The following is a 58,138-nucleotide window of genomic DNA, read 5'->3' as shown; positions in this document are numbered from 1 at the left end:
GCCCCCTCCCTCTCCCTCCGGTTTTGGCCGTTCGGGGAATCTCTTCCTCAGAGCTGCTCCCACCACCTTCCTTTTCCTCACGCCATGATGGGTCAAGGACCTCATCGTCTACACTCCCCTCTTCAAACACCTGCTTCTCCTGGGTTGTCTCGCCAGCACCGTACGCAACAGAAAGTGGTAACTGAGTCTCGTCATCATCTGATGCGTACTGAGGTGTGCTGACCATAGGCACTGGCCCACCCGCTTCTTCAGATTCAGAGGGACAAAGAAGTTGCGCATGACTGCATACTCCCTCTTCACATTCTGGATTGCTGCTTGGCTGGCCCCCTCTTTCCAAACCAACAGATTCCGAGAACAGAAGTAGAGACTGTGATGGCTCCTGTCCAGGGCTCTCTGACTGCCTGGGCACTTTGGCAGGTGGTGTAGAGACAGATGGTTGCTCTTCGGTGCTCAGGCCCTGAGAGGATGTGGAAGTAATTGAAGTCGATGCGCTAGCTGCCATCCATCCGACAACGGCTTCAATTTGTTCCTCCCGCAGCAGTGGGGTACGGTGAGGTCCTACAAAGCTGCGCATAAAGGACTGTTGCCTGCTAAAACTGGGGGATGCTGACTCACTGGTGCCAACAGCAGGCACAGAATCCCCATGTCCTCTCCCTGCAGAATCCCCACATCCTCTCCCTGCAGAATCCCCACGTGCTCTCCCTGCTGAAACTCCACGCCCACGGCCACGTGCCTTACTCCCTGCCTTCTTCATCTTGCTAGACTGAGAAAGATAGGCAGAAAAGTACAAAGGGGGGCCTTAGTGCGCTTATTCCTGAACAGCTGGTTACAGGTATAAGAAACACTAATTTTATGAAGTGTGTGTGTCAACTACACTTTAATGGGAGCTAATGTGGCCTACACAACTTTCAAATGTAGTGTTTGGTGAACTTTGTTGTTTGCTTTTTTTTGGGGAAAAAAAACTAAAAGGATGTGACCAAAGATTTGAAAGTCAGAGTGTCACCAACTTTCTTGAGCTATTACAATGCAGGCAGGTAACCTACAATGCAAAAGATGAGGCTCCAAAAAAATTGGGTTATACTAATCTGGCTGCAGCTGAAGGGCACAAGCCAGAAAAAAGGCTCCTCTATCTACTCCTATATAGTGTTTGCAACCAACCAATGTAGATGGATATGGATGGATGCACACTAATAGGAGAAGAAAAAATGAGCTGCAATTAAAGAAAAATATGTGTGAGGCAGTGACGCACGCTGAGCGGCCTACAACCAGACGTAGCTGCAGGACACACTACTCAGCATGAGCTGCACTCACACACAGTCAGAGACCTCTCAGACAGCCGTGAACAGTGCAGCTAAGTGGGCACTAGCACTGGCAGACTGCAGAAAGGCTCCGCTGTGTACTCCTAGAGTGTTTGCAACCACCGTATATGGATACGGATGGATGCACACTAATAGGAGAAAAAATGAGCTGCAATAAAAGAAAAATGTGTGAGGCAGTGACACGTTGAGCTGCCTACAACCAGACGTAGCTGCAGGACACACTACTCAGCGTGAGCTGCACTCACACACAGTCAGAGACCTCTCAGACAGCCGTGAACAGTGCAGCTAAGTGGGCACTAGCACTGAAAGGCTGCAGAAAGGCTCCGCTGTCTACTACTAGTGTTTGCAACCAACGTATATGGATACGGATGGAAGAACACTAGATAGAATTTTTTAAAAATAAGCAGCTCAAAAAGAAAAATATGTATGAGGCAGCAGTGAGGCACACTGGGCGGCCTACAACCAGACGTGGCTGCAGGACCCACTCCACAGCGTGAGCTGCACTCACACAGCCCTTGCAGACAGCTGTGAACACTGCTGCTAGGGAAAAGCAAGCTACAGTGGTGGTTTATGTAGCCTGGGTAAAGCACAATATTGTTTTGAGAATTGCTATTTCTAACTGTCCCTCACAGTCTTCAACAGCAGCCTGTCCCTAACTGAATTCACAGCAGAGTGACCAGAAATGGCGGCTGCAGTGGCTTTTATAGTGCGTCATGACATCATTTCAGTAGCCGATCACAGCCATGCCAATAGTTAACATGCCTACATGCCTCACAGGATGTGCCCACACTTCTGAGGATTCCCATTGGCTGAATCAAAGTGAGCGGGCTGATAGCATTATAGGAACTTCCGATTTCAGTATTCGATATGAAAAAAGTATCGGAAGTCAGTATCGGAATTCCGATACAGCTAATATCGGCTGATACCCGATACTTGCGGTATCGGGAAGCTCAACAATAACTATTGGTTAATTAATGGCAAATGCCCCCAAGAGACACATGACACATTTTTGCAGTGCTCTGAACATGAGCTGCACGAAAAATATAGTGTGCTGGAAATGTTTTTTTTAGAGCTAAACCACACCAAAAACATGTCCTTCCTTGTAAGGCTGCAGAGTTGTTACACCATCTAACATTTTAAGTTACTTGGTCATACCCAGCTGTTAGGGACAGCGGAACGCACCAAATATAAATAATAGGAGGTACGTTCGCCGCCCGGGGTCCACCGTGCGGTAGGTGTAAAGACCGCTGCTGGATAATGGCAAACTCGCTAGATGGCAAAGTAGAGCAATCGGGTTAACGTCACCCGAGGTAGTTAAGGCAGACTCTGTTTAGGACACAGAGACGCCCTAAAATAAAAGAGAAAGGAACGCTGAACCTGTTAACTCCACAGGCCAGCCGGCGTGTGGCGTCACAGCCGCGAACACCAATAGATGCTGCTACTGCAGCGCGGCGGTAACATCATCCTGGATGAGAATCGGAGCAATTTTGCATACGCTCGCGTGACACCAGCCTAAAGGCGATCCTTCTAAAAAATTAGTCCTTTGTCTAGAAATTTGTTACATTCATGTTTTTGTCTTTTTTAGTTTTAATTTCAGAACATTCAACCTACGGTTTTCAGTGCCAGTGAGGAGACACCTCTTCTAATGTGTCAATCTTACGGTTTATGAGTACACGGATTGTGCTTGGATTTTACATGAAGAAGTGCAAAAAAAAACAAAATTGCCAAAAGGAATGAATATATCTACAACAGTGTAAAAACTACTTGCTGTGCGTATGTTCCGTCTTTTTACACTTTTTCCTACTGTTGAGGCTTCAAAATCCAAGAAACGGCTAAAAGAAGTGGTACGACCATTTTTCTAAGGATGCTGTGTGCTTTAGTGGCTGTTCTAGCAGAAATCACTCTGTTGCCATAGTGCAAGAGGATCCGAGATGGGACTGAACTACTGAGCATGTGTAACCTACAGTGGTATATCCAGTATAAGCAGATATTCTGAAAGGAATTTCTGTAAACGCCTAGTGCTCCAAAGCAAATATGTAAGAGTAATATTTAGGCATAGGAGCATTTTTTAATTATTCCAATTGATCATATGATCTTGTTGTGATCTAACAAAGTAATGTAATATTGAGAGCCTGAATTCTTGCTGGTTGGTAGGTGATCAAATACTTATTTCATGCAATAAAATGCAATTTAATTACTTAAAAAATCATGCAATGTGATTTTACTGGTTTTTCTTTTTAGATTCTGTCTCTCAAAGTTGAAGTGTACCTATGATAAAAATTACAGACCTCTCCATTCTCTGTAGGTGGGAAAACTTGCAAAATTGGCAGTGTTTCAAATACTTATCTTCTCACTGTAAAAACATTTAAATTTTAGCATTTTATGGACACTTAAGGTCCAAAAAATACTAATAGTAATGTCTATAATTGAATCCATTTGGTTGCTTAGTATTTAAGAAAAGAATCCCATACACCTCCTTTTGTTACCATTCTCTAACCCTGATCTAATGATTTTTTGATGTGTGTCAAATAGGTAATTGTTTTTTATGATGTTTTTATTTGATTAAATTAGAGGCTATACAGTGTATTAAACATTAATATCACTGTGTTACCAAGGTTTTGTCCCTTGGACAATTTTGCGTGTTTCCTTCAGAAATGACATCAGATTTTTCCTATCACGTAAGTTTTTGAGAAATGATCTGAAATAATATATTCTGTTAAAATTCTAAAAACTCATATGAACTTTTTCTGAAACAGTATATTCTGAATTTTCCACTGAAATAACATAAATCGCTGATCCACACATATGCAAGCACTTATTATGTGAATTCCGTGCAGACACAGTGAATCATTCGGCTGACCATGTACGGAGCATACCACATCTCCTGGGCAAGGGTGGAATCAAAAGAAAATCCATATGTAGAAAAAGGCCGCGCTCAACAGGATAAAATGAGGCTCCTATATTGACACATAATTACATGTCAGGTCAGAGTAGAGTGGCAAGAGTGTTCACAAACTGACAATGGCCGTTTCGCGCTGCTCTAGCGCTTCCACGGGTCCAGAGGACGCTTCCAGAGGACCCGTGGAAGCGCTAGGGCAGCGCGAAACGGCCGTTGTCAGCTTGTGAACACTCTTGCCACTCTACTCTGACCTGACATGTAATTATGTGTCAATAAAGGAGCTACATTTTATCCTGTCGAGTGCGACCTTTTTCTACATATGGATTCAATTATTTGATCACTGTGAGAAACACTTCCCTTGAGAAAGCGTGCTTTGTGACACGCGAAATGCGCGTCGGGCAGGGTTCACAGCGCCATTGCCTCTGGTAAGCGTTTTACCCCTACATGTCTTGAATGTATATTGGCATATTTAAATCTTGCTTCACACACTAGCGTCTGGGGTATCCTTCCTATGGTGCATGTTCTACTTACATGCACTGGCGATTGATCTGTGCACATCTATTGATTTACATTGAATGCACCTACGAGCAGTTTTTGCGCCGTGAGTACCCTGTGGTTTGTCTGCTTTCACCCTGTGGTGATGTCCTATTTATTATCTTATGTGTTACCTTGATCATGTATTTTTACTGTATTGAATAAAGATGAATTTGACATATTATTCACCTGTATACTCCTGTTTCTTCTGGGGCTCATATTCATTGGAGTGGGTGTTTTTTCTCTTGTTTTAGGGGGGCTGTCTTTCAGCCATACCCCTTGTGTGGACATTTGAGACGTCACTGAGGTTTTTGCATATACTGTATTGTTCATGAAGGTTTAATAAAGGAGGAGGTGACACGATATCCCAACCCTGACGCTAGTGCAGTATTGATCCGCTGTGAAGTATTGCTATGGCACAGAGCTCAAAATGCCTTTAACCTTTGATGATGGTGCAAGTAACAGAGTTTTAGCTAAAGAAAATGATGGGCCCCTGATCGATTCTGGTCTGTTGAGCTTCAACTTAGTCAACCTTCTGAGTAATTCAGACATGGATGTAGGACACCTTTGATCAACTTTTGCTAAATGAAATATGAGAAGGTTGTAAGAATGTGACCAAAGGTTTCTACTTCTATAAAAATATAGATATATATGTAGGGAATTATTAACTTATTGAGCATATATACAACCTCATGAAAGCCAGAATAGTTTGGCACAAAGTTTCTTACTGAGAGGTCAGACTCAAACTTCTTTTTTTCTTTGCCTCATTGACAGCCCAGAAAAGAGATGGAGACTGCAGGCAAGGTATGCTTTTTCTTCATTATACATAACTGGATTTTTCAGAAATACAAAGGTCTGCTAAAGTAATTTGCATTTATCAGCTAGACCCCATGCTCTTCCAATTAAAAGTCCCCAAAAGATTCACACACTACCACCCCAAAGGTCAGAGAATGCACAGGGTGGCCAATGTATGGACAATAGCCTAGCCACAAAATGAAATGAGGTTTATTTTTATCTGGCCTTTAATACCTTAGTGATATGGTCTGTACTAAGCAATAATTTACAATGCAAATAAAAATTAATGTATAAAAGTGTTTAGGTGAATTAGGTAGAGCGACCGTCAGAATAATTTCCCCTGGTGGAATCAACATTCAGTACACTGGCAATTCATTTTTTTTTTATAATAACAGTAATTTAGATTGATTTTTATATATTTTAAACAAAATAAACACAAATATTCACATTTTGATAATCATGATAGAAAGTCAATTATGATGGAGTACATTACGGAGTAAGAAATAACTTGGGAAACATTTCCCTCTAGTGATATCAAAACATATTGCATGTGGAAACAATGAAAGACAAATTCCAATAAACCTTTATAAATTATTAATTCTTGATGCCATATTAAACAAACCCCATCCACAAATTAACTTCAGAACACCTAAGTAATCGTTAACAAACACTAGAGAGGCACACATATAAAAGGCTGGGAAAAGGGTACAGCAGTCCAAATAAAAAAATGGATTCCTAAGTATTATTTTGAACCCAGAAATGGGGGGTCCACACAACTTCAAATTTGCCCACCTTGCATTTACTAAAGCTATCATGCATTCCTTTCTTTGAATATCAACTAATCTATTGACTAGCTTTTGGTTAGATGGAGGAGTAGTCTGTTTCCATTGGAGAACAATCAAACCCCGGGCTGCAGTTAACAAATGCAATAATAATTTGGATGAGTTGTTCCCATCCCCTCTAGGAGAAACATTTAGTACATAGAGAGCAGGATCCATCCCTACTTCCAAAAAAGAACCTTTTGTATTAAGGTTTTCACCAATTCCCAGAATCCCGCCACCCCAGGGCACGACCAAAGGATGTGATATTAAGAGCCGGACGCAGAACCATGGTGCCAGCATATATTCGGAAACTGAGGGTTCAGTTTATGAAGGAGTTCTGGATTGTGATACCAAAACATCAAAAGCTCATACTGGTTCTCTTTGTATAACGTGCAAATAGAGGATTTGGCCACTAGCTACGCCGGTTTCCAAGGTAAATAGCGGGTATCCAAGAGCCGCAGCTCCTGGATACCCAGTGTTTACATTAGAAACCAGCTTGCTCGCTGGTCCTGATCGCTGGAGGGGCTGTCTATGTGACAGCTCACGAGCGATCAGCCTAACGATGTCCCAGCGATCCCATCCATGTCGCTGGGACATTGTTATGTGTAACGGGGCCTTTAGGACAGATGCCCATTTAGTCATATATGTGTTGGAATATGCTCAGTTTGTGACTATCCGCCATTTTCTTGTAGTGTTCTGGCTGCTGGTCTTTTTCCCCTGGTGCTGGGATTGCCTTTGGTCAGGTGATTTTATCACCCTTTATTAGCATGCACCTGTCTCCCATTCCTTGCTGGACAACAGTGTTAATCCGCATGAAGCCTGGCTTGGAGCCTTGCTTTGCCTTCTGTGTGTTTAATTAGTGCAGCTCTGGGACCTCTGGTTCTGCTAGTCTTAGTTTCTGTTTTCAGTTTGTTTCTGCAGCCTTCTTTGTGTTTTCTGTTAGGAGGTGACCCATTTTTGTACCTAGTCCTTATATCTTTCAGGGACCCCCCCTCCCCCTATCTATAGGTCTTCGCTTAAGATTAACCTAGGATCGTCGGTGGGTCTATTCACAAGGAATTGGTCACCCACTCCATCATAGGGTACCAGCCTAGTCGCAGTGCAGGGTCAGTTTTCCCCCTCCTACCCTAGTCCTGTGCTGCAGAACCATAACAATAGGAAGTGTTTCAACGGGGAATCCACCTGAGGAGAATTTACGATCCTGTAAATATCTGATATGAACCTTTTAGTTGATGGGCCTCTTCTGCATATCTTCTCAAACTCGATTGGTTGTGAAACACTCATTGAGCCGTATAGTGAACATGCTAGATGTTTGATCTGCATATATTGGAAAAATTCTATATTAGTTATAGAAAAATTAGATTTTATAGAATCGAACGTATTTCCAATGTGTCCTTATCAACCAAATCTGCGTATCTGAATAGACCCGCTGAAATCCACTGATGAAACTTTGTTAAATCTAAGCTATATAAATAAAGGATATCATTGGGGAACTAAAAGAGGCCAGTCCAAAACACTTTAAACATGAGAGCCAAACCTCTCTTGTAAACTTCATGGGGCCCAATAGAGTAAATGATATCTTAATAGGTTTAGCTGTCCAGAGCAGGGAGTTTGGGTGAATAGGAGCCAACCACAATTTTTTTTTTACTTCAGTCCATTTATTGTAAGCCCAAGATGGGATCCTTCTTAAGTGAGCAGCCCAATAACATTTTATAATATCTGGAACTGATCAACCTTCTTCTGATCTATGGGAAGTGAGAACTTGTTTGGAACTTCTATGTCGCCTGTCATTCCAAATAAATCTCATAATGGCGGTTTGAAGGGACCCAAGTTGCTCCAGATGGACTTTGAAATGGAGAGTCTCAAAATAGTAAATTAATTTGGGAAGAACAGACATTTTAACCGAGGCCATATGGCCCATCAGTGAAAGCAGCATCCATTTATTCAGTAATCACTTCAATTCTCCAAAAAGGCTGGAAGTTCATTTTCACAGATTAGTTAGGGTATGTGCACTTGACTTCTTTCACATGGGAAAACACCCAGAAGACTCATCAGGACACTTCAGCCTTTTTTTGGCTTTTTTGGTCATTTCCTGAGCCGTCACGTTGTTGTTTTTGGCAGCTGGTATTTTGTAAGTGTTTTTCCACCCTTAGATTTTTTTATCCACCAATAAAATTAGAAACACTGAGAAAATGATCAAAAAGATGCTTAGGTGTCTTTTGAACCTTCTCATTGACTTGTTTGTAAGCATTCAGCGTCTTCAGAATAGCAGCCTTATGATGAATAATCTGGTCACTTATTTTAGCTACTTGGTGCCTTTTGAAACCTGAAGTAGTCACAGGGAGTTTGTCACCAGGATTTTGCCACTTTTTCTGAGAGCACAATAATGTAGAGACAGAGACGTTTATTCCAGTGATGTATCACTTATTGGGCTTCTTACTGTGGTTTTGATAAAATCAGCATGAAATTATCACCAGAGGACTAAAACCTGCTGCCATGTAATCCTCCATATTCATGAGCTTTGTATAACCCCGCCTCCACCACTGATTGGCAGCTTTCTGCATATGCGCAGTGTACACAGAAAGCTGCCAATAAGTGATGTGGGTGGGGTTATACACAGCTCAGCATTCTAGAGAACTGCTAGATCTGCAGCAAATGAAACTGATTTTATCAAAACTGCAGCAAGCAGCCAAGTAAGAGATATATCCCTGGAATGCCCCTACATGCTTCTACTCCCAGATGAGGTAAGAAAAACTTGGTTACAGATGCCCTTTAAATTACGCTCAAAAGCCTGAACATAAGCACAGCAAAAATGCATATATTCATTCTTTTGAGTGCTTTTCCGGGTAGGTATCAGTCGATCTATCCAGAAAACACATACCCCTAAAAAGTTTACTATTTCCACCATTTATATACCTGGCTGTTTCTAACAGAGAAAAGCCAAACAAGCGCTCTAGACGATTGTAGCCCAAATTCCTTTCCGACATTTTTTCTATTCACACGGGAAAGTAATGTTAAATGTAGATAATTTCCACTATCATATTAGCTGCCGAGCTGTCCATATGAGGTCCTTCTCGACTGCATTTGGATAGAAATTAAGTTCATGCAATCATATCCAAAATGTGTGTTTTACTCCATTTCACATATAATACCACTGTGGTACGTCACTTGTGGCATAAGTAGTAGTAGCAACACTCCTAGCTTGGGCAGTGTAGAGAACCAGCTGGCAATGGGTCCTGTCCTAAAGACTGGCAAATTCACCACCTTGAGGGACACACCGCTGCTAAGTGTGTTACAAGTTACAGTATGTATACAAACATTCCCACTTGTGAAAATTTTTGGCGTGGATTAGATGCACGTTACTTATTTGAGTGCAGAATTGCTGGGATTCGGCATCTAAATATGCATTTTTTTATATGCATTGATTCAGGCTTCTTGTGGTAGGCTATAGGGAAAGAAAGACACCAAAGAGCACTCTGTTCAACAGCGTCTTTAGAAGGAACCTCTCACTTGGTTCATGCAATACAAACCAAGGGCAGAAAGAATCAGGGCCCGGTTGCACGATTGCAGCCATGCAGGAACCATAGGCAGAGGAGAATGTAGCCTGCTGTCGCCCCTGTACTGCAATACTGGACAGAGATTTGTAGCAATACTAGAACATACTTAACAGATATTTCATTATGAGATTGATCATTAAATGCATATACTTTAATCAGATGGGGCAGGATTAGAAGAAAACTGCAATATGTTGTAAAAAAAATACTTAGGGACCGGTTCATTAATTCTGGCATCATGCAGTCCAATCTTAGAGTAGGGCTCGCTGGAGTACAATGTGCCTAATTCATTAAGAACCACTTAATGAATTTGGCGCATCTTCTCGGTGGTGTACACCTATTTTCCCGAAAGTTTACTCCAATCTATGACTTAAGTAACGTTTCTGGTGTACAAAACGCCAGCAAATTTGATGAATTTGACAGGTTACGCCCCGACCCATCCCGGCTCCTCCCCAGCTCTGCCCATTTTGGCGGAGCTGCTTCCAACTTCAACATTCACAAAATTTGTGCTCAATTCCAAATTGCACCAAAATGTTCCACTTTATGTTATTTTCTGTACAAAGAGTTGCCACCGAAGCTGACATTTCTAAGTATAGTCTCATATTATCAATTATTATAGGTGATTAAGTGCAAGGCAGCTGTGAGCTGGGAAGCAAATCAACCATTTTCTTTGGAAGAAATCGAAGTTGCTCCACCGATAAAGCAAGAAATAAGAATCAAAGTAAGTACTGTATTTCTTTCTATTCATAGTCCTAATAACTTAATAAGGAACCTTTATTATGGATCTGTATTAGCCATGTAAATAATACCTCCATCATATATATAACATATCAGCCCATAATGTACAGTCATACTGTAGGCTTCCAATGCAAAGGTGTTTTCCCTCATAAAGAATATGTTTATAGGATTGTGACCATTTCTGCAGGCATTTTTCTAGTTATATTGGAAACGCTTTGGAGAAATATTTTTAATTACCGCAATATTTTTAAATACTAAAGCCTCATTTGTACCCATGGACAATGATTGCTCTCTGTGATATTGTGAGATCTGTTCTGTATAGATGAGACTGCGGCCCATGAGCCACACCCGGCCCTGACATTTCCTGTCCGGCCTGCAGCCTGGGATAGCCAAATGGCTAGAAACAGTGCACCCCAGCATCTCAATTCAATGGTCTCGGAATCCTCAGGTTGAAAATACCACTGAATACAATGGTGGATTAGAGGGCTGTCGGCTCCCTGTTGCACCCTTCAGCCTGTGCGCGAGTCTAAGCGCAGCAGCCACCGTGACATTACTAGGTTGTGCCTGCTGTATGACGCCTCAGTCCACACTTTGCACAGAACACAGCAGCTCATCATGGAAATAAGGCATAGTTTTTAATTTATTGTCCGTCAGTAATTGTGAGGGGCATCTGTAGGAGCTATAATAATGTGTGGAGGACTATGGACCTAACACATTGTGTGTGGAGCTGTGGAGAAATCATAGTTGTGGAATATCATAGTGTATGTGGGTGCATCATACTGTGTGATGATTAGGGACATCATATTGTGTAAATGTGACTGGGTGCTTCAACCCTATCCCACCATAAATTAACCCTTAATGGAAGCTATACCTGCGGCCTGGTAATGCTATGCTATGCATTACCCTTCTAAGGGTCCGGGTCCTGCCATACTGTGTGGGGCATTATACTGTCTGGTGATTAGGAACATAATATTGTGAGAATTGAATTGTGGGGCATCTTTCTGTGTAAATGTGACTGGGGGGCATTATACTGTGTGGTGACTAGGGACATCAAATTGTCAAAAGATGACTGGGGGCTTTATATTGTGTAGGAGCATCATAATGTGTGCAGTTTCTCAAGGCATATCTATATTTATTATACATACTTAAGGCTGAATAACAGGAGCAATATGACTTACAAACTATTAAAACAGTAAATTATATGATTTTGAATAGTTGCTACTGGTAAGAATACATGTTACAATAAACCCTACTGTAACATGTATTAACAATAGCAGCTAGTCAACAGACTTCATTCTGTTCAATATTAAGTGATAACAAAACAATAATAATATTAATAATACTGAACAAAATTAAGCTTAGCATGTAGGTTTGGGTGTGTCATGTGGCCCCTTGGGATAATTAATTGTCCACCCCTAATTGTCACCCCTAATACTCGGTGATCCAATCTGTTTCCTATGAAATGAAAAGAGTAATTTAAAAGTTTGACTTTTTTGTACTTAATCGGAACATTTTTGTCAGATGATAAAAGCAGGAATCTGCGGCTCAGACGGACATGCAGTCACTGGCAATCTCAAAGATATGAAGTTTCCTGTCATTCTTGGTCATGAAGGTGTTGGCATTGTGGAAAGTGTAGGTGAAGATGTCAAAGAATTTAAACCAGGTACGATATGATTTTCGTCCTCTTTGTCATCTGTTTCCCTGATTTATTTTTTGTCTAGTGTTGGTGTGTGAGATTTTGGTACAGTTCTGGTTTGGACTGAATATTAAAGGCGTTTAGTTGGGACTATAATATTATTGGCAAATATTAATGAGGTTACAGTTCTGGAACCCCTGCTGGCCAGCTGCATAAAGGGGAAGCTTACACTACTAGATAGTAGGTACACTTTGGCAGATAGAAGACATAGAAACTGTGACATCTTCAGTCCAGGATTCAGGACTGGCTACCAGGCATGTACAGTTGTGGCCAAAAGTATTGACACCCCTGCAATTCTGTCAGATAATACTAATTTTCTTCCTGAAAATGATTGCAAACACAAATTCTTTGGTATTATCTTCATTTAATTTGTCTTAAATGAAAAAACACAAAAGAGAATGAAGCAAAAAGCAAAACATTGATCATTTCACACAAAACTCCAAAAATGGGCCAGACAAAAGTAATAATATAATAATAAAAATTTTTATTTCTATAGCGCCGACATATTCCGCAGCACTTTACATTTCGGAGGGGATTTGTACAGACAATAGACATTACAGCATAACAATAATCACATAGATTATAACAAATACCAAGAGGAATGAGGGCCCTGCTCGCAAGCTTACAATCTATGAGGAAAAAAGGGAGACACGAAAGGTGGGTGGTAACAGTTGCCCTGATTGTATGGACCAGCTATAATGTTAAGTGTGTATCAGTACAGACACAGAGGGCTAATGGATGCATAAAGCTTGTGGGAACATGATGCAGGGAAAGTATTGGCACCCTCAGTCTAATACTTGGTTGCACAACCTTTAGCCAAAATAACTGCGACCAACCACTTCCGGTAACCATCAAAGAGTTTCTTACAATGCTCTGCTGGAATTTTAGACCATTCTTCTTTGGCAAACTGCTCCAGGTCCCTGATATTTGAAGGGTGCCTTCTCCAAACTGCCATTCTTAGATCTCTCCACAGGTGTTCTACGGGATTCTGGTCTGGACTCATTGCTGGCCACCTTAGAAGTCTCCAGTGCTTTCTTTCAAACCAGTTTCTAGTGCTTTTTGAAGTGTGTTTTGGGTCATTGTCCTGCTGGAAGACCCATGACCTCTGAGGGAGACCCAGCTTTCCCACACTGGGCCCTACATTATGCTGCACAATTTGTTGGTAGTCTTCTGACTTCATAATGCCATGCACATGGTCAAGCAGTCCAGTGCCAGAGGCAGCAAAGCAACCCCAAAACATCAGGGAACCTTTGCCATGTTTGACTGTAGGGACCGTGTTCTTTTCTTTGAATGCCTCTTTTTTTCTACTGTAAACTCTATGTTGATGCCTTTGCCCAAAAAGCTCTACTTTTGTCTCATCTGACCAGAGAATATTCTTCCAAAACGTTTTAGGCTTTTTCAGGTAAGTTTTGGCAAACTCCAGCCTGGCTTTTTTATGTCTCGGGGTAAGTAGTGGGGTCTTCCTGGGTCTCCTACCATGCAGTCCCTTTTCATTCAGATGCCGACGGATAGTACGGGTTGACACTGTTGTACCCTCGGACTGCAGGGCAGCTTGAACTTGTTTGGATGTTAGTCGAGGTTCTTTATCCAACATCTGCACAATCTTGCGTTGAAATCTCTTGTCAATTTTTCTTTTCCGTCCAAATCTAGGGAGGTTTGCCACAGTGCCATGGGCTTTAAACTTCTTGATGACACTGCGCACGGTAGACACAGGAACATTCAGGTCTTTGGAGATGGACTTGTAGCCTTGAGATTGCTCATGCTTCCTCACAATTTGGTTTCTCAAGTCCTCAGACAGTTCTTTGGTCTTCTTTCTTTTCTCCATGCTCAATGTGGGAACATGATGCAGGGAAAGTATTGGCACCCTCAGTCTAATACTTGGTTGCACAACCTTTAGCCAAAATAACTGCGACCAACCACTTCCGGTAACCATCAAAGAGTTTCTTACAATGCTCTGCTGGAATTTTAGACCATTCTTCTTTGGCAAACTGCTCCAGGTCCCTGATATTTGAAGGGTGCCTTCTCCAAACTGCCATTCTTAGATCTCTCCACAGGTGTTCTATGGGATTCTGGTCTGGACTCATTGCTGGCCACCTTAGAAGTCTCCAGTGCTTTCTTTCAAACCAGTTTCTAGTGCTTTTTGAAGTGTGTTTTGGGTCATTGTCCTGCTGGAAGACCCATGACCTCTGAGGGAGACCCAGCTTTCCCACACTGGGCCCTACATTATGCTGCACAATTTGTTGGTAGTCTTCTGACTTCATAATGCCATGCACATGGTCAAGCAGTCCAGTGCCAGAGGCAGCAAAGCAACCCCAAAACATCAGGGAACCTTTGCCATGTTTGACTGTAGGGACCGTGTTCTTTTCTTTGAATGCCTCTTTTTTTCTACTGTAAACTCTATGTTGATGCCTTTGCCCAAAAAGCTCTACTTTTGTCTCATCTGACCAGAGAATATTCTTCCAAAACGTTTTAGGCTTTTTCAGGTAAGTTTTGGCAAACTCCAGCCTGGCTTTTTTATGTCTCGGGGTAAGTAGTGGGGTCTTCCTGGGTCTCCTACCATGCAGTCCCTTTTCATTCAGATGCCGACGGATAGTACGGGTTGACACTGTTGTACCCTCGGACTGCAGGGCAGCTTGAACTTGTTTGGATGTTAGTCGAGGTTCTTTATCCAACATCTGCACAATCTTGCGTTGAAATCTCTTGTCAATTTTTCTTTTCCGTCCAAATCTAGGGAGGTTTGCCACAGTGCCATGGGCTTTAAACTTCTTGATGACACTGCGCACGGTAGACACAGGAACATTCAGGTCTTTGGAGATGGACTTGTAGCCTTGAGATTACTCATGCTTCCTCACAATTTGGTTTCTCAAGTCCTCAGACAGTTCTTTGGTCTTCTTTCTTTTCTCCATGCTCAATGTGGTACACACAAGGACACAGGACAGAGGTTGAGTCAACTTTAATCCATGTCAACTGGCTGCAAGTCTGATTTAGTTATTGCCAACACCTGTTAGGTGCCACAGGTAAGTTACAGGTGCTGTTAATTACACAAATTAGAGAGGCATCACATGATTTTTCGAACAGTGCCAATACTTTTGTCCACCCCCTCTTTTATGTTTGGTGTGGAATTATATCCAATTTGGCTTTAGGACAATGCTTTTTGTGTTTTTTCATTTAAGACAAATTAAATAAAGATAATAATAACAAAGAATTTGTGTTTGCAATAATTTTCAGGAAGAAACTGAGTATTATCTGACAAAATTGCAGGGGTGTCAATACTTTTGGCCACAACTCTAGGTAACATTCAATTAACAGAGAATAACTTCGCCATGAAATGTATTTCCTGGTAAAATTCGATTTTTCCAGATCCACTCATATTTTCACCTTTATTGTATTGCCCATCCATGTAAACTAATATGTATATCATTTTAAACTTGCCTTCAAAATTTGCTTCTATGTTGTCATGAGAGCCCATTGGTTGGTTGTAAATGGGAGCAGTTAACGCATAAGATCCATTTCTGTCTACCGCAACTGTTTGTATGATGGACTTATTGAAGGACTTTACCTGCTATTTTGGCACCATCAACATCATGTTTCATTCTGCAGGTGATAAGGTTATTCCAGTTTTTGCCGGTCAATGTGACCAATGTCCCTCTTGCAAGGACCCAAGAAGCAACTTCTGCTTTTTAAAGTAAGTTAATGTAGGACCTAATTAACTAGATATATACATTGCTATAATTGTTATTTCTTAATGGATTTAATTCATGTAAAGGGGTTGCATTAAGTTTGGAATTTATAATGGATAACTTCCCATTCATTAGTGGTCCGGTTATTGGGCAGAAGAGCCCATCTGAATTGTGTGTAGGTCTATGCGTACCAATGTTTCATTCATCCTTAAAGGGAATCTGTCACCCCATTTTTGGCCTATAAGCTGCGACCACTGCCATCAGGGGCTTATCTACAGCATTCTGTAACGCTGTAGATAAGCCCCCCGATGTTTTCTCTAATGTTTGTCCATTGAAGATGAAATGACTGTCGGATCATGAAGGCACATAGATCTGCATAGGAGCTGTGGACACAATACCCTAGGTCTGATTCACCATTTCTTTTACACCAGTTTTTACTTACATTGTTAGATTGAACTACTCCTGAGAACTGCAATAAAAGTGAATGGGGCATTACCTTCTCAGAAATGTATGGCATATGGAAAGAATATGGCATAAATGTCTGATACATGCAGGTCCTACTGCCAGAACCCCTACCTTCACCAATCAGCACTCTAATGGTGTATTCACACAGAATCCCTTACAAGGATGTAGAAGCAGATTATTACAAAACAGCTTCAAATACTCTTTGAATAGATTTCCTAATGATATTAATGGGAATACACTTCTATGGTGTACTTGGTGCTGTGTTATTTTGAGCATTTACCATTAACCCCTTAACATATTATGGATAAGTCATATGCCATCTCCCTGACTTTGATACAGACTTGCAAGACAAGCCTGCATCTTTGACGGCAGAAGATGACTGTGATAATCAACCATCATCTGCCCGTAGCAGTCGCTGGTGAAGCAAAGCTCTGCCCACGGCTGTGAAGCTGTCCAATGCATTGACATCACATTGGCAGTGCTGGGGGACACTGTTCTATGCACCCATTGGCGCATCTGTGATGTGATCACCAGGTGTTGATGGGTTGCCATGGCGGCCAATGGTCTGCTAAAGACCCCTGTGCCTGTCAAAGTGCTACGCCTGTGAAAGTCAGCCCCTTGCTTGCGTCCACAGGAGACCGTGAATTTTGCTATATATATTATACCTATGACTATTCATTCTCTTTTGGGCTGCTTGTGTTGATATTTTTTTTTTAAATTGTAATGCCAACTATGTCATTTATACGTTGCAATGTGACTAAAATTTACAATACCTTGGCCGCACGACACAAGCAGGTCGCAACATAATGAATAGTCATAGGTATAGCATTCGGAATGGCATCATTACACATAGTTTATCTAAACATTTCCTTGCTGATCACAACAAGTTATCCCAATTTTCTGTAACTTATCCTTTTATACAGATTACTCAAAATACCCCTAACATATTCCAGAAACTTGTAAACAGGGAGTCCTATTGGATTTTTTACTTATCTACTTTTACACCCGAAGGTCTTTATGAATGTGGAATATTGCAATGTCTGTAACCATATACACAATGCATCAATGCAATCAATGACCTACTGTTGTTTTATTTTTTATAATTTTTTTTGTATATTGACTCATTTATAGGGAATATTTTGTTGTATGTAACCATGCTATTGTAATTTCTGTAGGGATATACAATTGCTATTGGCAGGTATTGAATTTATATGTGTCTGCAGGGCTACACAAATGGTATGGGATATCATCATTTGATGTAAATGTGCAACACAGGTGACTGAATCTATCAAAATTGTGAGGCCAACCAATCAATAAGATTGTGAGGTCAATAGGGATGGTATAAGTGATGGCATGTATTATGCAGTCTGTAAGAGCCTGATGAAGGAGCTGGACTGGCTCCGTAACGCGGAGCTCACTAAAGTTGAAAGTTTCAAACAATAGAACAGTTTCCTTGGATCCTCGGCAGAGCTCCTGGAAGCCCAATTTTTGTTTCCCTTATGTGAATACGTTCATGTGAGTGAGCCAGGGAGGGTAAATAAAGCTCAATATGTTTTTTTTGCAAGAGGCTAAGCGTATGGCCAATAATTTCTTGAAAAGGGACAATCCCTTTAATTAACTGCTCGGTCTACATCAAGGAGGAATAAATGTTTCATCATTGGTGAACAGCTAATCTATTCACTTTGTTGTCTAATTTTTTTTATATACTTTACACCCACCCTTACAATTCTATCTCTTACCAGCATGACCAAAGGTGTAGGGTTGATGTCTGATGGAACAACAAGATTTACTTGCAAAGGAAAGCAAATTCACCATTTCATGAACACCAGCACATTTACTGAATATACAGTTGTAAATGAAATCAATTGTGTAAAAATTGACGATGAGACCCCGCTTGATAGTGTCTGCCTTATAGGATGCAGCTTCACTACAGGATATGGATCAGTTGTAAAGACTGCTGAGGTATGAAAATTATAACGTACAATAAACTGGATTGAATTTATCATCCTTTCTAGGTCAGTATGGCGTCAAAATGTGATAACATTTATCAGAAATGTTAAATGTAAATACCGGATATACTCGAGTATAAGTCGACCCGAGTATAACCTGAGGCACCTAATTTTGCCATGAAAAACTGGGAAAACTTATTGACTCGAGTATAAGCCAGGTATGCATTGTCCCCTCATCCCTGTCCTTGTATGCATGGCTCCTCGTCCCTGTATGCATGGCTCCCCATCCCTATCCTTGTATGCATGGCTCCTCGTCCTTGTATGCATGGCTCCTTATCCCTATCCTTGTATGCATGGCTCCCCATCCCTATCCTTGTATGCATGGCTCCCCATCCCTATCCTTGTATGCATGGCTCCTATAAAAAAAAATCCCACTTACATTCCCAGCGAGCCCTCGCTGCATCTTGTTCCGGCGCCTGCAGCTCTTCTGTCCAAGCGATCACGTGTCCCCGCTCATTAAGGTAAAGAATATTCACTCTACGCCTATGGGAGTGGAGAGAGAGAGGTGAATATTCATTACTTAATGAGCAGGGCCTCATGATCACTTGGCTGGAAAAGCTGCTGGCACCGGAATGAGATGCAGCAAGGGTGCGCAGGGAAGGTAAGTACAGTAGGATGTGTGCTGGAAGCCGGCGGCTGCGGCTGTAAAGGTGTGCATTATAAGAGAAATGAATATTCACTGCCTGCGCAGTGAATATTCATTTCCCTTTAGCATCGGGCACAGTAAGCGCAGTCACAGGCTCCTGACTCTGTGACTCGCTGATATGCCACTCCCCCTCCCCCGCAGTCTTTCTGGGACAATGACTCGTGTATAAGCCGAGGGGGCATTTTCAGCACAAAAAAGTGCTGAAAAACTCGGCTTATACACGACTGTATAAAGTAATTTGATGGAAATAATCTGCTACCAAAAAGACACCTTCAGGCATTGGCTCATTTTTTCCACAAAGGATCAGGTATACTGAAACTACTATACTGAGACCAAATTCACACAGCTGTGCTTAAAACGGACAGCACAAGTATGCAACATGGTTAGCATCCATCTGCCGTCTGTTCATATCATGGATCCAATTACTGAAATTAATGACTTTGGACTGCGAATTGGACCAAAGTAGTGCATTCATATGGGAAAACAGCCACAGACTATAATCTGCCCATGTGCTATCCTTCTCCACAACATCTTTAAGTGGGAGAGTTGGGAGGTGCAATGGTTGCTGAAATCAGTGTGGTACAGCTATTTATGTCCATGACTCATGGCCTGATTCATCAAGTCTGGCAATTTGGGAGGGGATGTCTAGGACTCATAAAGAAAACTGGGTGGTTAGCATGCACTCTAGTTAAATATAGACGAGGTGCAGGTGCAACGGACCAGTATGTCCTAATTACAAGTTAATTAAATTTACCGCACACTCAAACAGACTTTATGCAAATAGGTGTTCATTTTATTACATGTGGGAGCCAAACAGGAATATAGCACACAGTGGAAGCGATATAAATAAAAGACGTTTCGGCTCAGCCCGAGCCTTTATCATACTATCGCTTATTCCAATATTGGAGGTTTGTAAAGGGTGCAGAAGAAGAGGAGGAGAATCTCTCAAAAAGAAATACCAAGATAAATGGCTGATGTGTGCTGAGAGAAGGAAGCGCTCCCGCGCCTGTCAGACGCCACCGATAATATGATAAAGGCTCGGGCTGAGCCGAAACGTCTTTTATTTATATCGCTTCCACTGTGTGCTATATTCCTGTTTGGCTCCCACATGTAATAAAATGAACACCTATTTGCATAAAGTCTGTTTGAGTGTGCGGTGAATTTAATTAACTAGGACTCATAAAGATCATAAAGAGGAGCACACCTCTTTATGAATCAGGAAAAGAGGCTTGCATCCCCGTGTGCTTTGCCACAAATCTTACTGCAGTGCCTGCCTGGAGTAAGATTTCTGGCTTAAGGAATGCCACAGCTTGTCATTAATTATGAGCTATGGCATTCCGCCCTTGTCACGACCCACCACATCTCCGCACAATTTGGCAGAGATGGGAGAAATCGGAGTAAAAACACTAAAGTAACTAGAGGTTTGCGCAAATCTGAGTAATCATTGACATTTTTGCAATAAATCAAACGTCTCTGAACATACCCTAAGTATTTGCATTTTGTGCTTCAGCTATTTGCAATGAGCTTTATTTTGATATTGTTCAGGTAAAACCAGGATCTACATGTGCTGTGTTTGGATTGGGTGGAGTTGGACTTGCAGTTATCATGGCCTGTAAGATAGCAGGAGCTTCTCGTATCATTGGAATAGATATCAATAAAGCTAAATTTGAAAAAGCTAAAGATCTTGGTGCAACTGAATGCATTGACCCACAAGACCTTGACAAACCCATTGCACAGCTGCTGATGGAACAATCTTATGGTGGAATAGATTATGTCTTTGAATGCATTGGCAACATTGAAACTATGGTAAGTATTGTGTGAAAGGTTCCCCCAAAATAAATATATTAAAATATATTAAAAAAAATGAAACAGTGGGAAATAGTCTGTTGCGACGCCAGGCGCGCCTCGAACAGTTGGTGATGGGCCTCTGAATTCACGGCTCATAATGAATCCCAAATCTGAGCACCTCAGAGAGGATAATATGGAGAATGATGGCTTGCACAATAGCTGCCTCTTTAAGTGGATATGATGGTGGTGGTGCTTGTGCAGCTAATCCCCAATCACGAATAAGCATTAGTAACAGTCACTTTACTAATGATAATGGGGTGAATAACTATATACAAACGCAAGATAATTGATGGTCAAATTTACACTCACAGTTAAAGAGTGACTCATGCATGCAGACAGGCACAGGCAGATCTCTGTGGGATGTTTGTCTAATGTCTTGTCAATTCAATTTATTCATTTTCAGACTGTCCCCTTGGGTATTCCTCATTCAATATTGCTTACTAAGGCCTGTTTCACACTTCCGTTTTTGTGTCCGCCAAACGGATCCGTTTCCGTTTTTTTGACGGAAACTGATGCAGACGGATCCGTTTTTAAAAAAACGGATCCGTTTTTTTGACGGATCCGCAGTAACCACTAATGTAAGTCTATGGGACAAAAAACGGATCCTGAAAAAAATGGCGGATCCGTTTTTTTACGGAAACCAACGGATTTTGACGGATTTGAAAAAACGGAAGTGTGAAACAGGCCTTAGGGTACTGTCACACTTAGCGATGTACCAGCGATCCCGACCAGCAATATGACGTGGTCAGGATCGCTGGTACATCGCTAAGTGGTCGCTAGTGAGCTGCCACACAGGCAGCTCTCACCAGCGACATCGCAGGGGTCGGGGGTCGCTACTTACCTGTCAGACGAGGTGATCCTGACGTCCTCCACCTGCGTCCACGCGTCGCTCGTCGTCGCCACAGGAAGCCCAGCAGGAAGCTGACGATGAGAAACGGTCCAGGACATTCTCGCGCGATCAGCGATAATCAGCGGGGGAGCCGGTCGGAGGTAAGTATCAGACATAGAGATATCGCTGGCAATATCGCTATAACGTCACAAAACCAGTGACGTTATAGCGATATTACTAGCGATATCGCTTAGTGTGACAGGCCCTTTAGGGCTGAGATATGCTTCTCCACTGAGGCAGTTTCTTCCTCCTGGAGGTGCAATAGGAATTCTTCCAATCTGAAGGTGAAGGCTGTCAGTTCCCCTCCTTTTTCATTGATCCCTTTTACACTCAGCAGTGAGGGGGAGATCAACATATCCTCCTTGCAGTCTGCAGTCATTGACTGACTTCCAAGGGAGCTTGTTCCAGCTCTTTCCAAAAACTTCTACATACCAAGCAGTGCTGAACCCTGGAAAGGGAATTTTAACCCTTTGAGTGCTGCCCTTCAGCAAGTTTCACAATATGTTACAACATACAGTTTACACAGAAATCACATTATTTAAGTGGAATACACTATGCATCTAGTAACCCTTGTTGATGGCCACTTTGTGATATACAAAATCCACAAACATATGGATACCTAAAATATTACTTTTGTTTAGGAAGTTAAGAAAGACCTCACAAGTCTATGTAAGTCAGATATAAATACAATACAAAAAAATGAAAAAAGATAAGGGTCTTTTAAAAGGGAGTATTAGATTGCAATGTGTGCGGACTAATAAGCTCTAGAATTCCCTAGTGTATTCCTTGCCTGCCAGTGGAGGTTGGCACCCTAAGTTTCTATGGTATGGCACCCCCCACTCGTCAACGACTTTCCCTTAAGACCCTAATGCACCCCTAACATAAAGTGCAGCACAGGTATCATCCCACATACTGCCCTGGTTATGCGTGAGTGATAAAACAAAATTCCATGATTAGAGGCAATTAATACCTTAATACCGTAACTGATATCACCATATACCACACTAATCATGTGCGGAAGATATATACCAGTGCCATTCACTCGTAGTGATCTAAGATAGAGGAAAATGAGAACTTTATTTCTATCACCCCTTCCTCCCTTCAAAATAAGATTTGTTATATATGATATAATAACTAGTAATCTATTCTTGTGTCCCAAAAAGAAGGTAAATACCTTCTGTTTGAGAAAATCAATCCTAGAGGAGATCCATCAAAAGCATAAATGGATAAAAAAAATCAGCATTACAAACTGATGCTAAGTATAAGATCCCAAGTCACTGATTCATAATATAACTTCAATTCATAGAAACGGACATGAGGTCACCAAGCAAGAAGGGGAATGACGCATAGAGGAGAACTGACAAACACTTTAGTCAAACACAAAGCATACAAAATAGCAGAAAATGATCTCTGAATGGAGACATCAGGGCAAGCAATAATATACTCATCTGTTGTTCTGTCCCCACATGAGGCAAATGGAGGTATAGTTGAGTGGGGCTGGGAGAGATTCCTACCTTCCATTTCCTCGATGCAGAGCAGACAGGACCATTGTTGCTGTTTTGCTGTTCATGCGTCCGGAGAGATGATACACACCAGGGATTGTGAAGTCCAGACTTGTTTATTGGAAATCTGGACATACAGCGTATGATTGGTAATGCAGTACTTCTCCAGAAATGCAGGTGTAACAACCCAGGTGGTACAGCAAGATGTGTGCAGCAAGGTATGCAGCAAGATGATTCAGCAAATTTAGCAAATTGTGTGTGTGGTCAAAAAACTGATGCCTTCCACAGCCTGGTAAGCGTGTCTCTCTCGGGTGAAAAAGAAACTAGTAATGGCCACCGGCAGGAAGAGAAGGAGTCATCTGACCTGGAAGTGGGAGGCATGTACTAGAATTAATTTGCTGCCGTCTGCTATACAGAAAAGGACAGCAGGTGGCAGCAGACCAAATGCAAAACTGAATACAAAGAAAGGTAACATAACACAGTTATATAAGCATACAATCATAACCTTAGATGGAACAGCACATCTGTGATGTTCAGCTAGACCCAATGCACAGGTCATGCATATCAGAAGTCCCATAGAGTCAGACCAGAACTATAGTATAGGTCACACATGTCAAAATCCCAACACATTTTACCTCCAGAAATACTGGGGTTCATCAGGGGATCATTGGCAAGATCCTGTGGCCACATGCAATTGGTTAATCAGTTTGTGATATACCACACTCTCATGGCAAATATTAATGGCAGAGTGAGCAGAGCCTTATGCTGAATTTGTGTTGTTCACTTACTAAAGCAGATCGACAAATTTCACAATACAAACCACATACTGTACATTATTACATGTGTAGCTTAGACCTGGTGAGCCTGGTGTAGTTAGTTTGAAAATCCATGTAAGTATGTCTGCACAACACTGATATTAAAATGAGCATATTATAAGAGCTCCTGACTCTACTCCTCTCACCTGGCCTGAATGTCAGCTGCATCTTGTACTGGGCAGCACGAGATTTCAGCGGCAGCAAGGAGCAGTCATGCTCGGCCATTTAATGTGGATTTACAAAGTAAGTATACCAGCTTCGTCAGGTCTAAGAGGTCTATTTAATAAGATATGCAGTTTGCATTGTGAAATCTGCTGACCGATAGACTTGACCTATTCTAGATACCTGAATATAAGGTTTAATGATCATTATTTCATATATACCTTTGTTAAATTTTTCACTGCATTTCAGTACTATACTTGTGTCCTACAGACTTCTGCCATACATTCAAGTAACTTTGCATATGGAACAACAGTGTTTATTGGAATTTCGGGTTTATCAAAAACCATTACGTTTGATCCATTGGTATTGATGACTGGGCGCACCCTAAAAAGCTCAATATTTGGAGGTACAATAATATGTATCTACAAGATGTTTCCCATATCACTGTTATATGACAGACTTTCAAAAGTATTATTTAAACTGTTGCGTGCTCAAAAAATTTAATGAAATACCTTGGAAAAATTCCCTGAGCTCCTTGGATTCTGCAATATTTTCCCATTTTGCACTGAGCCATTCCAATTGCATTGATATTCATATTTGTATACTCTGGGGGCACTATGTGAAATCTCTGATTTGCAATACCAATGGGCGTTTCTTCCTAATCTCTGTGGGTGTGTGCTTGCATTCTTAAATACTAGAGACTGCTAATCACAACTCGGCAGCATCTGAAACTGATAGACTACAAGATCAGCTGCCGAGCTGTGACGGGCAGATTCTGGGAGTAAAAGTGCACACCTACATAGAAGACTCTGAAGAAATGCTCAGTTGAACTGCAAAGCAGAGATTTCACATAGTGCACTCAAAAATAAATAAATGTGAATATCTCAGCAATAGTGCAACACAGTGCAAAACTGAAAAGAGAACAAGAATCAGGGGAGCGCAGAGATTTGTACAAACTACTATTTTTTTGAGCAAGTAACAGGTCAGTTTTAAAGCTGTTTGCATTGAGTCATAAAGGATAAAAGTGTAAAATATAAATTAAATAGAATAGTAATTGTCATAAGAGTCATTTATAATACATTTTGCTATCTGCGCAAAACACACTGAGACAGATCTGTTTTTTTTCTGGCAGAATGTCTATATTTAAAATTGCAAAGTATAGGAGAATCTTTGTACTTTATTTCTTTCTTTATCTATTTTGGAAAAACAGTGATGACACACTGATGGTAAAAGCAGACACACGAATAACACACTGATGGTAAAAACGGACACACGTATGTCACACTGATGGTAAAAACGAACATATGGATGACAAACTGATTGTAAAAATGTAAACATTGATGCAAAACACTGATGACACCGGTATCATTTTTCATGTACGTGTTTTATACGAATGTGGGAAGGAGGCCTAAACCATGTTTTTTTCTATTAGGTGTGAAAAGTAGACAACTTGTTCCACAGTTGGTTTCAGATTACAATGCAAAAAAGTTTGATTTGGACAAGCTAGTGTCTCATAACCTACCACTAGAAAAGATCAGTGAAGGATTTGATCTCATGCGGACTGGTGAAAGGTATGTATGTAGATACGTATAGTCGGTGCTCATAGCAATCCTGCAATGACAACCATAGAGGTCTGCTGGAGACCTCTGGTTGTCATGCCGACCCACCCATCGGTGACCTGCGATCATGTAACGATGGGTGGGATTTCCGACGCGCTTCCGGTATGCGCGAGTTAAATGATGATGTCAGAGATTGATTCCACCCACGGCTGTTGCGGGCACATATCAGCTGTATATATCAGCTGACATGTGCCTGGAAAGATGCGGGCTCAGCGCCTGAGCCCGTACCTAACAGGGGGAGTTCGACATCAGCCTACTATTACACCCGATGTCGGAAAGGGGTTAACAACACCGACTATAACCTGGAGCCTAGCAAGGCTGGCGTCACCATGATCGCACAAATCAGCGTGCATAGACACGGTCTGAACTTTTATTGACTGCTTTGTACTTCCTCATTCTAGCTTCGAGATGTGTGCAGAGCTGTTCACTGCTGTTCTGCTAGGACTTGTGGTTACACAGACAAATTTTACTTGTGCCATCACTGCTGCTCCTACTATACCTGTTCCAGTAAGAATAAAGAAAAGAGAAGACATTCCTGATCCTTTCCTGATCTGTTCCTGATACAAGCTTTTTCCTATTACACCCCAATCACCCTCTCCCCCTTTCCACCCAATTTTTATCCTCTCCCTAACCCCTTCACCACCACCCCTTTTGCTGCCACGCACTGATCAATACTTGATTGCTCGTTTTTTGGCAGTTTTTTTCTTGTTCCTGCCAAGAACTGATCAGTGACGCAAATCACATAAGTGATGTGTGTCACCGAACAGCGCTCAATGGCTGTAGGACACATGGACAGAATAAGGGGATAAACAAAAATAGACAGGAAAAAAAAATAAAAGCGAACACGGGTTCTAATCAGTGATGTGCTTCTGATCAGCGGCTCAGAGGCTGTAGGATGCACGCACTGAGTGGTGTAAAGGTGGGAAGGAGTAAAGGAAAAAAAATAGTAAAAGAAAGTTCTGCAAAAAAGCAAGCACCAGTGTGGATCATTGATTTGCATCACTGATTAGCGCTCGGTGGGCTGCATGCAGGAAGGAGGTGCAAGGGGGGAGAGGAAATAGACAGGGACAAAAAAGTTTTGGAAAAAAGCGAGGGTGTCGATAAGTAGCATCTGGTAGTTTTTTGTGTGTGTCAAATAAGAATCTAATAAAAAATAATTTCCATTAGTTGATAGGGTTAGGTTAGAGGCAGTAAAAATATACCATAGTAATCTGTGTCTACTACAGTATTTTTTACTGAATAAAGTCACGATTATTGTCAGATAGTAAAGACTAAAAAAGAAGCAAAAAGTAATAATTTAGATTAGCTGATAGGACTAAATAAACTAGGGACAGTAAAAATATATTATACTACAGTATTTTTTACTTAATAGAGTCAGGATTAGTGTCAGTGTGTAAAAAAAAAAAAAAAATGAATGAAAAATAATTTAGATTAGCTGCTAGAGCTAGATTAGGAACCATGTAATTCACAGTAAAAAATATACTGTAGTAACTCGCTTATTACTACAGTATTTACTAAAATGTCATCACAATCCACATCAGATAGTTGTGGACGCTCAGTAATTTGTTTTAACTGAGGTCTAGTAATTGTAGATCATAATTTTAATGGAACATTCTTGTAGTACTTATACTTCAGGGTTTTTTTCTAATAATATATAGAATCTAAATTATCATCGGATAGTTGTGGGTGCTCAGTAATTTATTTTTACAGACGTCCATTTAGTAATTGTAGTTTCAGAATTTTAGTGAAAAATTCTTGCAGTAATCATACTACAGGTTTTGCCACTGTATAGAAATACAGTTAGCGTAATTTAGTTGTGGATGGTCAGTAATTGTTTTTACTGTCGTCCGTTTAGTTTTTTATATCTTACCAAATTTTTATGTTCTCCTTTTTATTTTTCATCTTTTTATAGATTATTTTCTTCCATTCTTTTTTTTTTCCCTTTCTTCCATTCCAAATTTAATAAAAAAAAGAAAAGTTTAAACCAAACATACACAAACACGCACACACACACGTAAATAAAATTTGGTACACACACCACGAAAAATTGCCCGTTTGTCCCAATCACAGTATTCAGCCGAAGAGGATATGACTTCCTTGCCTCCTACACTGATAATGAGGGAGAGGATTCCATCTTCCTTTATTTTTCCTCCTCCTCCTCCTCAAGTTTTACGGCAGACGCCCCAGGACAGAAAATGAGCCAGCTCCTACCGTTAGTGAGCCCCTATCGACCTACCCTCAAAAATTATGAGCCGCAGACTTTGTTGTGCAGCCATGAATATAATTTCACACTACCGGCCTTACAGAAATTGACTTTATTAATGTGTTTTCTTCTGACAATTTTGTAGATCTCATAGTTTCTCAGACAAACTTGTATGCGCAACAATTTTTATCCTTTATCCCTCTTCATCATTTACTGGACCCCTGTAGATGCTGTAGAAATTATGAAGTTTGGGGCCGTGTTCTTCACAATAGTGATAGTGAAGAAGACAGAAATTCAGCAATATTGGAGTGTTCACGTTTTGTATAATACTCCACTGTTACGCATGTTAATGCCCCAGATACACTTTAAAGTAATCCACATATTTTTGTATTATAATGAAGATGCGCTATGTCATCCCCGAGATGACCCCAACTTTAACTGACTTTTCAAAGTTCGGCCGGTCATTGATCACTTCAGCAAGTTTGCTGATGTGTAAGTTCCTCAAAGGGACATCTGCATAGATGAGTTCCTACTACACCTAATACATTTCAAGGGGAGGCTCAAATTCCAACAATACCTGCCCAGTTAAAGGACCAGGTATGGAATTAAACTCTATAAACTCTGCGAGAGGACGTCAGGGTACACCCACAGGTATAGGGTTTATGAAGGAAAGGACACGCGGATTCAACCCCCTCAATGTCCCCTGTCCTGGGAGTGAGTGGAAATATTGTGTGGGATTTAGTGCACCTACTCCTGGATCAAGGTTATCACCTCTACATAGATAACTTTTATACCAGCATCCCATTCTTCAAGTCCTAAGAAAAATTTTAGTCAGCTTACCGTCCTCGTCTCACTCCAGGAATCCGTTCGTTAGCCATGGTCGCAGCTCAACAGCCACAGCAACGAAATCCAAGAAAATGTATATGATCTGGCAATGAAGAATCTGCTGCACCTTCAGAGGTCTTGTATATAAAACTTCAGTTTTATTGGAAATATTTAAAAGATATAAAAGAGCACAGTTACATGCAGTCAGATCAACCAGTGGACATCTAGAACCAACATGTTTCGGCCTGTAACAAAGGTCTTAATCATGGTCTCACTGAACAGACACAAATAGACATTAAATAGCTACAAAGAACAAGTCCATACAGAGGCTAGGTTCGGAGCAGGAGTTTCAGCTGTGCGAGTAACACTTTCATGACCAGCACGCACGCAGGTGGTTTCAATATGGTTGTTCAATTTAAATTATTCCTTGTAACCAGAAAAATTCAACTAGAAAAAAAGGGTCCATGTGAACATGTACATATGAATATAATAGCAAACTAGCAAGGGATCACATTATGTTATATACATAAAGTTACAAAAAGTATATCATTTCATACATCAGGATATTTCCATACACAATACAAATTAATTCAATATATGTAATAAATTACGGAACATTAGTGCTGGTGTCATTTGCAAATCAGACTTTAGTGGAATATAATGGTATTATATGTGCACTGTATATTTTAATATTTTTTATTTTTGAAATTAAATGTCAAAACGTAAATATAACTGTGCAACGCAAGTTATCTACTAATGCAAACAAAATGATATTCTGCCTATCTGTGCTAATACCTATTTTATACCATGATCCCTATATATCCCAATTATCACAATAGATCATGGTGTAAAATAGGTATTAGCACAGATGGGCAGAATATAATTTGTTTGCATTCATTAGTAGATAACATGCGTTGCACAGGTATATTTACGTTTTGATATTTTATTTAATTTCAAAAATAAAAAATATTAAAACATACCGTGCACATATAATACCATTATATTCCACTAAAGTGTGATTTGCAAATTACACCATATTATAAAGCACATTAAGTCTCGCATCTCGCATGTTGCATACTGAGTGTAAGGCCGGCGTCACACTACAGAGGAATACGGACGAGTGAGAGGCATTAAAAACAGGCATTGCACACGGACCAATGATTCTCTATGGGGTAGCTCCCATCAGCCATATTTTTCTCGCGTATTTTCTACGGTCCGTGCCAATCGCAGCATGCTGCGATTGTCAGCGTATTACGACCGTAGTACCTCAATGCAAGTCTATGGGTGCGCAAAAAAAATGCATTATCACGGACCACCCTTATGACTTGCGATAAATATGCAAGACTTCTCCTGGTGACACGAAATGGGCCAATCCATCATCAGGAAGCTTAGACTTGCAAATTAGCTCAAAAAGTGCTCCAGACATCCAGGAAGTACGCCTCCACGGAATACAGCATCATGGCACCCTACCAGAATCTGAATGTGGAGCTACTAATTGTTCTTGTGCAGGATCGCCCGGAATTATGGGACCAACGGGATGCACATTATGCCGACTGGGCAAGAAAGGAGGCTGCATGGAGGCGCATATGTCGCAAAATGTTCCCTGATTTTGGTGATCGGCCACGTGAGGAGCAGCAGCACATAAGTACGTGCACATAAATTATGTATGTCAAATTACCTGCCATCAAAAAATTATTTTACAAGTAGGCCCCCCACATCCTGTGCTTCTGATATTGGGCTCTTGTTTCTTGTAAATTATTTTCGGACCCACTGTTTGACCCTGAGAGAATGTTACCCTGCCCCCAAGCTCCTCATAATGCTTAGCAAAAACAGTTTAAAGAGTTGCTAATTGCCACTTGAGCTACTGTGCCTCTGTGCATCTGGCCTGGTTGCACCAATGCTATATGCCACCCTGAGTAGAACTCACACCCTAGTAGGCCACATGACTTTGATACTAGTTCAAAAACTTGTTTTAGGCAAATTGTAATTTTTCATTCTTTTATGTCACATTGCAGTCGAAGATGTGATGAGACGCTGGCGCAGCATCCGTGACCAGTATTGCTGTGAGCGCCAGCAGCGGGTAAGAAGTGGTTCTGCGGCCCACACAAAGCGGAAATATATTTATTTCGACCGCATCTTGTTCCTCGCTCCAATTATGGATCTCAGACCGTAAGTATACCAAAAGCACCACATGACACAAATGCTTTATAGGGCCCGATCAAAAATTTCCTTTTTCTACATTTTATATTTAATCACAGAACTCAGTCTAACATCACTGAAAGGGAGACAAGGTCTGATTCAGAGGCCATCATCGATCCTGTAGGTGGAGGGGTTGAGGTGTCTGGCACATCTTGTGACCTTCCAAAGAGCCAGGCCCAAGTGACTTCTCCTGCTCGACCTGATCCTGCCCTAGAACCTGGCCCGCCATCAGAAATACCACCACCAGGAACAGAGCCACTACAAGGACCGTCAGCTGCATCACCACCCGACATCCAGGATGAACAGGGCAACAGCAGCAGCCCAACTGTTCGGCTAGAGGGCTCCCCCCAGCCTGCTGTGCCATCCAGGCAACGTAGACGAAGGTGCCATATCCCTGCCACTGATACCAGGACCAATGTGGATACAGGGGACCAAAATTCTCTTACCAGAGTTGCCACTGATGATGGGGAGGAGGAGTACTCACGCAGCCTTGCCCATTATCTTCCCCCTGAGGTGCGGCTACGTGTGCGAGGATCCATTCAGATCCTAATTGGCGCAAGCAAACCCCCCAATACCCCTTATGAGGTGTTTGAGTTTCTGGAGAGGTGGCAGCTGTCACCCAGGAATCTCATGTGTCTTAACCCACACCCCCAAGTGCTTGCTCAATCAGGGTCTGAGGATCCTCTTACACGTGGGCCTACATCTCACTCCCTTCCCCCCCTACCCAACATTGGCAACATCATTCCCAAATGTCAGGGTATAACCCAGCACACCAATATGGCCACTTGTTCTCAGCCAATGTTGGAGGCTGGTCCCAATCTGGTTGGGGACGACATAGCCATTTTGGTGGTTTAGACTTTCGGCCCTACCAGCCCCAACAGGAGAGTCGTCTCCAATATCATAGTGCCCAGTATCCACCTCAAGCCCATGAGCCGGCCCACTACCTCCATCATGGGCAAGAGTATGCCCCCACACAGGCCGAGGGCCAAGTTGGCCAAACTAGCCATGAGGCAACACAGGCTGGGCGGCCGCCTTCTCCCCCCCTACATACTACAATTTATAAGTTTGTGTGTTTTTTTGTGGTTAATGCTGTATTGTAACATTTTAACCAATTTTTTGGTTCTAAGGCCAATTATGGCCATTTTGCATAACATATGGCTTCACAAGGCCTTTTAAAAAAGGATACATAAAAAGTTTTAACTTTCAATTGTTGTTGTCTTTATCAATGATGCACTTACATCACGACATGCTGCCATATGCTTACACATTGATTTAGAAACAGAGAAAAGACATAAGGGGTTGTAATATATATAGTTTCCCAAAGGCCGAAAAGAAAAATTTACAACATAGACACAGCATGCTCTTGCCAAGAAGTTTCCCCCTCAGGTGACATAAAGTAATTTGTGAAAATATCACGCACTTTGAGCCAAGAGAGCGGTCTACGTTGAGGGTTGATAGGTGGTCTCGGCCTTCGTACATTGTCTGACCCACGCACAACACCAGCAGATGAGGAACAATCATATATCCTGGTGAAGTTATGGCGAACACCACATGCTTTAATTACTTCATTTACATTTTGTTCACTCAGCAGAATGGCAGACTGTAGGACCCGCCATTTGGCCCAATGAATGCCAAAGGAACACTCCACCAGTCACCGGGCACGTGATAGGTGCAAGTTACAAATTCAGCGCCGGTGGTCCAGGTTGCGTCGGGGATATGGCCTCATGACATTGCGCGTTAACTGAAACGCCTCATCTGCCACAAGGACATAAGGGACTGATTCTTGAGTGGATCCTGATAGCTGGCGTGGTGGTGGTAGATCCAACTGGTTGGTGCGTAGCCGCTGATCCATAATGGAAGTATTGAAGACTCTAGAGTCTCCCGTCCTTCCATAGGCCCCAATGTCAACAATTATAAACTTGTATTGAGGGTCGGTCAGAGCCAACAATACAACAGAAAAGTATTGTTTATAATTGAAGAATTGTGAGCCACAGTTTGGCAGCTTATGCACCCGGATATGTTTGCCATCAAGGGCCCCAATACAATTAGGAAACTGGTATTCCTCCTCCAAGTCCCTTGATATCCTCAACCAGTCTTCCATCCGGGGCTGGGGCATGACGAGTTGATGTAGTTTTGACCATATTTGACTACATGTTGACCTCACTATGCCAGAAATGGTAGATCTTCCAATGAGAAACTCATGGTGGAGGGCGGCATAAGACAGGCCAGTGTACAGGAGCTGAAGGACAACAGAAATGGAACATTTTAGAATGCACAAATTAACAAAACACCAGGTACATACATACCAAACTTGTTACTGATTCATATCTACTAACACATATATTTGGTCGCACAATCACTATGTGATATTCAGTACATATTACACATAACATTCTGGTCTGTAAGTTTATATATATCTGGAATAAGATGAGGGCATTAAACTTAGGACGAAATAAAAAACATACTTTGGGCAACACATCATGAACATAGAGAATGTGGTTGTGTAGTACATACCGTAATGTGAGTAGAAGTCGCTCCTCTGCAGATATAGCTTTGCGCATCCTTGTGTCCTGAAAGGTTATCCCAGGATCCCAGGGCGCACTGTCTCCAAGAGTAGATCAAATGTTGCAAGGCTCATGTGATAGTATTTGTAAAATTTTTCCAGATGATCCCGCAGAGAAGAATAGAGGGGCTGAAAATGACCTCTTGTGAGTCGTTGCCTCAAAAGTGGATGGACCCACATGCGTCTCCTCCTCCTCGGATCCACAATCACTGGGTATGGCTGGCCAAAGCGCCTGGACAAAACCCAGTTGAAGAGAACACGGTCAGTTGGGGTGAACTGAAGTGTGTCAGACATGTTTCCTAACAACCAGCAAGACACCAACACAAGCACAGCACCAAAATAGGCAGATTGGAGGCTGCCACCTGATGTTGAGGCAATAAATAGGGTTGGTGCTGATGATTTAAACTATGTGCAGGCCTCAAAACCGTTAACTGTCCGTTTTGCAAGGTTGCGAGAAAAAAACAGTATACGGATGCCATACGGATTACATACGGATGCTTACATGAGAAAAATACGCGGCCACACCCTGACAACGGATAACATACGGAGCACTATTTAGGGACCATTTATGCATATTACGGACATAAAATACGGTCCGTATTTTTCTACCTTGTGTGTGACTCCAGCCTAACAGGGTATGTTTCACAACCCCTCTGAGCACTTTATTTCTCCATCTTTCAATCACTCAGCTCCATTTAGGATTGTGCGATGTATCTGGTGATTACCCTTTGTATTGAATGACTTATGCATATATGACTATTAATTTTGCAGTGTATATACTTTTGTTATATCTTATTGTATTTTATTTTGTATTTTTGTTATATCACTGTATATTTATTTGGTTTTATTTTGTCTACTGTTGTAGTAACTGAAGAAGGTCACAACAGACCGAAACGTTTTTTCGTGTGCTACAATAAATTTGTTTTTTCACACATCTAAGTTGAGTGCTAGGTTTATACTTAATTTGGGGTTTTTATTGGCAGTAAGCCATAATCATCAACATTAACCAAAAAAAACCCCACTTGAAATAGATCACTCTGTAATGACTCTATATAATATATGAGTTTCACTTTTTGTATTGAAGAACTGAAATAAATTAACTTCTTGATGATATTCTAATTTTGTGAGAGGCACCTGTAGGTCCCTCAAAGTCACTTCAAATATGATATGGTCCCAAAAATATGGGTTTGTAAATTTTGTTGGAATCCCTCTAACGTCTTAAAAAAAATCATGTTTCAAAAATTGTGCTGATGTAAAGTATACATGTGGGAAATGTTATTTATTAACTATTTTGTATGCCATAACTTTAAGGGCATAAAAATGAAAGGTTTAAAATTTTGAAAATGTTGCCAAATATCCGATTTTTGTCAAATAAATGCAAGTCATGTCAAACAAATTTTACCACTATCATGAAGTATATGTCACAAGAAAACATTTTCAGAATCACTGGGATCCACTGAAGCGTTCCAGAGTTATTACCTCATAAAGGGACAGTGGTCAGAATTGTAAAATTTGGCCTGGTAATGAAGGTGAAAACAGATTTAGAAAGGACCCAGCCTGGACAGGATCACCCCTAAGTCACACACAACTTCCACTTTGGCTAATTAACTGAGCAGAGCCATATACCTTACATACCAGTGCTGTGAAAGTAACCCCGGCGGTGATCATCTCTTGTGTGACATGCTCAATTAGGGGGCAGAACTTTGTTGCAGAACTCCCAAATGGGATTTTGGTATAGGGATAATTTTGTCTGCACAGGAGCACTTGCTAACTTTCTTTTGTCTAATTGAAAAGGGTCTTTCTTGGTTACAGACTCTAGTTGGGATTCTCAAAAAATGAATAACAAGGCTCCCAACTATTACAAGTCTTTAATATCATTGGTCTTCTCACATGGGACAACTAAATATTCTGGACTTCCCTTGGCTCTATGGCGAGGGTTTGACTAAAACCTAGCACCCAATGCAGTTATGTACCCGCTCACACACATAAGAAAATGCAATATAACATAAAACATTACTTATTTTGGGCATCATATAACAGTTGTAACTATCGAACCTGTATTCAGAAAATCTTTATGATTCACCACTGTCATCATTGGGGCATCTGAATAGTATGATTATTAATATAGTATATAAGGAATATATGCTGTAATCGTAAACAGTTGCATGTAAATTTTGAGATAACTTTTTCTTGTTTATTTTGCAGCATTAGAACAATCTTGACAATTTGACTTCGCTTTTCAAGCTTTCACAAGTAATGTTTTTAGCACCACGGTATCGGACATGCTCTGGGATTTCATGCACATTATTCCACAATTCAGTCCTTCATTACAACTGAAATTAATGCACATGTGGATTTAACTATGGGGCATTGTGTTGTCCGGAACCCTTGTGTGGGTTTATAAATCATTGTCTGTACATCTGACATGAAATGAATAAAACCTGTACTACCCCCCTGCTGGCTTCTTTGTCTTCCTCACGGTAATTACAGCTCTTTTACAGATTAGTTTCCACTTAGCCACGTGGCAGAAAATTGTTTTGATTCATCAAATATTTTTCACCAGAAATTGGGAGTCAAATAGTTTGATAGTGGCAAATTTTTGCCCAACTTGAGGTTTCTCAAAAAATTTTGCAACTTTTGGTGTTTTCACTACAGTTTCACCCAGCTTTGCCAAAATGGGTGGAGGTGGAGCAGGACAGGAGTGTGATACCACAATTCTTCTAATTCATGACAAGCTGTGCCACACCTTACACCAGAACTCTCTTCAGTCTGTGACTAGCGGAAGATTTGTGGTGAAATGCACGGAAGCGCTGCTCTTCAGATGCTCTTGATTCATTAAGGCATGTGGCCACAGAGTTTGCACCCAGCTTGATACTGTGAACACACTGCTGGGCTCCTTGAGTTTCTGTGCACACGCGCATGCACAGCCATTTGTTTAGGCCCTAAACCTAAGGTAGTGCTTGCTGTGAGAAAGCCAAGCCATTAATCTATATCGGTGCTGGATCTGCAGATCGAAGGATGTAAAGGTGCACCAAAGCATCCTCATTTGCATATGGATTAAAAGTGAATTTGTCAGGAACGCTGCACTGCACTTGCTCACTGAGCCAGTGCATGTGTCCTGAGTAAGAGAAACTGTGCTCTAAGATACCTGTGGAGCAGGGCAGCAGTGGTGAAGATGCGTGCTAGACCAACAGGACCTGAAGCACGTGACTGCTGGGTGCGTGGCCTAAACTCCAGAGAGCTAGGAGCTGCAGAAAAACTCCTAGCAGGGTAACTACGGGATGCAGTTACCAAGGGGCATAGACAGAGACGTAAACAGAACAGGCCAGGGTCAAAGCACGAGATAGCATGACAGTACTAAAGGATTAGACAGAACGGATAGTCAGGACGTAGCAGCAGTCAGAAACCAGAGAAGCAGATACACAGTACAGAATCAAGAGACAAACTCACAACAGGGGACAGAACCAGGTCAGAACCATATAAGTAAGCTAGAAGACAATCAGAAGGCACAGGCACACAGGGGTCACCACACTCGGCCAAAGGCAAAAGTATAACTGATGGGGATTGGAGTTTCCCAGGGCTATAAGAAGCTCTCCTTGAACCAAAGAGAGGCCACAATAATTAACCCCAGGCGTGCAGGTCAGAATCTGCACTGGGATCAAGACATTAACCCCTGATGTGCAGGTCAAAACCTGCACTGGGTTCATGACAGAATTTATCTGCAATCATGACATTAAAATGCATATTACTGGTATGACTTTCATAGGCACTAAGTCCCCTTCATAAATTTTTAAGTAGCTGAGTTTTAATTTTGAGTGTGACAGACTCCCAGTAAAAAAATCAATTCCTAATGTTTGATCCACTGTATGTTTATTGACCCTTCTTTGTAATTGTTGTAAAATACACCTTTTTACTTCTCAACCTCTCTGGATCCAGCATGACTTTCCTGAATTTGGAGAACTCTCTCAGGAGGGTCTTTATCCCAAGGACCTGTCAGGATCTTTAGGTCACATGACATTCTAAGGTCTTGTCTCTAGACAGTGGAGACAAAGAGCCGGACACGGGCTATGTGTTTTTAGATATAACAGAGCTTGTTTATACACTTACAACCCTCGATGACCTTTAATCCGGCATCCAGGCAGATTCCTGGGGATGCAATGCTTGGGCTGTCAGCTGTACTTTGACAGACCATTAATATATTTTTCCTCTGTGAGCCGTGTTCACTACTGAATGCTGAAGCACGTGCAATGAAAGATTACGTCCTGACATCAGTGCCAGCTCCAGGATGTCCTTTGTGGGCAGAGTTAGTGCACAAGTAGTACGGCCAAAAAAGGATGGTATAAATATTTAAATGGCCCTTGGCAGAAAAAACTCTTCTCTTCTCACCCCTGCTGTAGAGGAATCATATTGTCTGGAAGGCTCAGTAGAGGAGGTCTGTTGGGGTCATCAGATTAGGTGGGCAAGAATATACAGGGTGGGCCATTTATATGGATACACCTAAATAAAATGGAAATGGTTGGTGACCCAGATTGGCGCGCTGAATTTGCAGAATGGGCAAAACAAAAATTGGAACAGGACCCTCAGTTTACACAGAACATTATGTTCAGTGATGAGGCAAACTTTTTGGGTGGGCCATTTATATGGATACACCTAAATAAAATGGGAATGGTGACAATTTTCTTGCGTAGGGTGTCTTGCATTGAAATCTGCTGCAATGACCCGGGTACTGCGTTCACCAGACATCCACACAATTTCTATCCGCTGCGACATATCAATTATTATTATTATTATTTATTGTTATAGCGCCATTTATTCTATGGCGCTTTACATGTAAGGAGGGGTATACATAATAAAAACAAGTACAATAATGTTAAACAATACAAGTCATAACTGGTACAGGAGAAGAGAGGACCCTGCCCATGAAGGCTCACAATCTGCAAGGGATGGGTGAGAATACAGTAGACAAGGGTAGAGCTGGTCATGCAGCGGTTTGGTTGATTGGTGGTTACTGCAGGTTATAGGCTTGTCGGAAGAGGTGGGTCTTCAGGCTCTTTTTGAAGGTTTCGATGGTAGGTGAGAGTCTGATATGTTGTGGTAGAGAGTTCCATAGTAGGGGTGATGCGCGAGAGAAATCTTGTATGCGATTGTGGGAGGAGGAGATAAGAGGGGAGTAGAGAAGGAGATCTTGTGAGGATCGGAGGTTGCGTGCAGGAAAGTACCGGGAGATGAGGTCACAGATGTATGGAGGAGACAGGTTGTGGATGGCTTTGTATGTCATGGTTAGGGTTTTGTACAGGAGTCTCTGGGCAATGGGGAGCTAGTGAAGGGATTGACAGAGGGGAGAAGCTGGGGAATAGCGGGGGGACAGGTGGATTAGTCGGGCAGCAGAGTTTAGAATAGATTGGAGGGCTGCGAGAGTGTTTGAGGGGAGGCCACAGAGCAGGAGGTTGTAGTAGTCAAGGCGAGAGATGATGAGGGCATGGACTAGGGTTTTTGCAGATTTTTGGTTGAGGAATGAACGGATTCGTGAAATATTTTTGAGTTGAAGTCGGCAGGAAGTGGAAAGGGCTTGGATATGTGGTTTGAAGGAGGGATCAGCGTCAAGGATTACCCCAAGGCAGCGAGCTTGTGGGACTGGGGAGAGTGGGCAGCCATTTACTGTAATGGATAGGTTCGTTGGGGGGGTCACGTGAGATGGGGGAAAGATGATGAATTCTGATTTGTCCATGTTAAGTTTCAGAAATCTAGCGGAGAAGAAGGATGAAATAGAGGACAGACTTTGAGGGATTCTGGTTAGTAGGTAGGTGATATCTGGTCCAGAGATGTAGATCTGTGTGTCATCAGCATAGAGATGATAATGAAAGCCATGAGATTCTATGAGCTGTCCCAGGCCAAAGGTGTAAATGGAGAAGAGCAGGGGCCCTAGGACTGAACCTTGTGGGACTCCGACAGATAGGGGGCGAGGAGGTGGTGTGTGAGTGGGAGACGCTGAATGTTCAGTCTGTTAGGTATGATGAGATCCAGGATAGGGCCAGGTCTGTGATGCCAAGGGATGAGAGGATCTGTAATAATAGGGAATGGTCCACTGTGTCGAAGGCAGCCAACAGGTCCAGGAGGAGGAGGACAGAGTAGTGTTGCTTGCTTTTGGCGGTTAAGAGGTCATTGGTGTCCGTAGTAAGGGCAGCTTCAGTGGAGTGGTGTGACCGGAAGCCAGATTGTAAGCGGTCGACGAGGGAGCAAGAAGAGAGATGGGAGGACAGTTCAAGGTAGACGTGTTGTTCCAGTAGCTTGGAGGCATAGGGGAGAAGTGATATAGGGCGATAGGTAGATACAGAGGATGGGTCAAGAGAGGGCTTTTTAAGGATAGGTGTGATGGAGGCATGTTTAAAGCTTGAGGGGAAAACACCAGTTGTTAGTGATAGGTTGAAGAGATGGGTTAGGGTTGGGATGAAGACTGTGGTGAGGTTTGGTATGAAGTGGGATGGGATCGGGTCAAGTGCACAGGTGGTGAGATGTGATCTTGAGAGTAGAGTGGAGAGTCGATCTTCTGTAATGGTGGAGAAGTTGGTTTTGGAGGTGGAGGGCTGGGAAGTCAGGAGGAAGGGCTCTGGGGGTTGTTGACCAAAACTGTCTCTGATGTTATCAATCTTCTGCTTGAAAAATGAGGCAAAGTCTTCAGCTGAGATGAGTGGAGAGGGAGGAGGTGCTGGGGGATGGAGGAGAGAATTGAAGGTGTTGAGTAACTGTTTAGGGTTGTGAGACAGGGAGGATATGAGAGATGAGAAGTAGGTTTGTTTAGCTGTGGCGAGTGTAGTCTTGAAAGTAGTGAGGGACTGTTTGAATGCGATGAAGTGCTCGTTGGAGTGGGATCTTTCCCATCTGCGCTCAGCAGCCCTGGAAGCTCCCCTCAGTTCTTTGGTCAGGCTGGTGAGCCAGGACTGTCTGTTGATTTTGCGAGCTTTGGTATGTGTAAGTGGAGCATCAGATTCCAAAGCTACAGCTATTGTGGTGTTATATAGAGCAGCAGCGTCATCCGCATTGTGTAAGGAACTTATATCTGTGAGAGGGAGGAGGCTGTAAATAAAGAGAAACTTGTAAATAACTCATGAAAGAATAAAGTTATGCAAAATCCAAGCACACCATTGTTTTTCTTGTGAAACGCTCAATAAGTTTGATGTGTCACATGACCCTCTTCCCATTGAATAAATATAAAATTGGATCCAAAATGGCTGACTTCAAAATGGCCACCATGGTCACCACCCGTCTTGAAAAGTTTTCCCCCTCCCATATACTAATGTGCCACAAACAGGAAGTTGATATAATCAACCATTCCCATTTTGCTGCTCCAGGCAATTTAACCCCCTAAATGTTATGATCGCAGCATTTAGTGAGCAAGCAGAAGGAAAAAAGTTCCTCTTCCCTTGGATCAGAGACCCTGCAACATCATCGCGGGGTCCTGATCATTGCCATGGTGACATCCAGGTCACCAGACAGTAATAAGTTGGTTAGATCATGCACAGTTCATGATCTACAGTAAGTAACTTGTGTCTGCAGGCCTGCCAGGTTATAAGGTATAGCAATGCTCCTGCGTCCAGAATGACCTGACCTATAAAACAGTTCCACTAGTTAACCCCTTTAGTGAACATCGTAAAAAAAAAAAACGGGGCACAAAGCAATGCTTTAACATCTACCTCTGAACAAAAAGTGAATAAAACGTGAACAAAAAGACAAATGTAAACAAAAATAGTATAGCTGAAAATGTCATCTTGTCCTGCAAAAATCAAGCCATCATACAGCTCCATCATTAGAAAAATCTAAAAGTTATACCTCGCAGAAGGTAAAGCGATGCAAAAATAATTATACTATAAAAAAAATATATAAATGGGATATCTCTGTAATCGTACTGACCCAAAAAATAAAGCTGTCTTATCAATTTTACCATATGCAGAACGGCATAAAAAACCCAAAAAACAATTCCTGGATTGTTGCTTTTTGTTTATTATGCCTCTCAAAAATCAGAATAGAAAGCAATCTAATAATGTGATGAGCTAAAAATAAAACATATAAAAACATCAACTCGTCCAGCAAAAAGTAAATCCTCACATGACTCTGTCGGCTTTAATATGGAAAAATTATAGCTCTTAAAATATGGCGATTCAAAAACTAGCCTTTGAAAAAAAAACGTTTTGTTAGTGTGTGACAGCAGCCAAACAGAAAAATCCAATATAAATCTAGTAACTCTGTAATTGCACCAACCCGAAGTATAAAGTCGCCTAATCACTTATACCGCACGAAGAACGGCATAAAAAAATAAATAAAACCAATTCTTCAGCTACTGTTGATTTGTTCATTCTGCCTCCCAAGGATCGCAGTAAGGCTCCACACCCATTTATCCTGCGCTCTACGCTGAGCACTTACATCGGGGTTTCTATGTAAATCTCTGAAATAAGTGATTCAGACAAAATCACCAGCGGAAGATTCCCTATAATAAGGCAGTTTGGGACACTGCTGATGCTGTCTTGGCTGTGATTTGGCAGTGTCTGCCTTTTTTTTTAAAGTGCTGTTGGCCACAGTTTTATGCACCTTTAAAAAAAAGGGCCCCACTGAACAGAGGCCAGATGGAGTCCAGAGTAACTCTTCTGTCTCATTAAAGTGATGAATGGATCCCTGGGGAGATGTCATCTGTCATGATAATCAGAGATTTAGATGGAAACTTGTTGTGAGTTCATTTTCCCCTTCATCACTGAGGCCCGGGGAACTCCCTCTTCTGGTAAGGAAAGGTAGTGAGCCTGATTATCAGACACCTGAGACTAATGATGATGACTGGCTGAGTGGAGTCACAGACTGGATATAAGGCTGCCTCGCCCATTCTGCCCTGCGGGTGATTTCTCTTTGGACTTCTAGGACACCAGTCTGATTCCTGCTCTCCTAAAGCTAAGTTTTTTGCTTTGCCTGTTGCATTTGTGTTTAGTTTTTGTTTTCCTTTCTTTTCTGGATTCTGCCATTCCCTGCTGGGGTGAGCTGAATCTCCTTTTGCCTGTAGCTCTGTCTTCAGTATATGCCTGAGTACTGACATAGCTTTTTGAAGCCTAGCGTCTTCAGGGCCTTTTTCACTGTCAGTCAGTTGGCTCTTATTTTCATAGGGTTTTTCACGGATTGCAGACAGCAGCCTTCCTGTCCTTTTCTATATAGTTAGTTTGGGCCCCGTCTTTGCTCAGCCTATCTTTCTGTCTGTGTTTGTGTTTTCATCTTGCTTCACCGTCATTATTTGTGGGGGGCTGCCTATTGCTTTGGGGTCTGCTCTGGGGCAGTTTAGATTTCCCCTTTCTTTCTTTAGGCCTATTTATATCTCCGGCTGTGATCGAGGGGTCTAGGGTATCGTAGGAACCCCCACGGCTACTGCTAGTTGTGTTGATAAGTTCAGGGGTCTGCAATCCGATAGCTGCCAACTTCTCTGGTTTTCTGGACCTAGCTAGCATTTCTGTTTTTGCCTCCTACGGTGACTCAATCATAACAGAAACTCCAAAGTAAGTGCTCAGCATAGAGCACCGAATAAATGTGATCCCAAAGGTGCTAGTCATGGCGAAGGACTGCTGCATTAAGAAAGTGTCACTTCTCTGGTGCAGTGTGTGTGTTCTGTATTTCACTCACGTGGTAATCAGAGTCCTCCTCAGATTGCATGGTCCTGGTCTTTTGCAGCAACAAACAATAACTATCAGAGTCCAAGTTCAAATCAAGCATAACAACTTTACTTAGCTCATCCAATATAGATACAGACACCGCACAACAATCTTCATACAGGATGGACATTCTTTCCACTGAACTGTCCGTCGTTCTTCCTGTCACCATTTGCTTCCATAGCATATCCTTCGGTACCGCAGCTCCCTGAGTAGCCGGACTAGCTTGTTCCTGATGCTTCCAGTCCATTTTCCCCATCCTGGGCGAAAGTAAAGGATGCCTCCAATCCTTGTCAGACCATAGGTCTTGGACGTCACGGAAGTGTCCCATAAGCCTAGCCGCTGTTTCTCTCATGCTGCCCAAATCTGCTTGTGCTCGTATGTCTGTTCACCCATAGGGTCTGGAATCATGAGCCTCTGTCAATCACCTCACTGTTCCTCTTCAAATCCACAACTCACTATCTCGGAACACATTCTCCTCACCCTTTCTCTAGCTCCTACTACAAGCTAACATCCTATTGGCTTAACTATTTCTTATCGTAACTCAATCTAACCTCCTAAAGTAGAATGCCCCGCACTGTTCCAAAGCCTATATTACCCCTTACTAACACTGAATTTTACTCAATTACTATATCTCCCCATTTCTATCCCTAACCCATAAAGGTCTTTGGGGCAGCACGGGGGCTCAGTGGTTAGCGCTGCAGCCTTGCAGCGCTGGGGTCCTGGGTTCGAATCCCACCAAGGACAACATCTGCAAGGAGTTTGTATGTTTTCCCCGTGTTTGCGTGGGTTTCCTCCGGGTACTCCGGTTTCCTCCCACACTTCAAAGACATGCTGATAGGGAATTTAGATTGTGAGCCCCCATCGGGGACAGTGATGAAAATGTGTGCAAACTGTAAAGCGCTGCGGAATATGTTAGCGCTATATAAAAATAAAGATTATTATTATAAACAGCATCACATTACTTTAACATAAGTTCATTATCTATCGGGTTGATACACAGTAAAACAGTATAGCATGACACATTATATTACACTTAAAATGTACCCGTTTTATTAGGCAATCATGCAAAGGAATGCAGGGCATAAGCTAGCCCCCAGAACATACCTCGTTCTAAAACCATGGTCGTCCCCGACCATGCGGTATCATTAATAAACAACACTAATAAAAAACTCTCCTTTAAAACATGTGCTGCTTCCAACCTCCTAAGGATAAAATTCAGGTAAGGCAATATCACAAAACACTGTCCTTAAAGCAGTCACGCATTGTCCATTTTCACAAGGAGTTTCAGTCCTGTAATCCAGCAGGGGGTGTGCAATCATGCACACATAAACTTGGATGGGGAAAACAACAACATATCAACTTTCCAAAGGCGGACGCACTGACCATGCTGTTTTCAGGGCTCCTACCCTTAGGGATGCACAACAGTCCCATATCACCTTTTCAAGTGCAACAAGCACAACTTCCTATTTAAAGGGGCTGGACTCAGTCACTGTCCTGGCGGCTGTCATGGTATGCCGCTGCATACCCCTGCATGTTACCATAAGGGGTTCTGGAGGAAGATCCACTGACATCTGACACTCCACTCTCCCTCTGGACCCGCTCATCAGACACTGAGCTCTGTGCCCATGCTCCAGTGATCAGAGGTGACTCTGGCACTGCCTCCAGCACCACACTTTCCAGCGCCAAAGACCAGGGAGGGGTGGAGCTCGGCCATTCCCCATGCAGGAGATGGAGATTAGCTTGTGCCTGTTCCCTATCTTGGCGCTCTTGCAACTCAGTGTCATCCTCTGGGGCAACAAAGTGACCGCCACTGCGTAGTATCCCCGGTGCCCCCCTCCTTTATAAAGGTGACCCGGTCTCCTTCCCGCAGGGGCAGCCATTGTGCCTCCTTCCGGGCGATATATCTTCACCCATACCTCCTGCTCTCTCTTTTTTTTCTCCACCACCCCCGCTATCCAGGCTGCCTGCCCAGGGGATGAACAGGACCCTCCCCTTCCAGATATCAAGAAGAGGGGCCAAGGGATGGGACATCTGCAAACACAGACATGCGCTGCAGGGTCTGGAGTCAGGGGCCGCTCACCACCTGGCTCCGGTCATCCCGTTCCCGTTGCTCCGTTACCACTGCCGTGACCACCAGTCACCGTCCCAGCAGTTGCCGCCTCCGGCTTGGGGTGGCTCAATATGGGCTTTCCTGAATCAGCCTCCTCCAGCATGGGCTCCTCCGGGTCATGCTCCTTTGAGGCTGGCTCCTAAGGGTCGAACTCCTCCAAGGCAGGCTCCTCCATGGCAGCTTCCTCCAAACCGAGACTGCTCAGCTGCAGGACCTCCAGCTCCGGCACTTCCAGACTCATGCCTTCCTGCCCGGGCTCCTCCACCAGCTTACAAGGTCCCTTGAACTTCGGGGCACCACCACTTCCAGTTAGCGGCAGCATCTGGAGCCTGGCAGCCACCAGAATTGCTCCTCAACAGCCAAGGGGAACCGATCAAGGTCGTATCGCCTCTCGTATTCGGCCATCCCCCACATCCGTCCGGCGTAGGTCTTCTCCTGCATCTGCCACCACTTCCACTTGATACTGCCGACACTGCCACAACAATGGGTATATGAATATTCTATTGTCGCCGGTGCCGTGTCTCGCAATGGCACCGTACAGCCACACACGAGGTTGTCTTCTTCTGGGCTCCTTCCATTCCAGGGCGGAGCTGCCTCCGGTCGCTCCACCCATTCAGCATCGGACTCCTGCTCTTCAGGAATCTGCTGCAAAGGGTCAGGTTTCTTCTTCTTTTGTCACGTCCACCGCGGGAGAGCACCGCTTACAAGGAGATGCACCCTAGGCTCAGGCCACTGTCTCTGCCAGACGGATTATCTCCTCATTCTCGACTTAGGACGCCAACGATGGGCGGAACTATCGCCGGCCTCCACGCCGATATCTGCCATTTTAAAGTCTTTCACAGCTGCCATCTTCGCCATGCTGGGGGTTCCTCCGTTCTCTGTATGCAAGGAATCTTTATCCTGCTGACTACGCCAACCTGTAATGGGAGCCAAGGTGCTAGTCATGACAAGGGGCTGCTGTTTTGGCACCCACTGGCGCCCCACTGTATTAACAAAGTGTCCCTTTGTTGTAGTGTTTGTGCGCTGTATTTCACTCACTTCTTTCCCCTGAACTGTCCCTGGTTCTTCCTGTCACCATTTGTTTCCGTACCATATCCTTCGGTACCGCAGCTCCCTGAGTAGCCGGACTAGCTTGTTCCTGGTGCTCCTTGTCCATTTTCGCCATCCTGGGCAAAAGTAAAGGATGCTGCTGCCAATTCTTGTCAGACCGTTGGTCTTGGACTTCACGGAAGTGTCCCATAAGCCTAGACACTGTTTCTTTCATGCTGCCCAAATCTGCTCCTGTCAGTATGTCTGTCCACCCGTAGGGCCTGGATTCATGAGCGTGTGTCATAACACAGCTCTGGTCAATCACCTCACGGTTCCTCTTCCTATCCAAAACTCACTACCTCGGAACACATTCTCCTCACACTTTCTCTAGCTCCTCACACAAGCTAACATCCTATTGGTTTAACTATTTCTTATCTTAACTCAATCTAATCTCCTAATCTAGAGTGCCCCTGCTGTTACAAATCCTATATTACCCCTTACTAACACTGAATCTTACTCAATTACTATATCTAAACACTGGAGTGTCCTTAAAACTAATTTTGGCACTTCAAGCACAATGATACACACACTGGGGTAAAAGAGAATCACCAATTAACCCCAAAAGAAGCAAACCAACTGAACTTGTAAAAAAATAAAATTTTATTGGGTACCAAAATATTCTTATTTTTACAAAAATTACAGACTACATAATGATTTACTGATAGCATACCCCAACGGGGAAAATTGCACAGACCATCAGCCAGGGTAAATAATCCTTCTAATAGTAATGCATATATATAATATATAGTCTATAGACACACACCATAATGTATGAAAAAATGCAATTAATATTTCAAAAACCCTGCATAGCTTCTGGAATAAAACACAATACCAATACCATATCTTATCATTATAGCAACATAATAAGGGAGAAACAATCTGACCCAACCATCATTAAACGCCAATGCGGCATGAGCTTAAGTATATATAATATATAGTCATACACCATGATGTATGAAGAAATGCAATAAATATTTAAAAAGCCCTGCATAACTTCTGGAATAAAACATAATGCCGGTACCATATTTAGCTATTATAGCAGCAAAATAAGGGAGAAACAATCTAACCGTGCTATCATTAAGCTCCAGTGCGACATGTGCTTAAGTAGATTCGTAACACCCTAAAAATCAATGTCAAAAAAGCGATCTATCCAGTAGTTACCTTAAACCAAGATATGGTGATGTTTGTGATCCTGTGCAAAGATCCCCGTGCCCCGCCGCGCGTTTCGCCCTCTAGCTTCTTCCGGGGGCGTACCCAAGCAGAGTGGGACTTTTTTTATATCCACCTAAGGCCAATCAATAGGCTGGATCCACCATCATGTGACCCGACTAAAGTATTTGCCCATAATAACTTCCGGGAGTGCGCAGTGCGATATCCGACGTGAAAAAATAGTCTAAGTACTCAGAAGATATTGCGGCGCATGCGCCAGTTCAAAACACCCCGGAACAATGAAACTACTTCTTAACATGTGCTAAATGACCCACACGTTAAGTTATGTGGATCATTATGGCAGCGCTGTAGAAAGTACACGGAGTGCAGACCGTGCATGTGCACTATCTTCAAGTAACAGCTCATTACCGCTACAAAAGTATAGGTTGCAATTATAACAATAAAAATTAATTTATATCACATGCAAAAAGGGAATATTGTTAATTTGATATATTTAAGGTGCAAGTGCTCATATAAACGTATTACCCAAATAATATAATAAGTGCACGTGTCCAAGTATAAAATAATAAATCAATTTATTATTAATAAAAAAACATAATATTGATATATAATAATTAATACAGACAATAAATGTAAAGTGAAAATAAATAAAAATACAGATAATTATTTGTACAAATAAGCGAAAAGCTCATAATTATAGTGCCATATTAAAATAACTAAAAATATATGTTTTTTGGAAGTGCATTGAGCAGCAAGGTGGTGTACTGGTAAAAGGGCAAAAAAAAAAAAAAAAAAACAACTCTTTTAAATCTTCTTCCTGAGCGAGTGTGAACGAGCTGAGTGTGACCTGAGCGTAAGTGCGAACTGTGGTAAGTGTGTGACTTGAAATTCAGTGACTTTAGATTCAGGGAGTTTCCAAGGGAGGTCTTACTGAATTGCTGTTATATTAATACTTTTTTTTTTTTTTTTTTAATTTATTTTTGCTTATCTTATTGTCTGGTGCAATCCCCATTAGGATGTGCTCCACTATTGCCAATGCCATTCAGTGCACGTCTTGCCGCATGTATGAAATCCTTGAACAGCCGGTCGAGGGTGCATACTGCTGTGCAAGATGTGAGCACGTTGTGCACTTGGAAGCCCAGATACTGGATCTAAATGTGCAGCTGGCAACACTGAGATCCATAGACAATATGGAAAGGAGTCTTCTGCTCACTGAGCAGACGCTCAATGGGATAGATGAGAGGGGGATGCTAGGTTGGAGCTGCAGGACAATGAAGCAGCTAGCTGGGTGACAGTTAGAAGGCGGGATAGAGGGAAGAGCACCAGGGAGGCTAGTCCTGATCTGGCACACCCCAATAAGTTTGCTAAGTTGGCAGATGAGGGGAGTGTTAGTGCAGGAGTAGCACTGCTGCAGCAAGGCATGTCCTCTGAAAGCCGGAGGAGTGTCTGCTCCAGTAAGGGGGGAAATAGGAGAGCAGGGCAGGCCAGACAGGTTCTGGTAGTGGGAGACTCAATTATTAGGGGAACAGATAGGGCAATCTGTCACAAAGACAGGGATCGTCGAACGGTGTGCTGCCTACCTGGCGCTCGAGTCCAACACATCGCTGATCGGGTTGACAGATTACTGGGAGGGGCTGGAGAGGATCCAGCGGTCATGGTGCACATTGGCACAAATGACAAAGTTAGAGGTAGGTGGAAGGTCCTTAAAGATGATTTCAGGGAATTAGGCTGTAAGCTTAAAGCAAGGACCTCCAAGGTGGTATTTTCGGAAATACTTCCTGTACCACGTGCCACGCCAGAGAGGCAACGGGAGATTAGGGAGGTTAATAAGTGGCTCAGGAATTGGTGTAGGAAGGAGGGGTTTGGGTTCCTGCAGAACTGGGCCGACTTCTCAGTTGGCTACAGGTTCTACGCTAGGGACGGACTGCACCTCAATGGGGAGGGTGCAGCTGTGCTGGGGGAGAAAATGGCTAGAAGGTTGGAGGAGTGTTTAAACTAGGGACGGGGGGAGGGTATTCCTTTTATAGGAGGGGAAGACAGTGCAGATAGAGACCTGGGCACAAATAATGACATTGGGGGTGGAGGTGGCATGGGGGGTGGGGTTAGAACAGTTAATAATTTAAGAAAGAATAGAGGTACAGAGAGATACATAAAGTACATGTATACTAATGCCAGAAGTCTCGCCAACAAAATGGAGGAATTGGAGTTAATGTTGTTGGAACATAATTATGACATGGTGGGGATATCTGAGACATGGCTGGATGAGAGCCATGACTGGGCTGTTAATTTACAGGGCTATAGTCTGTTCAGAAATGACCGTACAAATAAGCGAGGGGGAGGCGTGTGTTTATATGTAAAATCATCCTTAAAACCCATCCTTCGTGATAATATATATGAATCTAATGAAAATGTAGAGTCCCTGTGGGTAGAGATAAGGGGAGGGGGGAAAAATAATAAATTACTGATAGGGGTTTGTTATAAATCTCCAAAAATAATGGAAGCTACAGAGAATATCCTCATAAAGCAAATAGATGAAGCAGCGACTCAAGGAGAAGTCATTATTATGGGGGACTTCAACTACCCTGAAATACATTGGGGAACCGAAACCTGCAGTTCCAGCAAGGGTAATAGGTTTCTGACAACGATGAGAGACAATTACCTTTCACAACTGGTTCAGGACCCAACAAGAGGGGGGGCACTGCTAGACCTAATATTAACCAACAGGCCAGACCGCATATCAAATGTAAGGGTTGAGGGTCACTTGGGTAATAGTGATCACAAATTAATAAGTTTTCATGTATCCTTTAATAAGATGTGTAGTAGAGGGGTTACAAGGACACTAAACTTCAGGAAGGCAAATTTCCAACGGATGAGAGATGATCTTCGTGCAATTAACTGGGACGATATCCTGAGACATAAAAATACACAAAGAAAATGGGAGACGTTTATTAGCATCCTGAATAGGACCTGTGCACAATATATACCGTATGGGAATAAACATGCGAGAAATAGGAGGAAACCACTATGGCTAAATAGAACTGTAAGGGGCGCAATAAGAGATAAAAATAAAGCATTTAGAGAATTAAAGCAAGTAGGTAGTGATGAGGCATTAAATAAATACAGAAGATTAAATAAATTCTGTAAAAAGCAAATCAAGACAGCAAAGATTGAGACAGAGAGACTCATTGCCAGAGAAAGTAAAAATAATCCCAAAATATTCTTTAACTACATAAATAGTAAGAAGCTAAAAAAATGATAGTGTTGGTCCCCTTAAAAATAGTCTGTGTGAAATGGTGGATGAGGATGAGGAAAAAGCCAATATGCTAAATGACTTTTTTTCAACAGTATTTACACAAGAAAATCCCATGACGGATAACATGATCAGGGATAAAAATTCTCCATTAAATGTCACCTGCTTAACCCAGCAGGAAGTACGGCGGCGTCTACAAATCACTAAAATTGACAAATCCCCGGGCCCGGATGGGATACACCCCCGAGTACTGCAGGAATTAAGCACAGTCATAGATAGACCACTATTTTTAATCTTTAAAGATTCCATAATAACAGGGTCTGTACCACAGGACTGGCGTATAGCAAATGTGGTGCCAATATTCAAAAAGGGGACAAAAACTGAACTTGGAAATTATAGGCCAGTAAGTTTAACCTCAACTGTGGGTAAAATCCTGGAGGGTTTTCTAAGAGATACTATACTGGAGTATCTGGAGAAGAATAACCTTATGACCCAATATCAACATGGGTTTACAAGAGACCGTTCCTGTCAGACTAATCTGTTAAGCTTTTATGAAGAGGTAAGTTCCGGACTGGACCAAGGGAATGCAGTGGACGTGGTGTACATGGACTTTTCAAAAGCTTTTGATACGGTGCCACACAAAAGGTTGATACATAAAATGAGAACAATGGGGATAGGGGAAAATATGTGTAGGTGGGTTAAGAGCTGGCTCAGGGATAGGAAACAAAGGGTGGTTATTAATGGAGCACACTCGGACTGGGTCACGGTTAGCAGTGGGGTACCACAGGGGTCAGTTTTGGGCCCGCTTCTTTTTAACATATTTATTAATGACCTTGTAGGGGGCATAGAGAGTAGAATTTCAATATTTGCAGATGACACTAAACTCTGCAGGGTAATTAATACAGAGGAGGACAATTTTATATTACAGGAGGATTTATGTAAACTAGAAGCTTGGGCTGATAAATGGCAAATGAGCTTTAATGGGGATAAATGTAAGGTCATGCACTTGGGTAGAACGAACAAGTTGTATAATTATGTGCTTAATTGTAAAACACTGGGCAAAACAGTCACTGAAAAAGACCTGGGTGTATGGGTGGACGACAAACTCACATTTAGTGGCCAGAGTCAAGCAGCTGCTGCAAAGGCAAATAAAATAATGGGATGCATTAAAAGAGGCATAGATGCTCATGAGGAGAACATAATTTTACCTCTATATAAGTCACTAGTGCGACCACACTTAGAATACTGTGTACAGTTCTGGTCTCCGGTGTATAAGAAAGACATAGCTGAACTGGAGCGGGTGCAGAGAAGAGCGACCAAGGTTATTAGGGAACTAGGGGGTCTGCAATACCAAGACAGGTTATTACATTTGGGGTTATTTAGTTTGGAGAATCGAAGGCTTAGGGGTGATCTTATTACAATGTATAAATATATGTGGTGACAATACAAAGACCTTTCTAATGATCTTTTTACTCTTAGACCTGTGACGGGGACAAGGGGGCATCCTCTACGTCTGGAGGAAAGAAGGTTTAAGCATACTCACAGATGCGGATTCTTTAATGTAAGAGCAGTGAGACTATGGAACTCTCTGCCATATGATGTTGTAATGAGTGATTCACTACTAAAATTTAAGAAGGGACTGGATGCCTTTCTTGAAAAGTATAATATTACAGGGTATATACACTAGTCTCCTTAATATTGCGTTGATCCAGGGAGCTAGTCTGATTGCCGTATGTGGAGTCAGGAAGGAATTTTTTTCCCCAATGTGAAGCTTACTGTTGCCACATGGGTTTTTTTTGCCTTCCTCTGGATCAACATGTTAGGGCAAGTTAGGATAGGATATGGGTTGAACTAGATGGACTTAAAGTCTCCCTTCAACCTTAATTACTATGTTACTATGTTACTATGTTACTATAACAACCTACACATAATAAAAAAAAACAAATCAATATCTCTCAGCAATACTAAAGATACATAATATAATTCACAGGATATTAAGAATACAAAATATACTGCCAAAATATACATCCATCACTTAGTACAACACATATAAATATAATAACTTTATTATCATTATTAAAACACTTTATTCTTTATTCTTCATTTCTTATTCTTTTCTTCATTCTTGATATTGACATATGCAAGCAAGGACAACTCCGGTTAACCACATCAGAAAGCAGCAAAAGATGACCCAATATTCAATAACACTATAAACAATAATAATAATAGACACATTTTAATGATAAAATAAATAAAACATTATAATATACAATACCCTAACCCCTAAAAAACCTCAATAGACATGTTAAACAAAAGAATACACCCAAGCCCAGGATGAAAAGGACTCATCAGTGGACACATTAAACTTAAAGGAATGCCCCAAAACCAAAGGTTTCATTAAGTCCATCCGGATTCAGACTACCCAAACAGTAAATCCATCTACTTTCTACCTGCAATAAAACTTTAGTAAGATCACCCCCCCGAACCCCCAAATCAACTTGATCAATGGCCTGTATCTTCAGGCCTTTAGCATTACAATTGTGTGACACTTTAAAATGTCTTTGGAGGGGTTTGAGAGAAGCAAGAGCCTCATTGTTTTTAGCTTTTTCAATGTCTCTTACATGCTCCCTAGTTCTTACCTTGAGCTCCCTTGTGGTCATTCCTACGTAGATTTTTCCACATGGGCATTTCGCATGGTAGATGACTCCAGACGAGTTACAACTCAGATGTTTTCTTATACCAAAAGTACGTGATCCATCATGATTAGAGAAAGAGACTGATTTTACATGATTCAAACATACCTTACACAGGCCGCAAGGAAAAAAGCCAGGCGTTCCAGACTTCGATTTTTCTTTTCTAGGTTCAAAATGACTGTGGACTAAAGTGTCCCTCAAATTTATAGATCTCTTGGCTACAAAAGAAGGTTAATCCGGAAGAATCTTTCGTAGCACAGGATCCACCATTAAGACACCCCAATGATTCCGCACAATATCTTTCAGGTCATTCCATTTATTACTGAAAGTGCTAATAAACCGAATCTGATTATTCTGTTCTCGTTTATTTCTGACAGGGGTTCCATATAGGAGATTATTTCTTGAAGTTTTAGTCGGTTTCAGATAGCCTCTCTTTATCATCCTTTTACTGTATCCCCTGTCTCAAAATCTTCTTGTTAAGTCGACAGCTTGTCGCTCAAAACTCTCCTCCTTCGAACAAATTCTTTTAGCACGCAAAAATTGACCCACTGGAATGCCCCGAATAGTGGAAACTGGATGTGCTGAATCTGCAACCAAGAAAGAATTAGTTGAGGTACTCTTACGAAAAATATCCGTATTCAAAAGCCCATTCGGATCCACCATCATTTTGATATCCAAAAAATCTTTCTCTACCAAATCGAAAAGTCAGCTTAATGTTTTTATTATTATTATTAAGATGTTCCATAAGTTGATATAATTCTTGTATGGGGCCATCCCATAAAAAGAGAATATCATTGATATACCTCATCCAGTTGTGAACATAGTTCAACTCCTGGATGAGGTCACCTTGAAATATCTCCCGCTCCCATGCCCCCAAAAAATAAATTAGCATATGAGGGGGCACAACAGGCCCCCATTGCTGTTCCTTGTAATTGCAGATACATCCTCTTGTTAAAAATAAACACATTGTGCGTGAGTATGTATTCTAACAGAATCATAATCAATTCAACCAATGATGCTTCCAATGAGCTGGAATCCAGAAAAAACCTGACTGCAGCCAAGCCATGCTGATGCCGTATTGACGTATATAGTGACTCCACGTAAGCAGTTACAATGACCATACCATCATCAAGTGACAGCTGGTCCAATCTTTGTAATGCTGACGTGGTGTCCCTAATGTACGATGGTAGATCACACACTAATGGTTTCCAGAAATAATCCACAATTTGTCCAATAAGCTCACATGGTCAATCATTACCTGCCAATTTCGGGCGGCCAGGGGGATCCAAAGTATTTTTGTGTATCTTCGGTATTAAGTAGAATGTGGCTAACTTATGATGACTATTCTGAATCTGATCCAATAATTTTTTAGAAATGATGCCTTGTGCAAAAGCCTTATTCAGAATGTCCACCAAAAGGCTCTGAAAAGAGGATAGGGGGTTAAAAGTTAATCTTCGATAACAATTGGTATCATTCAAAAGTTTATTGGCCTGTTTTTCATATTGGTTTATTGGCCAAATGACCAAATTACGCCCTTTGTCCGCCGGCTTGAAAACTACATCATCCCATGTTTTGAGATCGATTAATGCCGCTTGTTCTTGTTTCGATAAATTAGACACACCTAATTTAGCAATGTCAGAAGAAACAAGTTTTGTGAACACTTCTACCGCCGGACAGAGCCCTAAAGATGGAAACGTTTTGCATTTTGTAAACAAATGATTAGGAATCATATTCACCTCGGTAGCAGTGGTATTCTCTTCTTGTAATGAAACCAATATCTCAATCGCCTCCTTTTCTGCCTCCGTGTACCTAGATTCCTGATTAAATTTATTAGCATGCAATCTTTTTAAAATCAATTTCCTTGAAAAGAGATGAACATCCTTCACCGATTCGAAAGGGTCTAAACGGTTAGAAGGAGAAAATGATAAACCACGTTGTAGTACTGATTGCTGATCAGGAGTTAAAATATGATCAGAGTGGTTAATTACCTGGTAGCGATCCCTAGAATCACGTCCTCTCTGTACCTTTTGAAACATATCCGGAAATTTCTTCTTGTCTCCAATCCTAACATGTATATCCCGGGGGGGCTTCCACATCACTAGTAGAGACATTACTACCTGCCTCCGATGTATTAGACAAATTGGAGACATTAGATTGTGTTCTCATTCTTTTTCTTTGCTCCACTAAATTGCCACCTATAAATTTTGTTAGCATCATAGTCATCCACATCTCGTTGGTATTTCTTAAGTTTCTCTTGACAAACCTTATCCTCCCATTTAGAAATATCCACATCTAGATCTTTAGACCACTTGGTAAATTGATCATTGGGCATATCCTTCATTAATAATTTAGATAAGTTATCCAATTCTTTGTCAATCTCCAATAAGGACATTGTATTATTATCGATCAGAATTTGTATAAATTCCAAGGAGCATTTCGATGCTACCGATGTCCACCTCGTAATAAGATCATTATTTCCGAGATCATACGTTGGGTACAATTGGACCCTCAACCCCCTCGGAATGATCTTCTCCAAATAATTTTCTAGTGACGACCGATTCCACCATATTTTAGTCTTTCGCTGCAAAGCATGTCTATATTTATGCATGAGATCTTTTATCTCATGAGAGGTATCCTGCGACACCACCGGGGTGTTACGAGAAAATATATCTGTAGCCTTAGAACGCCAGGCATTCTCCCTGGCTTTTAAATCCTTAATGCAGGACAATCTGTTAGAAAAAATGCAATACAAGATAAAAACACTGGAGTGTCCTTAAAACTAATTTTGGCACTTCAAGCACAATGATACACACACTGGGGTAAAAGAGAATCACCAATTAACCCCAAAAGAAGCGAACCAACTGAACATGTAAAAAAATACAATTTTATTGGGTATCAAAATATTCTTATTTTTATAAAAATTACAGACTACATAATGATTTATTCATAGCATACCCCAATATGGACATATGCAAGCAGGGACAACTCCGGATAACCACATCAGAAAGCATTGTCTATTATCATAATTGTTTTTAGTGTTATTGAATATTGGGTCATCTTTTGCTGCTTTCTGATGTGGTTATTCGGAGTTGTCCCTGCTTGCATATGTCCATATCAAGAATGAAGAAAAGAATAAGAAATGAAGAATAAAGAATAAAGTGTTTTAATAATGATAATAAAGTTGTTATATTTATATGTGTTGTACTAAGTGATTGATGGATGGATATTTTGGCAGTATATTTTGTATTCTTAATATCCTGTGAATTATATTATGTATCTGTAGTATTGCAAGTGTGGACTGAGAGATATTGATTTGTTTTTTTTTAACCCCTTCACTACCAAGGGTGGTTTGCACGTTAACTACCGGGCCAATTTTTACAATTCTGACCACTGTCCCTTTATGAGGTAATAACTCTGAAACGCTTCCATGGATCCCGGTGATTCTGACATTGTTTTCTCGTGACATATTGTACTTCATGTTAGTGGTAAAATTTCATTCATATAACTTGCGTTTATTTGTGAGAAAAACGGAAATTTGGCGAAAATTTTGAAAATTCCGCAATTTTCCAACTTTGAATTTTTATTCCCTTAAATCACAGAGATATGGCACACAAAAAAGTTAATAAGTAACATTTGCCACATGTTTACTTTACATCAGCACAATTTTGGAACCAAAACTTTTATTTCTTAGTAAGATATAAGGTTTAAAAGTTGACCAGCGATCTCTCATTTTTGCAACACCATTTTATTTTTATGGACCACATCACATTTGAAGCCACTTTGAGGGGTCTATATGATAGAAAATACCCAAAAGTGACACCATTCTAAAAACTGCACCCCTTAAGGTGCTTAAAACCACATTCAAGGAGTTTATTAACCCTTCAGGTGCATCACAGGAATTTTTTGAATATTTAAAAAAAATTAACATTTAACTTTTTTTCACAAAAAAAATTACTTCAGGTTCAATTTTTTTTATTTTACCAAGTGTAACAGGAGAAATTGGACTGCAAAAATTATTGTGCAATTTGTCCTGAGCATGCTGATACCTGATATGTGGGGGGGAACCACTGTTTCGGCGCATGGCAGAGCTCAGAAGGGAAGGAGCGCCGTTTGACTTTTTCAATGCAAAATTGGCTGGAATTCTGATCGGACGCCATGTCGCGTTTGGAGAGCCCCTGATGTACCTAAACAGTGGAAACCCCCCACAAGTGACCCCATTTTTGAAACTAGACCCCCTAAGGAACTTATCTAGATATGTGGTGAGAACTTTGAACCCACAAGGGCTTCACAGAAGTTTATAATGTACAGCGGTACAATTAAAAAATCATATTTTTTCCACAAAATGATCTTTTCACCCCCAATTTT

The 58,138-nt window shown here is 41.8% G+C and overlaps 1 protein-coding gene across 1 annotated transcript; it reads left to right on the top strand.

Annotated features, from left to right (window-relative positions):
- Positions 1 to 10,545: 10,545 nt before the first annotated feature.
- LOC141100876 (alcohol dehydrogenase 1-like) lies at positions 10,546 to 36,235 on the top strand. Its single transcript, XM_073589599.1, has 8 exons — positions 10,546 to 10,643; positions 12,182 to 12,323; positions 15,957 to 16,041; positions 18,244 to 18,463; positions 20,702 to 20,962; positions 24,643 to 24,778; positions 25,805 to 25,943; positions 35,987 to 36,235. Exons 2-8 carry the CDS (start codon positions 12,182 to 12,184, stop codon positions 36,009 to 36,011), a joined length of 1,008 nt encoding a protein of 335 aa, XP_073445700.1. The 5' UTR covers positions 10,546 to 10,643; the 3' UTR covers positions 36,012 to 36,235.
- Positions 36,236 to 58,138: the final 21,903 nt, after the last annotated feature.

The sequence above is a fragment of the Dendrobates tinctorius genome, unplaced genomic scaffold (genome assembly GCF_039654945.1).
Source record: "Dendrobates tinctorius isolate UK_male_01 unplaced genomic scaffold, ASM3965494v1 ptg000011l, whole genome shotgun sequence".
Lineage (NCBI taxonomy): Eukaryota > Metazoa > Chordata > Amphibia > Anura > Dendrobatidae > Dendrobates > Dendrobates tinctorius.
Note: the sequence above shows the minus strand (reverse complement) of the source record. Positions and strands in the feature narration are given on the sequence as shown.

What these genes read in the sequence shown, in the direction of transcription:
- LOC141100876 (XM_073589599.1), top strand. Translation starts at nt 12,182, where the DNA reads ATGATAAAAGCAGGAATCTGCGGCTCAGACGGACATGCAGTCACTGGC. An exon ending in CAGTTGTAAAGACTGCTGAG is followed by an intron (nt 18,464 to 20,701) that starts GTATGAAAATTA and finishes GATATTGTTCAG; the next exon opens with GTAAAACCAGGATCTACATG. An exon ending in AAAAAGCTCAATATTTGGAG is followed by an intron (nt 24,779 to 25,804) that starts GTACAATAATAT and finishes TTTTTCTATTAG; the next exon opens with GTGTGAAAAGTAGACAACTT.